Raw genomic sequence first — 72,089 nt, forward strand, 5'->3', positions numbered from 1 at the left:
TTTTGTACATTAATAAATTATTATTATCATGTTTATATAGTCGTGGATTAAAAGTTTAAATATAAAAGAACCAAGTTTTTTGAGGTCTAGATCGATTCACCTTCCCCCTCTCTAATCCTTGTGGTGCATTCAATAATTGTTATCAGAGCAAGGTTCTTCTTGAGAATCTTATCTGTTTGAGGAAGATCCAGGATGACATATGATTAGACCTTCAAAAATCCAAAGTTTAATGGCACAAATTATGCTTATTGGAGAGAAAGGACAAAATGTCACTTGGCAACTATGTTGATTTAAATATGGGAAAAAATTAAGAAAGGCTATACTAATCTTCAAAATGGTCCTACAACTCTGAATTAAATCAAAGCATATGAGAATAATGCAAAGGATATAGTTGCAATTGTCACTTGTTTGAATGATCTATTATTTAGGAAAGTTATAGTTGTAAAGTTAGCTAAAAAAATATAGAAAAAGTTGAAGAGTGTATTTGAAGGTGATGAAAAGACAAAGCAAGCCAAGATTATAAATCTAAAGCACAAGTTTGAGAATGTGAGAATGTCTAATGATAAAAAATTTGATGGCTATATTCATTGAGTGAATGAAACTGTGAATGATCTTAGAGGTGTTGGTAGATTGCTAAAAGAAAGTGAAGTTGTAAGGAAGATAATGACAACATTTCCCAAAATCTATAAACCTAAGAAGTACATGCTATTAAGGAAAGTCATTATATGAACAAGTACACTATGGATCAGCTCCTCGATTCACATTTTCCCTTTGGGATTTCTGAATTTGATGGCATCAAAAAGGAAAGGAAATAAGTAGCATTCAAAGTTACAAAGAAGCTTGAAGAATAACTAGAAGAAAATAAAGACATGGATGAGATTGAAGAAAAAATTGTGAGAATATTGAAGAGAGGAAATGGAAAGTAGAAAGGTAAGTTACCCCTAAAATGTTTTAATTGTAGAAGAATCAGTCATTATGCTTCTAGATGTATGTATAAGGAAGATTATGGTAGAAGTCCCAATGATGATAATAAAGGAAAGAAAAACTATAGAGGGAATAACAAAAATATTAGAAGAGATGAGAATCAAGGAACACTAAGAGGGGGGTGGGGGTGAATCAGTGTTCTGCAATTTTTAACCTTATCAATTTATCCTTTTAACCACTTAATGCAAATGAATAAAAGAATGATGCAGAAACACAAAGAAATCATCAACAACACCATAACACCAAATTTTATATGTGGAAAACCCGATTAAGGGAAAAACCATGGTGGGAGTGAGACCCACAATATAATTATACTTTGTTAGACATATAACAATATTACATTAGGAATGCACATGCATTCAAGCACAATGCCTAGAGCTCACTGCTCAAAAGAAAGAAGGGAAACAACCCCAGAAGGCTTACTGCCTTAAAAAATATTTTACAAAAGATAATTAGAATGTCTGAACTTAAAAATAGCATCTAAAAATGCTAGGGTATAGTTCCAGTTAGGCAAAAAACTCTTGATCTCACATTTCTCTATTATGTTGTTCTTCAATATCTCGGAGTAGAAATATTTCACTTGTGCACGTGAAACTGTGCACAATCACTCACAAACACTTTCCACACACAAATCAATATCTAAAATGATCATATCCATCAGTCTTTTATATCTGCAACATCAAATTAGATCTTCTACATGATGGCTTTAAGAACACTTCATAATGAAACGTGTACACATGGCTGACTCAATTTGAACTCCAATGCATATGCAGATAAAAAATAATTCTCCACACACTACCAAAATTGTCTAACAACACACCACGATCATATAACTGAGCACCAAAATCAATCCACATAATCAACACAATGATTATTTACATAATACTGCTAAATTGCTCCATCAAATTGAGAACCAACACACCATATCATCTAACTCAACCATGGGTCAACACTGGTTTCCGCAAACTTGGAATATGGTAGCTAACACATCCATAATGCTTCCCTAAGATCCACAACACAATATATAAACCTGTATTGAAGTATGGATCGATCAACCCGTTCTTTGTCAAATACTTTGTTTTTCAATTTTCCGGACTTAACCAAAATCAAGCACTCTTCTGGTATGAAAAAACTGAGCTATGCGGATGGGTGCATTAGCATTAATTGCAATACTTGACAATATTGGATCATCTATGCAGCATCTCTTCCCAAAAATCCCCCCCTTTGGCATTGATGGCAATACTTAGTGAAAAATGACCGTGTCAAAACTAAAACCAAAACACTATACACTGTAATAAAAAATCTAACAATCAGACTCCAAAAGTCAAAAGCTTCCCCTAGGATCAATATTTTTCATTGACCTACACTCCTCCTTTGACATCAATGGCAAAGATGGTATTCTGGAAACCAAAAGTATACACAAAATTCTATAGAGAGGCATATATACACACAAACCTTACAAAAACTTGAAGATGTCTGCAAACGTGTTCTTCAATGAATCCAAATGGCTATCCCAATGCTTCTTGAGGCACTCCAAGATAGATATGAGACCACTAAGCAGATAGGCTTGCAACTCTACTGAGTTAAGATTTGAAGGTTTACTGGCGAATTGAGCATCCTTATCATTCTTCAATGCAATTAGCATAACGTCCAACTTGGGAGTGATATGAATCCGAAGTTATCCAACTCTACTAATGATTCTTTCCTTTTCATGGCTTAGGCTCCTCATTTTGTCAAGAAAAGGTTTTACTTGATCTTCTTGATTGCTCATAGAAACTAACAAAGGATCAAGTGACTAAGATATATAGGCTAATCGATCCTCATGCTCCTTGGACTTCTCCTCAATATCCTTAGTGAACTTTGATAATGATAGGCATGATTTGTAAATGTTGCCACCTTCAGATAATCCATCTTGCATACTCTTGACACAAGTGTCTAATGTAGCTCTATCATTAGCAATCATTCTTTTAAATATCGAGAGCCTTTTTGCATTAAAATCACCGCGGACCTTCACTTTAGCTAATTTCTCCAATGTCTCAAAATGAGTATCCACCAAATATATCAAACTCTTTAGCTATCCAAATGGAGTGTCAGATGTGTTCTTCTGAAATGTGGGCATTAAGTTTTCAATAACACCAGATGCCAGGGTAAGCAACTCACTGTCTTCCATGTGATATGTTAGGAGATCTTCACTTGTCTTGGCTTGAGCAAATGAAGCTAATTGAAGCTTTTGAATAGGGGACATAGTGGCAAGGTTGATTGGGCCTTGGACAATATCTGGATCATCAATGATCTGCTTACCCGTGTCTCTTAATTCAGTACATTTCCCTAAGTATCAACTTCAACTTTAATTTCAACCTTCTCCTTCTCTGCAACCTTAGGTGGGATTGCATCCTTCTCAGATGTTTTAATAGTTTCAACGAGAGGATTTTGGGTATCCTCAATGTTATTTTTTTTCTTGCTTCTCCTTCACTCTAATCCACTACATCCTCATCTCTAGCATCTTCTGGTTCATTCACTTCTACCTGATCAACTATCTACACTTCTGGAATAGATGGAGTATCAACCTTTGTCTGAGTTTCCAGACCAGATTTAGGAGCATTATCCTGAGTTTTCTTATATATAACCTCATACTGAATCTGAAGCAATACTTTCCTCAAGATTGTCTTAGTTTCTTTTATGACTTCATCTATTTTTCCAGTCATTATCTTTTTGACTCTGGTTTTTCTCCTAAACTCAATCTTGGCTTCCATAAGAATTATGATAATTTCTTCCTTAGATATCATGGAGCATATATTGACTAGCACATATTCTCTTAACCTTTCATCTTCCTTATTTTTCAGTTTGCCTTCTCATTTCTAAAATTTCATAAATTTTTTTGGAATCTCTGACATTATTTCTATTTGATCCCTACTGTAGTCATTCAAATACTTAATAGTGGCTTCCTCTAAAGTCTTATTTTCATTATCATCAAAATTATCATACTATTCAGACACTGGCTTCAAGTTTCCATGATTAACAACCTCATCTACAATTTCATCTAATGACATAGGAGGTTTGATTGTGAATCTTACTTTCTTGATTACCAAGTCTATTATGGTGGATTTTGGTTTCTTTCTTGGCTTGTCTCCAATGGATGGCTTCTCCTTAGCAACTTTAGTGGCCTTAGCTACTCTGACCTTTACCTCCTTAACTACATTATCAGACTCTGTCTCCTCATGATCCTCCATAGTGACAAATATTGCTATCTTCCTCTTCTCTCCTGTCTCAGATGGCATGGCTAATGATTTAGATGAATTGGTAGGATCGTAGGAGGGAGCAATTCTCCTTGACTATCTTGGCTTTGGAGCAGAAGTTTTCGGTTTAGCTTCCTTTTCCTTAACAATCTTCTTTTCAGATAGGATATTTGTTTTTCTCGCCTCTTAGACTGCCTCCTTGGTGATCCCAATGCTTTCAGCATATGCTTCAACCTCCTTCCTTACTCTCTTTTAGATTTTTGGCTTCTTGAATTATTTATACAGTTTAAGGCTCTTCTCAGCATAGGTTTCGAACCTCTCTTTAGAAGTGTCCACCGATTTGCTAAGAAAATGTTGAGAATATAGATCAAGAATTTCTTCCTCCACTTCATACCCCATGGGCATGATCCAAGAAGTTCTAGGTTCCATAGCTTCCATTAGACATTGATCCGTGTCTACCACGAACCAAATTATATCTTGGTATTTCTCAACTATTTCCTTAGAGATCTTTTCCCTATCGTGCATTGCACTCTAAAAGTTTTTGGGGTAACCCTAGAGAGTGGCATTCTGAACCTTGGCATCACCAATGTTATACAAATATTCTTTGATTTGCATTGCCACTATCTATCATACTCCCATTGGAGCTGACCTACTCCTAAACTTTGTTCATGAAGTAAAAGAATAGGCATAGGATTAGGGTGCAATACTTGAATGTTTTCTTCTTATCCTGCTTGATCTGCTTCAGGTTCATTATTAGCTCACTCCGAAGAATTTCACACAAGTCATATTTCTTATTCTCCTAAATCATTTCATATACAACATAAATAGTTGTTACAGACATAGAGTTATCCCTACTAGAGTGGTATATGTTAGTCCCAACCAGTGCTGAGAGGGGAGGGGTGAATCGACACTTTACCAGTTTTACACAATTAAAACTTTTAACGCAAGTCTGCACTAACTTAATATTCATCAATACAAAAAATTACTATAGAAGAATATGCATGCATGAAAAGATACATAGTGACACCAAGATTTATCTCATGGAAACCCAAATCGGAGAAAACCATGGTGTGAGTACAAACTCACAAAATTTGTACTCTTCTTGAGTACGCCCGATGAAGAACCACCCCTGTTAGGAGATTGCAAAGACACAGTTAGGTACCACCCAGTTAAGGGATTTTACTTAAGGCCTATTAGTGCCTTTACCCTGTTAAAAGTAGCCTAGCTAAAGGACTTAGGAACATCAATTAAGATGCCACCCGGTTAAGGGATTTTACAAAGGGACTTGTTAAAGTCCACTCAGTTAAGGGATTTGAGTTGCAATGGTTAGAAAGCAACATAAAGATGATATGTTGGAGTAGCTACTAATAGCTTGATCAGATCACAATGAAAATCATACTCTATCTGCACCAATTATGTCTGCTCTGCACAACACCGATTTTCTTCTTATACCCTCAGATCTACACTTTGCTAGTCCTCTGACCCTTGGCTCTGCATTCTGCCGGTCATCTGACCCTCGGCTCTACACTCTACCGGTCCTCTAACCCTCGGCTCTGCACTCTGCCGGTCCTCTGACCCTCGACTCTGTACTCTGTCGGTCCTCTGACCGTCGACTCTACACTCTACCGGTCTACTTCATACACACTCTACTCTGCTAAATCATTTAGCACTTCCTCTCACTTTACTCTACACTTTGGATCGCCTTTCACAGGATCTTCTCTTTGCAAATTTTTTGATCAAGAATTTTTGAATGAACTGAAAAATAATTTATACACTCTCTGTCGTCACCTTCAGGCGTTTCCTCAGTCAAAGTAATCACAGATTTTAGAGGCTTTCAAATTCAAAATCTCCCACTCTTTCTCTATGCACCCTACAACAAATATACTAACTGCTCAACCAAATTTGCCACCGCATCCGCCAAAAATTGTGACTTCTAGTTGAGTCCTGTATTTTAAATGCGAACCTAAAAATCCACAAGTAATCATGGCCTAATTGCATGATGACTGAAGTTGACTTCACCGACCTTTAGATTGGTGTAGACACAAACTCACCAACTCACCTTTTGCCACCGCAACTGAATAACCAATCATCACTCTGAGATTTTAGGTAAACACCTATCTTCCTTCTGCTTTATCGATCCACTGATATACCACTGTGCTCTTCATTACCGGTTCATCCTTTGATGCCAGTTTGCAGTGCTTCTATCAATACTCTTCTCTTTTTTGCCAATGAGGTTCCGGTTTGTATACAAACTCAATCCTTCTTGCCTAAGTCACCTTCGGTGATGTCATTATCATCAGAATGACCAACTTGAAGATCTGACCTCAACACCGATCTTCTTGAGTGACAGATCGGTTAGCTTAGTCTGTCTTCCCTTTGCTGATTGAACCTTGATCACTTGTCTCTTATGTTGTTTCCATGTCGTTTACAAGTCATCACCTTTTCTACAGAGATACACCACTCCACCGATCAGTGTTAGACATCAATGACAAATCTCAACAAATGTACCGGTTTTATGGATTAACCGATTTTGTCAATGCCAACAATCTCCCCCTTTGGCATTGATGGCAACACTTTAGAATCTGTCTTATCAATTGCTCCTGCATATACTTTCTTAGTTTCTTTCTTTATCATTACTTCTGCTCCGAGTAATGAATATCTCCCCCTAACACTGGCAATACTCTGTTTTAGCAACTTCAGCTCAACACTAGTTACCAATACTCAAATACTATAATCATATCTCCCCCTTTGACAACAATGCCAAAGATGTATTTTAGTACACTTATAAGACTGCTTCCCCTAACCGGAGTAGTCCACACTTTATCAATCCAGTCTTAGAAGTTTTTCATAAAGAAATCATACCGGATTGATATAGAGCCCCTTTTCACTTATTTTAATGTAGTTAGGGGCATTACCCCTAGCTTACCTCTGAGGTATTTAAAGGTATCATTCTATAGTGGCTTGGTGAAGATATTTTTCACCTGCTCTTTTGTTGGTATATACTCCAACCTCACTTCCTTTCCTTGAACCTGTTCCCTGAGGTAGTGATAATTGATAGCTATATGCTTTGTCTTGGAATGCATCACCGGATTCTTGGATATGTCGATGGCACTGGTGTTGTCACAATGAATCACTACCGGTTCAGTCACCTTTTCTTGGATACCTTCCAATAATTGCTTGATCCATACTACCATTGTGCAGTTGATTGCAATAGCCACATACTTTGCCTCAACTGTGGATTGAGAGACGCAGTTTTGTTTCTTGCTTGTCCATGACACAATTCTGTCTCCAAGAAAGAATGCACCTCCTTTGGTGCTCTTTCTATCATCAATGTTTCCTTCCCAATCAGCATCAGTGAAGACAATTAGATTGAAATCACCCTTTTGTGGATACTAGAGGCCATACTCATCAGTCCCCTTCACGTATCTAAATATTATCTTGACTGCCACCAGATGAGTCTCTTTTGGATTTGCATGAAATCTAGCAAGCAAGCCAATAACTTGTGCTATATCCAGTTTGATGTGTACTTCATACTACAAATTACTGATCATGGATCGGTAAAGTGTCTCATTCACTTCATGAGCCTCATCATTTTTGGAGATCTTGCAACCTGTAACCATTGGAGTTCCAATGGGTTTGCAATCTTCCATTCCAAAAGTCTTCAATATTTCCCTTATGTACTTGGTCTGGCTAATGAATATACCATTCTTTAGCTGAGATACTTGCAGGCCAATGAAGAATTTTATTTCACTAATCATGGACATTTCAAACTCTTGTTTCAATTTTTCTACAAATTCTCTGCTCATCTCATCATCTCCTCCAAAGGTGATGTCATCTACAAAAAATTCTGCAATCAGAGTTTTCCTTCTACTCCAATCTTCAAATATAAGTTGTTGTTGTCACTTGTTCTCATGAATCTTATGCTTAACATATATGAGTATGACCTCTCATACCAGGCTCTTGGTGCTTGTTTTAGCCCATATAGAGCCTTCTTCAGTCTGCAAACCATATCTCTTCCATATTTAGATAAAAAACCTTCTGGTTGCTCTATGCACACTTCTTCCTCTAAAAAAACCATTTAAGAATGCCGATTTGACATCCATTTGGTAAACTTTGAACTTCTTGTAAGAAGCATAAGCAAGCATGATTCTGACCCCTTCTAGTCTAGCCACTAGTGCAAAGGTTTCTCTATAATCCAACCCTTTTTCCTGAGCATACCCTTTGTAGAATAACCTTTCTTTATTTCTTACTACTTGATCGGTTTCATCCATTTTGTTTCTAAACACCCATTTGGTTCCTATCACATTTTTGTTCTCTAGTCTGGGCACTAGAGTCCAAGTTTCATTTTTCTCAATCTGTTCCAGTTCCTCCACCATGGATTTGATCTAGTCTTCATCTTTTAGAGCCTCCTTTGCTGTTTTAGGCTCAATTTTGGAGAGCAGACAAGAATTCTCTCTTTCTCTTCTTCTAGTCAATACTCCTATCTCTTTTTCACCAATGATATTTTCAGCTGTGTGATTATTTCTAACATACCTTTCTAGTACTGGTTTGTTTCTTGGAGCTTCTTCTTCTACCAGTTGTGCAGGTTGTACTTCGCATGCTTCTTCATTTGCTGTTACTACAGGATTTTCTTCAACAAGTTCAAACGGTACACTGTACTGGAATCCTTGATAATCCTCTAGTTCACTTTTGCTATCTTGTTCATTTTTCTCAGAGAACTCATCTACTCTGACATTGGAACTTTCCACAATCTTACCGATCCTTTTGTTCAAACACCAGTATGCTTTATTCTTTGTGGACTAACCTAAGAAGGTTCCTTCATCACTCTTGGGATCAAACTTTCCAGAGTACTCATCCCTCTTGATATAACACCTACTTCCAAATACTTTGAAATAGAAGACATTGGGTGAGTATCCACACCATAATTCTTAGGGAGTTTTATTTGTCGCTTTCTTCACTTGTATCTAGTTCAAGGTGTACACAACAATGCTTACTGCTTCTCTCCCAAAGATATGTGGAATATCCTTTTGTATCATCAGAGTCCTCACACAATCAATTAGAGTTCCATTCCTTCTTTTAGCAACCCCATTTTGCTGAGGTGTTCTGGGTGTAGACATCTATCTCATAATCCCCTATTCTTTACAGTAATTCATAAAATCTTGAGAGGTGAACTCTCCTCCTCTATCTAATCTCAGACATTTCAGATTCTTATCGGTTCCTCTCTCTACTCGAGCTTTGAAGACTTTAAACATATGAAAGGCTTAAGATTTTTCTTTTAAGAATATAACCCACATCATTCTTGAGAAATCATCTACAAACAACATGAAATAACTGTCCCCATAGAAACTCTTAGTTCTCATAGGGCCACACAAGTTTGTATGAACTAAATCCAGCACATTTTCAGATGAATAAGATTTGCTGTTGAAACTAGACCTGATCAACTTTCCTAGTTGGCATTCTTTACACAACATTTTTAGGTTTCATAATATTGGGCATACCTCTAACAGACTTCTTTTTACCAACTTTTTCTATGCTATCAAAGTTAATATGACACAGTATTTTGTGCCACAACCAACTATCTTCTACCTTTGCCATTAGACAACTACCTATGGTGGTGTCTAGGTGAAATAGATTACCTCTAAATTGTTTACCAGTAGCAATCAGACTTCTTGACTTGTAATTTATTTTGCATATTCCTTCATTGAATTCTAACTGGTAACCCTTATTGTTAGTTTGTGCAACACTTAACAGACTATGTTTTAGCTCTTCTACCCAATAAACATCTTCACAATTTGTTTTATTATTTAGGGCTATAGATCCCTTACCTTTTACTGCACAAGGAGCATCATTACCGAATCACACCGTTCCTCCATGCTGAGGAATTTGTTTCTATCACCGGTCATGTGGTGAGTGAAACCACTGTCAATTACCCAGTCTCCACACCGGTTTGAACTAGAAATTAGTGCCATATCACCTTCCTCTATGTTATATTCCTTTACCACCACAAATGCAATTCCATCTCCATCAGATCCTTCTGATTCTTCATCAGTAACTCCTTCTTTTGCAAGATTGCACTCCTTATTGCTTTTGTCTTTGTAGCTTCTAAAATTATCCTTCCTATCATTATCAGGACATTTGGATGAAATGTGACCTATTTAATTGCAAGAGAAACACTTCAAGGGAAGTTGATCTTTATAATTTCCTTTTCCTCTTGGCAGCCTTCTTGCTAATAGAGCTTCAATATCATCTTGTCCTCGTTCTTTAGATAACAAGTTGTTATATTCATGAGAATGACTAGTTCTTGTAGTAGAACTATTTTCAATTTCTTTTCTTCTCCTTGTTGGTGCATGTATCATGGAAGCTTTGAAGGTAGCATCAATCTTTGGTACACTGTTATCATAGTTGCTCAATTCAAAGGCAGTCAACTTTCTAATCAGTGAGTCAAGTGAAACACTAACTGTTCCCAAGGATCTGAGTTCCTGAATTGCAGAAACCCTTATGGCATATTGTGGTAGCAAGGTTCTCAGGATTTTTCTGACCACATCATCCTCTTAAAGCTTTCCTCCAACACTTTTGATGGAATTTACTACATCCTTTATTCTTTTGCTATACTGCTCTATATTTTCTCCTTCTTGCATCCTCATCTTATCAAATTTGCCTCTTAAGTTGTCCACCTTATCCTTTTGAACATGAGGATCTCCTCCATAAATAGTCTTCAGTTTATTCCACATATGATATGCTGTTTTCAGATCTTGAACCTCTCCATACTCATTATCAGACAAAGTGCTAGCAATCATATCCATAGTTGCAATGTTGTCTTGCCTTTCTTTGATTTGATCAGAAGTGAGAACCCCTGTAGGTTTGTTGTATTCTATTATTACATGATTCCAGTATTGATCTCCTAGGGTTCTTAGGTAGAGCTTCATTCTACCACACCATAAGGTGTAATTATCCTTAGAGAACTTATGACCATCCTTTCACATTATCTTGGATCTTTCCTTAAGATGTTAATCTCTTCTGAATCTAAGGACCAATGCTCTAATACCAATTTTTAGTCCCAATCGGTGCTGAGAGGGGAAGGGTGAATCAACACTTTACCAATTTTACATAATTAAAACTTGTAACTCAAGTCTGCACTAACTTAATATTCATCAATACAAACAATTACTACAGAAGAATATGCATGCATGAAAAGATACACAATGACACCAAGATTTATCTCATGGAGACCCAAATGGGAGAAAACCACGGTGTGAGTAGAAACTCACAATTTTTGTACTCTTCTGGAGTAAACCCGATGAAGAGCCATCCCTGTTAGGAGATTACAAAGACACTGTTAGGTGCCAACCGGTTAAGGGATTTTATTTAAGGCCTGTCAGTTCCTTTACCTTGTTAAAGGTAGCCTGGTTAAAGGACTTAGGAACATCAATTAAGATGTCACCCAGTTAAGGGATTTTACAAAGGGACCTATTAAAGTCCACCCAATTAAGGGATTTGAGTTGCAATGGTTAGAAAGCAATAGAAAGATGATATGCTAGAGTAGCTACTGATAGCTTCATCAAATCACAATGAAAAATTATACTCTATCTGCATCGGTTGTGTCTGCTTTGCACAACACCAGTTTTCTACTTATACCCTTGGCTTTGCACTCTACCGGTCCTCTGACCCTCGGCTCTTCACTCTGCCAGTCCTCTGACCCTCGACTCTGCACTCTGCCGGTCCTCTGACCCTCGGCTTTGCACTCTACCGGTCCTTTGACCCTCGACTCTGCACTATGCCGGTCTACTTCATACACACTCTTCTCTACTAAATCATTTAGCACTTCTTCTCACTTTAATCTGCACTATGGATCGCCTTTCATAGGATCTACTCTTTGCAAATTTTTTGATCAAGAATTTTTTAATGAGCTCAAAAATACTTTATACACTCGCTGTCATCACCTTAAGGTGTTTCCTTAATCAAAGCAATCACAGATTTAAGAGGATTTTAAATTCAAAATCTCCCACTCTTTCTCTACGCACCCTGCAACAAATACATGAACTGTTCAACCAAATTTGCCACCGCATCCCCCAAAAATAGTGACTTCTAGTCGAGTCTAGTCTTTTAAATATGAACCTAAAAATCCACAAGTAATCATGGCCTAACTGCATGATGAATGAAGTTGACTTCACCGATCTTTAGTTTGGCGTAGACACAAACTCACCAACTCACCTTTTTCCACCGCAACTGAATAATCAATCATCACTTCGAGATTTTAGGCAAACACCTATCTTCCTTTTGCTTCACCGGTCTACCGGTATACCACTGCGCTCTTCATTACCAATTCATCCTTTGATGCCGGTTTGCAGTGCTTCTATCAAGCCTCTTCTCTTGCTTTCCAATGAGGTTCCAGTTTACATACAACCTCAAGCCTTCTTGCCTAAGTCACCTTCAGTGACTTCATTATCATCAGAATGACCAACTTGAAGATCTGACCTCAACATCGATCTTCTTGAGTGATAGACCTGCTAACTTAGTCTCTCTTCCCTTGAGCTAATTCAACCTTGGTCACTTGTATGCTTCCTCCATGTTGTTTACAAGTCATCACCTTTTCTACTGAGATACACCACTCCACTGGTCAGTGTTAGACATCAATGACAAATCTCAGCAAATATACTGGTTCTGTGGATTAACCAGTTTTGTCAATGCCAATAGTATATCTTACATGCTGTCACCATAGAAGAAAACTTAGTATCATACTCCAGAATATTGTTGATTGTCATGGCTCTTCGATCAAATTTCGATCTGGTTGTATTTGTAACCATCTGGTTCTTCACAGCCTTCAATGTAGGCAAGTCACCGGTTGAGCATAGACCAGTAATAACCCTAATAGAATTATTTGTGATCTTGAATGGCTTGTTCAACCACATCAATTCATCATGCTCTTGATTAGTACATATCAAACCCATTCAAGTTTGTCAAATATATCAAATTTGACATATTGCGCAAAACCCTTTTCCTCCACAACTTTGAATTTGGGTTTCAGACTATCAACCTCATCTATCATCTGCTTGGTGTATAAATTCAACATTTGTGTGCTTCCAAGCTTGTCAATATTGCAATGCGTTAAAAACCTAACATCCTCAATATGTAAAACGTCATGTGGAACCAATGAGAATGCACTCTTCAGATCATCTTCCATTGATATAAATGGATGTTTCTTAAAGTTTGGCCGAGCTCTTTTAGTAATATCTACAACTAGAAGAGTTTCCATACCGGAAGCTCAACCATTTCAAATATTTCAAACTTTAAACTCAAAAGGTTTCACCAAAAAATACCTTCACCACCAGATTAGGTTTTCTCTTGAAAAATCAATTTCACGCTTTGGTCTCTTGGATGATCTTCTCGCATAGTGCTTTCTTCTTCTTTTCTCAAATGCAAAGTGAGAAATGAAATGATTAAGTCACTTTTTATCTTGCACATATGTAACTTTTAGGTGTAATGAATTCACTTTTCCCTAATACTTTCAAATACCCTGCATACACAGACAGTTCTTCAAGAAATCTTCTACGGATCTTCATACTCTCTCGAAAATCCTTCAAAAAAATTTGCACCACCATAATACTATAAGGAAACTAGCAACCATCTTTATGACAATTTCTATATAACCCAATTTATATTTTAATCAAATCAACACATAGAATCCACATGTAAAGAATATACAACATACCCATGAAAATGTGACACAATATATATCCTAGGAAAACCCTCATGAGGGAAAAAGCTAGCCTCCGAAAGCATCATCCACCATGTATTATTAGCAATGCATCCATTACAATACAACTATGGAAAGCCTTCAAAAACCCAGCCATAAACAAGCACTCCATGTGACCAAAAATGAATCCACACATCCCATGCCATGCTTCCTCCTTCACAAATGCTAACCAGGATAACTGACCAACCCAAACAACTACCCTTGTTGTTTTTATAAACACAAGCTTCCACAAAACCCCCAAGTGGTATTACATCAAAACCATGTGCTGAAAACCATGTGATAATAAAATATAATATTTTTCCTACCTACCCTTAACCGACATTTAATATTGGGTACTTCATCACAATTATATTCCCCAATATTAAATAATTACAATATAATAATAACAATGTATCAATACAACTCATCAAGTAGTTACAAGAATATTCCAAGGGAATCTCTACATGTTGCACGTCCATCTAGGTGCTCCTAGGTGCAACAATACAATATGATATTACAATATAATTGCATGTCCACCTCACACAATAATAAAATAATACAACAATGAAACATTATTATGCAAGGTTTACAACACCATTTTGCCAACATTCTCCCACTTGTTGTATACATTTCATAAGGGCCAAGAAGTAATCCATCACATGAACAAGAGACGGATCTCTCCACGCACATATACCATCATGGAATCCAAGTTCTCCATGTGCTCCATCAAGATACCTAGAACAAGAAAAAAAGTGACCACCATCTCATACATGAATGCTTTCACCCTCCATCATGCCACTGCCATTGGACATGAAAAGGCCATCCAAAGAGAAAGCCACACAATCTGTCGCAACAAATGATAAGTCCTACACCAATTGATATCCGAACACAAACAATAATCCAAAGGTATCCAATGAAAAGGTAGATATTTACATAGCTGAAATAATACCCATAGCAAGTGGTAACACATAAACTATACATTCCTCCAAGGCATACAAACCAAGTGAATAACATCTCATCAACATATTCAATATATAACATGCAATCGTAAGCCCCAAGTGCAATACCTACCATGTATGTACACCAAGGAACTCCCACTACATAGGAAATGTCAATATCAGAAATGAATCCACTAACAACATATCATAGAAGTGTAACCATGTAGTATCAAGAACATCCACATCAATATGAACATCATGTAAATTGATAACCTGCAAGGACTACTCTCACACCATGTCTCCAACATTTTCCCATGTTTTCCACACCAACAAAAAAAAGAGATAAAGGAACCTCTATGCCATCTCCCACGTGACAACACATGAACACAAAACTAGTGAACACATAACTCCAAACAACCTCCAACAAATGTAATGTGAATATGAACATCTAGGAAGATAACCAAAACAAATAGAGAAACACTGCAAATCAAATCCTGTAGTATGTCCTTCTACACACACCTCTAAATGCTAATTGTGCCAAGTATGATCTCCTCCATAAAACCCCAAATGAAAATCATAACAACACCCAAACACCATTTAGTCCCTTGGACTAAACCAACATATATAACATGTAATCAACATGGATGTAAGCCTCTCATAGCCAGGGAGATCAAACTAAATATCAATTCCGAAACCAAGGGAATATGCCCAATAAACCATTTCCCAAAATAATATCAATGACTACCACCATCATAATAATAACTCAAATGCATAAGGAGATAACCAATGCCATACATCTCTCAAATTAACCCTCCAAAACTAAACATCTCCATAGCTCAAGATCCATATCTATGAAAGACAAGCATAAACATAATGCACCTGAAAGGAAACAATGGGCAATACCTCTCAATTAGTAAACCACCGAGTAGACCAAGAGTAGGGAATGAGAATGGTCATCCAAGACATTCAATTCATCATGCCTTATCTAAGAACAATCCCCTCTCAAGTCCATACCAGGTGAATGCTTCTCGGACTTTCTACTGAAACCATCAACAATCTCAATACATGTCTCTAATCACAAGAGGATACCGGCATCACCTAAGTCTCCATGCATCCATGAGTACCTGTAACCAATCAATCCACACCAAACTCCGAATGCAAAATGACACCATCATGAAGTAATCAAGCAAATGATCATGTACCCAATACAAAGAGAACTACTAAGATCAATGTCAAAGCTCTAGCCGTAGAATCAGGAACATAACATGACAACATGATCTAACCATCTCCTCCAAAGAGATAACATGCTCCATATGAACATATCAAATAATAATATCATTCCAAAACTCTAATCTAGAATCAAGAGTGCACCATGACATAATATCAACCATCCTATCAAGAAAGGATAACATGACAAATGAAAGCATAAACCATACCTCAACAAAGGGCTCCTTGAGCCCTCAAGATGTCAACATCCTCAAATATCATATCACCATCTCCTACCAGTGTACTCGCAAATGTGAAAGAGCATTTTGTAGAAATAGGATCTAAGGCATCCTCCAAACATTTGCACACTAAGAAGATCATCCACCATCCAATGGTGAATATACATCACTGCTATAAGCTCCCACTGAACCATGATACCAAGCTCTCCATAGCATCATGATAACCATCTCCTAAATCAAGATCATCCAGGTCTACACACATACAATTGAAATGTCAATAATATCAAGTAAACCATGAACTCCATCTCATGAAGATACAAAACCACCAACAAGCGATCAGGAACCAATCCTACACCACCACATCATCATTGTAAAAAGGCTCCCACTGGAAGTGTAAAAAAGCTATCCATGACAATATGATAAAACCATCCTCTAACCATGAGAATCAACCAAATCCATCTAACAATCAAAGAACTCAGAGCTGACATCATGAGCTCCCAAAAGTCAAATAAACCATGACCCTAAAACAAGAAGATACACTGCCATATCAATCATGAATCCAATCAAATCACCATCTGCAAAACCAAATCATGTCATGCCAAAGTATCTAAACACAAGAAACATTCATGGCACCATGATCATATCCAATGAACCGAGCATCTAACTCAATGTGTCCAACTTGTCAGCATCACATAGTCAACCATGCAGGTCTCCCATAATGACTGTACCTGGTAACAACATCTCTCCTCCTCAACATGATAACAAATCAATGAACCAATGACTAAGTCAAGCCACCAAATTTTAATATGCATAAACAATGAAAGATTTATGGGCATAGACAACCCATATCCAAGTCATAGGTGCAATCTTGTACGTAAACACAACTCACAAAATTACACAACTTGTAGACCAAACAATGCAACATACATACCCAAACCAAACTGATATCCATGTCATCATAAGAGCAATATGAGATACAACACTTAGTGTACAATGAATTTAAATCTAAATCTCCAATATGTAACATGTCATAAACTCATAACGTCACCATAATCAAAACAAACCATAAACAAATCATATCAAATATCAACAAATAAATCATGTCAAACTTGCTCCAAATTTGAACCAAAATGTAGTGCTCTCTAGGAGCTTTCCGTCGACTATTTGAAGTCCAAAATTTGACTCCATATGCTCAAGTTATGGCCTCTCAAAGTCGTAAAGGTAATTATCACTTCCAGCTGACATTTCACTGCCCAAACAACAAAATCTAGAAAAAACTAATCATATAGTCATGAAATACACTGAATCACCTTTCCAATGACTATAAGAAATAAAAAATCTGACACCATATTCCCGAGTTATGCTCTGTAGAAGAAAAACAACCAATTAGGCTATATGCAAGCAAATGGACTCCAAAAATATCACCAATATTCCATAAAAAATATTTTACAAATATTCCCAATATGCCTCACAAATAATTTTTCAATTTTTCTAATAATATATAGATGGGACCCACTCGCTGGGCCCACCCACCATATAACATGGCATATTAAATAATTTACATGGCATATAAAATAAATCACCATTGGCATAATAGAAAAACTTTCAAAAATAATTTTTAATTTGGGCAAATTTTTTTTTTTTGAATTTTTAATTATTTGTTTTTAATTTTTATTTTCATGGGATTTAAAACCCACGAGGGTTACCCTCACCGGGGAACTCCTCGCTAACGGGCCCCCCGACACTAGCACAATGGTCGGTGCCATTGTCGGTAATGGGTATTGACAATGGTATCGTCCACTATCGGTACTGCTAGGCGTAGGGGCTATGGGCATGGGGGTCTGCGACCCCCCCTGCATTCTTTTTAATTTTTCTTCTTTTCAAAGCCCCCTGCCTATAATATTTTTTTTTATTTTTCATTTTGCAGGAAAATAATTTATTTCGACTGGATAAATTTTTATTTTCTGAGACCAATTTGAGGCGATATAGCGGTATGACCATACCGTCTAATTTTTTTTCAAACCTGGGCCTCCAACACCGAAATAGGGCAAATTCTATATCAAAATTCGTCTCCCAACCTCCCTCATCACAACCATGGGGTCCGTTTTGTCCCATGAGGTCAAATTTGAAACTCCATCCCCAAAACCTCCAAAATGCAAATAAATGGAAACCCATTTTGAAACAAATTTTTATAACACCAGATCTTTAAGAAATGCCCACAAATATGCAACCCACAACCTGCAAAAAAACCCTCACATCTTGTCTTGTATTTCATTCTTACATGCATTCATGGATTCAACTTAGGTTTATAACACCATAAAACCATATAGCTCTGATACCACTTGTAAGGAAACTTGCAACCATCTTTATGACAATTTCCACATAACCCAATTTAGATTTTAATCAAATCAACACATAGAATCCACATGCAAAGAATAGACAACATACCCATGAAAATGTGACACAAGATATATCTTGGGAAAACCCTCATGAAGGAAAAACCCAACTTTCAAAAGCATCATCCACCATGTATTATCAACAATGTATCAATTACAATACAACTATGGAAAGCCTTCAAAAACCTAGTCATAACCAAGCACTCCATGTAACCAAGAATGAATCCGACCATCCCATGCCATGCTCCCTCCTTCACAAATGCTAACTTGTCTAACTGATCAACCCAAACAACTACCCATTGTGGTAGCTTTTATAAACACAAGCTCCCACAAAACCACCAAATGGTATTACATCAAAACCATGTGCCCGAAACCATGTGACAATAAAATATAATATTTTTCCTAGCTACCCTTGACCCACATTTAATATTGGTACTTCATCACAATTACATTCTCTAATATTAAATAAATATAATATAATAATACCAATGTGTCAATACAACTCATCAAGTGGTTACAAAAATATTCCAAGGGAATTTCTACATATTGCACATCCATCTAGGCGCTCCTAGGTGCAACAATACAATATGATATTACAATATAATTCCATGTCCACCTCACACAATAATAAAATAATACAACAATGAAACATTATTATGCAATATGTACAACACCATTTTCCCAACAAATACAACTTCTAACAATATGCCGATCTTTTGGCACCAACATTTGGCAGGGGATAAAATATCTGCATGAAGACTCACCTTAGGCCAGAGGCCTCAATCTAATTCCTGGAGGAATTTGCAGCACCAGAATAAGGTGCAGACCCACTTCTATTATCAGAATCACTCTTCTTAACCCATGTTTTCTTCATCTGATCTCTGATCTCTTCCACTTTTTCTTTTCCTTTAACATCTTCCTGCACATTCTTATTCTTGTCTAATGGACCACTTCTATTCACATTTCTGCTTCTGCAAAATATTGCAATGTGACCGGATTTGTTGCAATTGAAGCATACAACATTTCCTTGTCTAGGCCTAAAGTTTTCTTGATTTCCACTTCATTTGCACTGGTTAGCAACATGTCGAAACCTACCACATCCATAACATTTGATATTCCTTTTATTTTGAAATTTATTCATCATACTTCTACATTTATTTGCCTTATGCCCATACTTGTTTCATTTAAAACATTGACCAGAGAAAGATGGACCATTTTGATTCATTCTATTTCTGCATTGACTAGCCATATGACCAAATTTATTGCAAAAAATAATAATTACCATTGAGCTTTTGAGCATTAGGTTGCCTTACCAGAGACCTTTTAGCTTTTTTCTTCTGATGTTGAGACTTAGGATGCTTTGACTAGATCAAGAGCTTTCACTTTTCTCAAATCCAAGTCCTCGCTTGTCATGTTTACTCTTCCGACTTTCAAGCATCTCATTAAGTTTGGATGAGCTAATCCTAAACTTCTCCTTGTACTCATTTGCAGCTCCAAGATCATATATAAGAAGAAGGATTTTCTTTCCAAGATCTTCCTCATTTTGTTTGGATTCTTGCACGTCAAGCTTTAGTTGGCCATTTTCACAAACAAGTCTACAACACTCATTAGATTTATCTTTCAATAATTGAGCAAGTTTCTCCTTATTCTTCTTCCTTTCCTCAATCTCCTTGGTCAATTTCATCACAATAGATTCTATCTCATTCTTCTAAACTGCATTATCTCTAGTAGGTTTCTCATCACATTCTTCTGTCTTCTCTTTCAAGTCTTGGTCATCAATGCTTTGACTTTCTTTCTCCTTTAGCTTATCATCAAGTTCCTTTCCCTTCTCTCTTCACTTGTTCAACTGATCTTTCAATGATTGGATGAAGTTCTTAGCATCTTTAAAATTTGATTTCATCCATTGGATCTCTGCTTGGGATTGATCAAGATCCTCAAGTGCCACAATAAGCTAATGTTGAAGACTATCAAAATCCATTGATTCACCTTCCCACATCCTCCTTGTGTTGTTAGGATTCTTTCGAGGCATTAAACTCTGATACCAATTGCTGGAATCAAGGAACATTGAGAGGAGGGTGAATCAGTATTCTGCAATTTTTAACCTTATTAATTCATCCTGTTAACCACTTAATGCAAATGATTGAAAGAATGATGCAGAAACACAAAGCAATCAACAACACCATAACACTAGATTCTATACATGGATGTAAAGTGGAAATTTGGAAACCTTAGCCAATTTACCACTTGAAAGAAGAGGGGAACTTTACTAAGGTTCTATTTTCACTTGGAGAGACTTTACATTCAAAAGAGGGGGCTGAATCTACTAGATCTAATCCTAAATGATGCAAGGATTGAATACTAAATATATTGGTTGTGATTGAAATGCAATTAACCCTCTTTAGTAAGTTGTCAAGTTGAATTAAGACTAAATGTTGGAAATGAAGACAAAGTATGAGAAAACAGTGAGCTACAGATTCGGGATTCAGTTGTGCACCTGGATCTGAGAAGTTTGAGATGATTCAGAGCTACTCTACGAAATCTGACAAAAGTTGGAGGGACCATATGTCCGGACAATGGCACCCTCCTATCGGTCCTCCAAACTTTTCGTGCGTAGAAAAGGGTTTTTCCATCTCTGCGAATAAAGCTTAATTCCAAAAGTACAACTGCGTACTTGTTTCCTATAGACAGAAAGAAATGGAAATGTGTTGGGAATAGGGGTTTGTCTTCAGATCAAACCCCAGTTTTGAAATTAACCTAGTGGTTGAAGGAATGTAAATGTAATGACTAAAATTAGAAATCCTCCTATTTGAGGGGATGTTGAATTGATAGAAAATGAAATGCTTATACCTCCTTGTGAAGTTTTGCTTGCTTCCACATGAAATTAGGGTTTCATGAAGAAGAATGTTGATCTCCTCTTCAATGCTTGAAATCTTATCTCTATTGTTGCTCCAAAGATTGAAGGAAGACTGAAAATGCTTAATTGGTTTTGAATGCTTGAATGCTTGATCTCTTGAATGCCCAGATGCTTGATTGAATTTCATGATGATCAAATGAGAGGGAAATCCCTCTTATATACATGCCAATGAGATTTAATTGACCGATTTTCTGATTTGGGCCGACATTGGGGGATTTTCCCACTCCAATTTGAGATGAGCCAAAGGGAGATACCCCAAGATAAGTCCCAAATAGGGGATCCTAGGGTGTCATGCCCTGGTCTTGCCCTATTTTGGGGTAGGAGTAAGGAGAAAACATAGTGTTATGTTGTGTTAGAGTTATCTTGTATTAGCTAATAATTATTTATTTAATTATTAGTCTATTATACTCTACGCTTAAGCTAAACTTAGGCAGTTAATAATATTGTAGGTATTTAATAATTATTCTAATTATTAAATACACATTATCCATTTAGGGTTTCTTTAGGGTTGCACACCTTTAGGGTTTCTAATATCCTTTTATAAGGATTGTATTGTACTTTTCCATCAGATTCCCTCTCTGAATGATAATCTTCTTCTTCAGAGCCATTATTGTTTTTTGCCTCCATTCTTCTCTTATGACAGGTATTTTGCTTGCAGGTGTTCTTGGGATCTTTGAAGTTATATTTTCTCAACTTCTTCATGGTATCAGAGCCTACATCTATTGTTGCTTGTTCTTGATTTTTCAGAAGATTTTTTGGAGGAGGGTTTCAAGCTTTTTCAGAGTTTTTTTATTTGCATCTGGGGATCTTTTCTTGTTTTTATCCATTTTGGGCTCAAATGGACCTCATCGTTGAGCTCAAAACACCCCAAAACTCCCATTTTCATATAAAATTTGTCCAATATAGACAACTGTGGCTCTGTCAATTTGTTATTTATTTTTGCCCTTCTTGGGCACATTTTTCGATATGAAAAATAAATAAAAAGTAAAAAATAAAAAAATATTTTGGGCAGTTTAATGGCTTTGTCCAGACCAACATAGTCATTGCGATGACCTTGGAGCCATTGACGGTCTCCAAGACTGTCGAGGTTTACAAGCACTCGATAGTCTAAGACCGCCGACCACTAGTAGCAGCCCCATCACCACCCAACCCCGCTGCCCAGCAACTGCTGGCCACCAATAGCAGCCCTGTCACCCAGCATCCACCACCTTAAAAAATCCATCATTCTGCCACCCGAAAACCTCCGCCACCTCTTTGCCACTTGAAAAAATCCGTCGCTCTGCCACCCTGAAACCTCTGCCACCGCTCCGCCGCCCAGCCACCAGCCTTGCCGCCGCTCAGCCCAATCTCCAACTTCCTGCCACCAGCAAGGAGGGGTTTCCTTTGAAGACTTTTTGACAGGTATATGGTTTTTTTGTCATAAATTGGGCAAACAAAGTCAGATTTTTGAAAATGAATAGGCATCGAAAAGCTCTTTCTGAGCTCTCTTCAGATATGGAGGTTTGTTCTTCTATTTTTTCTATTTTGATGTTGTTTTTTAACATTAAAGCCAAAAGTTATTTTTTGCACTCTGGGAGGGATATCTTGAGCATCTGAACTCTGTTTTTGGCACACACAATATCATTGGAAAGTTGGTTCTGTGCACTTTCTAGTTGTATGGGTCTTCTTTCCAAATTCTTCTCTAGGTACATTTTATTCAATATTTTGCATTTATGCACTTTGGTGAATATCTTAGGTATTTTCAACTCCTAGGATCCTTTTCATTGTGTGGGATGACTCATCTTTGGCTATTATTTCTATATTTCCAACCGTTTTTGTCTTTTTTTGAGCATTGTATACATTATTTTGTAAGCATTTCTTTTTTTTGGAAATGCACTGAGATAAAGTGCCACTATGCTTTGCATGCTTGGGATCTTGCACATCTTGTGCTTTATTGTACTCACACTCCATTATAAAGTGCCATGGGGGGTTTGATGTTTTCCTTGTTTGTCATCTACCTTTTTCAAGTGAGTGTTCCTTCCATGACACTAGCATTTATATGTGTTTGTACTTTTTGTTGCACTCTCGATGTTCCTGGTTCTTTGTCATGTAGTTTTTCTTGGCATTTAGTTTTAGTGTACATGTCACCTCTCCCTTGTCAGCATTATGGGGGGGTTTCTCTTGTTGGTTGTTGGTTCTAATGCTTCCTTGGTTCATTGGAGTACACTCTTTCATTCCTATTTTTGGAGGCAACCTTCCATCTTTGATTGATGTGCTCTTCATAATTTGGTGTTTTTGCCAACTGTATCTTCGAGTTTAGTTGTTTTCCTGTGGTTGCCATCTGATTCGAGTAGTGTTATTTGAGGGAACTCATGCAAATTACAGTCTTCTCTGCCTTATCATCTTCTATTTTAGTGGAGGTTCTTCAGATCGACAGTTATTCTTCGACTGTGTTTGCAGGTTCTTCATGCTTCAGTGATTCTTTTTCTCTTCTTTTGTTCCTATCTTTTGCAAAATTCTTGTTTGGAGGCTTCTTGAGTCCTTCACTTGTATTTCATCTCTTTTTAGAGTAGAGTTTTTTCCCATGAAGTTTTCTCTATTTCTCTCCTTTACAAAGATCTTTTGTACTTGGGTACCTCATCAGGCCGGACCCAAATTTGCCTTCATCATGCAGTTGCATTTTTTTTACTTATGCATTTAATTTTTTAGCTACTCCTTGAGTTCATCCCAAGAGGGGTGTTAGAGTTATCTTGTATTAGCTAATCATTATTTATTTAATTATTAGTCTATTATACTCTATGCTTAAGCTAAACTTAGGTATTTAATAATATTGTAAGTATTTAATAATTATTCTAATTATTCTAATTATTAAATACACATTATCCCTTTAGGGTTTCTTTAGGGTTGCACACCTTTAGGATTGCTAATATCCTTTTATAAGGATTGTATTGTACTTTTTCATCAGATTCCCTCTTTGAATGATAATCTTCTTCTTCAAAGACATTATTGTTTTTTGCCTCCATTTTTCTCTTGTGACAGGTATTTTGCTTGCAGGTGTTCTTGGGATCTCTGAAGTTGCATTTTCTCAACTTCTTCATGTTGAAGTGCAATGTATTTTTGATGTGCATGAGCATATTTATGCCTCTTATCAAGTCGAGGGGTGCAAACGCTAAGGCGAAGACCCAAATGCAGTCAAAAATTGCAAGGGGTGCAATTTTAGGACATTACATTTAGCCCCCACTTTAGTGAGAGTATGAGCTTATGTAATTTATACTGCTGGTAAAGTATAAGGAATTCAAATTGAAATACTTTCACCACATCAAGGAGGCAAGATTCACCAAGTCTCTAGTGGACTTTAGGATCTTACAACTTCAATGATAAGGTAAACATGAAGATCATGAGAGAAAGAGAGAACCATGACTACAACTAGTAAGGTTCTCTTACTACGAGTCATAAAAAGAAGCACCAAAAATTGCAAAGCGAAGACAAATTTTGCTAAGTAACTTTAAGTATCAAAAGAGAGAATCATGAGTGGAGTTTATGCCCCCACATTAAACCAATTGCGTACTTCTTATCGGGAGCAATTGCTTTAAGGTAGGATACACCCAAAGAAGACAAGAACCTTATCACAATAATTTATCTCCCAAGAGAGGACAAATCAAAGGATAATAAACACAAAGCACAAAACATGAGGTGGTTTCACCTAACTTTGGAGTTAGTATGTTTTTATGATAACTAATATATATATATATATATATATATATATATATATATATATATATATATATATATATATATATATATATATATATATATATATATATATATATATATATATATATATATATATATATATATATATATATATATATATATATATATATATATATATATATGCATAGAATCATCCTCATCCTCCAAAGAGAGGAAACCACCATGGACAAGTGTCTTTTGAGTCAACATGGGAGAGACCAAAAGAGATTTCAATGCTTTGAATTGTCTTCAAGTAGACAACACTAGGGACAACAAATAGAAGAATAGAGAGAACAAATAGAAGAATGTCACAAACAAGCATGAGAGGAGAGAGAGAAAGTCTATAGTGCTAATGAAGCTAATCAAGCATGTCGTCCTCCCCCTGATCTTGTTGATCATTATTTCGGGAAGGTGGATAACACGCAAGAGGAGCCACATTGAGCACAGTAGATGGAGCTATCACAATTTCTAAGCAAGGACAATGCTCTAATGATAAGTCACTTTGTTCATTACTAAGAGCTAGGATTAATGTTTTTGAAATTTTTTTAGATAAGTCATTGTCAATGTCAACATATCCATATTCATCATTAGAAATATTAGGATTAACATTTTCACCTATTTCTTCATCAAGATTAATAAGAATAGGAGCTCTAATAGGAATATAACTTGAACCATAATTTGTCTTAAGCATTTTGCATCTTGGAGAATTAGGTTGAGCATAATGTTTAGGAGAAAATGGAATCATGTCAATAATTGGTGTTTTGGGAGAAGAAATGGTTTGGAAAGCAACTTCATGAGCTCTAGCATGACGTCTTCATCGGTGTTCTCTTGCACAATGGTTTTATCTAGTTTTTGCTGAGGGTTGAGGAGGTTTAGTTTCATCGGATATAAGATTAGTCTCTTCTTTTAAGGAAGGATGAATGGGTTGAGTTCTTTTAGGTTGGAAAATAGGAGAGGTCGGTCACTTCTCTTTAGAAGACGAAGGAGGAGGAACCACACCATATAAAGGAGGGATAGGAGGCGTAGGAGGTGTAGGAAGGAGACCGAGTCCATCATGAGGAGGAGGGATAGGTATAGCCTTAGGAGGTATAGTTTTTTTTTTAGGAGGAAGAGTGTTTCTACCTTTGGGAGGAAGGGAGACTCATGCATAGGAGAAGGAATGGATTTTTCTTTAGGAAGAGGAATATCTCTTTTCTTGGGTGAAAGGATACTCTTCTCTTTAGGAGAAGGAGTAGATGCCTCCTTGGGAAGAAGATTATTTCTTTCCTTAGGAGGAAGAACAATCTTATCCTCAAGAAGGGGTATATAATCATCAAGAGGAATGCTAAGTGTTGGATTTATAGGTTTACTCAAGGATAAAATCATTTCATTTTTCCAGTTTTGATATGATCTAAAAAGAGAATCACTTCTAGGTTCAAGAGGTTTGAATTGTTTGGACCAAAAATAACCAATATATTCATCTCCATGTCTTAGTGTAGGTTGAAATATGCTATGATTAATAGTTATGATTTTATTATTATGAGGAAATTTTAAACACTTGTGAATAGTAGAAGCGATCGCTTTCATGGAAGAGAGCCAAGGATGTCCCAACTTCACATTAAATTGATCTGATGTAGGAAAGATAGCAAATTGAACATCTAAGAATTTAGTGCCAACATCAATAGGAAGTGTTATAGAACCAATAGAAGGACAAGAGAAGCCATCAATAACTTTAACTATCACATCAGTATCATCATATATCAAGCGATGCAATTACAAAGTATAAATACATTCTATAGTTATCACATTAACCATGCAAGACGGATCAATAAGGACTCCTCTAGCGAGTATACCTTTGATTTTTGTACTTATGTATAATGGGCCATCGGGTGCTTTAATGGTCTCACTAGGATGAAACGTTATGCACAAATCCTTAGGAGGTTCTTGTTGATCTACAGGGTTCACCACGTTATTAGATTCAATTATCACGTCATTGTTGGGAAAATGGTGTCTCAACCTTGCATTTACATGAGGTTACTATTTATAGTAAGTTTTTATTTGAGCATGAAATGGTGCGAAATTCTCCCCTAAGCTTTTGGTTGGCTAGATAAGCATTTCGGTAAAGTTATGTCACAAGATCACAACTAGTTTTGAAGATATTAGATTTTTTCATTTTGGAGGGGTCTAATAAAATGTTTAAATTTAATTTTGAGGACTTTAGAGGCCCCAAAATGCCTTGAAAAGTGGGTTTAAATGGCATACTAGTTTACGAGGAAATAGAGAACTTTGCGAGCTTTCCGATGCTTCAAATAGTTTGTCAATAGGACACATGGTTCTCAAGTTATGGCCTTTGAAAGTTTGTACTCTTGAAATAGGAAATATAAAATACATCGGACAGATAAATGAGCTGGAAAAAGGGAGGGACATGTCATAGGGCATCTAGAAGGGAGATAAGGTTGGCTACACCTTATTGGGTTGTTTTAGTCCATGGTTTTGTAATACCGTTTGATGATTTATTGTATTATATCTCTTATATATGAGGTGCATGAGATAGAGGTTGTGTGTAAGAGTCTTATGGCTATTGAGTTACCTCTAAATCACTGATTAGTGGTACTCCTGTGAAGAGATTTCTCTGCAAGTATATTGTAATCTATTTTGATTGCGGAATAATATATTGGGTGTCTTTTGGAGGGTGGAATTTTTCTCTCGAAAGGGTTTTCCCCACGTAAATCATTGTGTTATGGTTTGAATGTTATTATATCTATAATTGTTTTTTGTAACTATTGTGACAATCTGTAAAATTTTTTGCATTACCCTCCCTCAAGGTTAGTGTAGGAAGTTGTTTCGCTACTTAACTTCCTTACAAGTGGTATCAGAGCTTGATCACCTTTGGTTTCAGTTGTGGGTTATTGGGTTTTTTTGAACTAATCCAGATTTGAGTGGGAGCTTTTGCAGATGACACTTTTTGATCATGTTGCAGGAATTTCTAAATGGCATGTTTGTCAGGGAAAATAGAGGTAGAGAAATTTAATGGAACAAATTTTGAGATGTGGAAGCTGAAGATGGAAGATCTGCTAATAGATCGAGATCTATGGGATCTTGTTGATGTAAATGTCCAAAGGCCCTCAAATCCTACTATGATGGATCAATATGATGTTATGGACTGAAAAGCCAAGGGTCTTCTCAGACTGTGCCTCACAGACTCTGTTCTGATCAATGTCCACGAAGAAAATACTACAAAGAAACTATGGGATAAGCTTGTTGAAATGTATCAAACAAAACCTTTATTAAATTAAATTTTCTTGAGGAAGAAATTGTATCCCTTGAAGATGGAAGAGGTTGGATGAGTTGCAGACCACCTAGAAGCATTCAATATGTTGGTGGCTCAATTAGTATCTGTCGGTGTTAAGATGAACAAAGAGGAGAAATGTCAGATCTTGCTTTGTTATTTTCCTGATTCATTGGATTCTCTTGTTATGGCTATTGGTAGTACTTCTGTTGTTTTGAAGTCTAAAGATGTGGTGGGTGCCCTACTTGGTGAAGAGATGCGAAGGAAGGTATCCCATAGTTCGAAGGAATCCCTAACTGTTCATGGAAGACCTAAAGAAAAAGGAAAGAAGAATGAGAAGCACGATAAGTCCAAATCGAGAGGGAGATCAAAATCTCCTGGAAAGTCCGAAGTCATTTGTTGGAATTGTGGTAAACTACGTCACATCCATAAGGACTGCAAAGAACAAAAGAAGAAGAAAAAGAAGAAGATTGATTTTTATTCTGAGTCTAAGAAGGAAGATGGTGATGCATTTATTGCAGCTCTGGTGACTCATGCAGGTAATGATGCCTGGTTAATTGACTTAGGTGCATCTATTCATATGAATGCCAATAGAGATTGGTTTTCTAAATATGAGGAATTTAATGGAGGCAAGGTGTACTTGGGTGATGATTCACATTTATACATTGTTGGTTGAGGTAAAGTTAGAATCAGGTTTTTTGATGTTAGAACAAAAATGATTAATGGTGTGCTTCATATCCCTGGTTTAAAATAAAATCTGTTATCTGTGAGCAAAACGATAGATGGGAGTGTGCATGTAGTCTTTCTGAAGTAGGACATAAGATGATTAAGGGTGCTATGGTAATTTATAGAGGTGTCAGGTTTGACACTTTGTATAAGCTAGACGCATACACTGTTGAGTGTAATAAAACTTCTGTAAAAAGTAAATCTTTGGAAGATTTGAGGGTTTCACCTTCAACAGATGGAAATGGCTTTTGGGTACCTAAGGGTGCCTTTTCTTCTGAAGCAAAGTTACTTGCAGAGAAAACTATGTTATGGAACTAGAGGCTTGGCCACATTGGAGAAAAGGGTCTAAGGACCTTGAAAGATAAAAACCTTGTTGAAGGTTTGAATGATTGTAATATTGACTTTGATTTTTGTGAGCATTGTATTTATGGAAAACAAATCCGCTTTCAGTTTTACTCTAGTTTTTATAAAACTTGTGGTGCTTTGGATCTTATTCATTCTGATGTATTTTGTCCTATAGATGTTCCTTCAATTAGAAAATCCACATATTATGTTTCAATATTTATTGTTTATATTAGTAGAAGGACATGGGTATATTTTCTAAACAGTAAATCTGAAGTTTTTAGTTGATTTAAAGAATTTAAAGTAATGGTTGAGTTGCAAACTAGAAATAAAATTAAAAGTTTGAGGACTGATAATGGCAGTGAATTTTGCTCTAATGATTTTGATAGATTCTATAAAGACTGGCATTAACAGACATAAGACAGCTCTGTATTCTCCACAACAGAATGGAGTTGCAGAAAGAATGAACAAGACACTGATGGAGAAGGATAGGAGTATGTTGAGTGGTGCTGGTCTGGAACAAAATCTTTGGGCTAAAGTTGTTGCCATTTCTAGCTACCTAATTTACAGGTCTCCTACATTAGCCCTTGTTGATAAAACACCTATGGAAGCATGGTCGGGTCACAAGCCTTCATTGAGACATCTTATAGTTTTTGGTTGTGAGGCATATGCACATGTGCTAAAGAAGAAGCAGATAAAGTTGGAAAAGAAGGCTGTGAAATGTATCTTCATCGGGTATAGTTATAGTGTGAAAGGATACAAGCTTTGGGACCCTATTTCACAAAATGTAATTCATAGTAGAAGTGTTATTTTTAGAGAAATTAAGTCTCCTTCGGTTACATTGCAACCAAAACAGACTAAAAAGGAAGATGTGATTCAATTTCCTTCTACACCTGAAAGAGTTGAATCAAGACCCCTAGATAGGCAAGAAGTTGAGGAGATCATGTCTAGCTCTGAATCTTCGAAAGAGGAGGAAGAACCTCCAACTCAGCTTGTTCAAAGGTCTACAAGACATAGAAAACCACCTAAAAGGTATTCACCTAATGATTGGAGATGTATTTTTACTTTGAATACTAATGTGGATGAACCAAAATGTATAGAAGAGGCATTAGGTATGAATGATGCAGAATCATGGAAGATTGCTATGGAAGAAGAAATGACATCTTTGAAAAAGAATGATACATGGGATCTAGTACCATTTCTTGAAGGACGAAAGCCTGTTGGTTGCAAATGGGTGTTCAAGAAAAAGATTGGTTTAGATGGAAGAATTGAGAAGTATAAAGCAAGGTTAGTTGCAAAAGGATACTCTCAGGTTGAGGATGTTGATTATGGTGAGATATTTTCTCCTATTGCAAAAAATGACATCTATTAGATTTTTTCTTTCTATTGTTGTTGCTTATGATTTAGAGTTTGAGCAAATGGATGTGAAAACTGCTTTCCTTCATGGTGATTTGGAGGAGGATATTTATATGACACAACCAAAGCACTATGTGGTGAAAGGTAAAAGTAATTTGGTATGTAAATCAGATCACCGTGTTTATTATAAAACTGATGGTGATCATTTCCTATACATTGCATTGTATGTTGATGATATATTATTCATTGGTAAAGGGGAATGTATGATTTGAGAACTAAAGTCTCAACTCGCTGCTAAATTTGAAATGAAAGATCTTAGTGCAGTGAAAAACATTCTTGGGATGTAAATTAGAAGAGATAGAGTGAACAGAAATCTATGGCTAGGCTAGAGTAAGTATGTGAATTTAGTGTTACAAAGGTTCAACATGCAAGATTGTAGACCATTGTGTGTTCCTTTTACAGTTGAAACAAAATGATCTGCTATAGATTGTCCTAAATCCCCATCAGAGATGGAAGACATGAGAAGAATGCCTTATCAAAGTGTTGTTGGAAGTTTGATGTATGCTATGGTCTTTACTAGACTAGACATTGCTCAAGAAGTGGGAGTTTTGTCCAGATATATGTCTAATTCTTGTAAAGTTCATTGGGATGTGGTAAAAAAAGTCTTTAGATATTTGAAGGGAACCTTAGAGTATTCTTTGTGTTATCATGGTAATTTAGTTGGAGACGTGATTTCCCTCTATATTCATGGTTATGTGGATTTGGATTGGGTAGGTGATATTGATAGTATAAGATCCGCCAATGCTTATGTGTTTACTTTATTTGGTGGTGCAATTAGTTGGATGAGTAAGCAATAGGTTGTGGTTTCTTTCTCCACTACTAAAGAAGAGTATATGGTAGCTACTCATGCTTGTAAAGAGGCCATTTGGCTTAAGAGACTGTGTTTAGATATTGGAATAAAACAAGGAGCCGTGATATTTTATTGTGACAATCAGAGTGCGATATGCCTAGCTAAGAACCCAACATTTCATGCCCAGACCAAGCACATTGATGTTCAATATCATTTTGTTAGAGATATGGTCGAAGATGGTAGGGTGAAGCTAGTTAAGGTAGAAGCTTTGATGAATGTTGTAGATTCTTTAACTAAGGTTGTGAGCACATAGAAGTTCACATGGTGCTCAGAGTCTATGGGCCTCATGGACCTTAACAATTTATTTATTATGTTTCTACTCCCTTTTCTCTTGCAAGGTGTTTGACAAGTGGGAGATTTGTTCGGAAAATGGTGTCTCAACCTTGCATTTACATGAGGTTACTATTTATAGTAAGTTTTAATTTGAGCACGAAATAGTGCAAAATTCTCCTCGAAGCTTCTGGTTGGCTAGATAAACATTCTAGTAAAGTTACGTCACAAAATGACAACTAGTTTTGAAGATATTAAATTTTCTGTTTTGGAGGGGTCCAATGAAAGGTTTGAATTTGATTTTGAGGACTTTAGAGGCCCCAAAATGCCTTGAAAAGTGGGCGTAAATAATGTAGCGGTTTACAAGGCAATAGAGAACTTCGTGAGATTTTCGGCACTTCAAACAGTTCGTCAATAGGACACATGGTTCTCAAGTTATGGCCTCCGAAAGTTTGTACTCTTGAAATAGGAAATATAAAATACATCAGACACAAATGAGATGTAAAAAGGGAGGGACACATCATAGTGCATCTAGAAGGGAGATAAGGCTGGCTACACCTTATTGGGTGGTTTCAGCCCATGGTTTTGTAATACCATTTGACGATTTCTTGTATTGTATCTCCCATATATGAGGTGTGTGAGATAGAGGTCATGTGTAAGAGTCTTATAGCTATTGAGTTAGGTCTTTGAATCTCTGATTAGTGGTACGCTTGTGAAGATCTTTCTCTGCAAGTATATTCTATTTTCTTTTGATTGCGGAACAATATATTGGGTGGCTTTTGGAGGATGGAATTTTTCTCTCGAAAGGGTTTCCCTCATGTAAATCACTGTGTTATGGTTTGAATGTTATTATATCTATTTCTATTTTCTATAACTGTTGTGATGATTTGTAAAAGTTTTTGCATTACCCTCCTCTCAAGGTTAGTGTAGGAAGTTATTCTGCTACTTAACTTCCTTACAGTCATTGGGAGAGAAAGCAAGATGATTAGTTTCAATCACATTAGTGGAATGGGATGGTAAAGAATTAGTGAAAATTTGAAGGTTCTAATTAGGAGGAGCTACATATTGTTTCCTTTATCATTCACACCTACCACAGATATAGTATTGTTATCAATCAATTCTTGAATCTTACTTCTCAATGAAAATATTTTTCAGTATCATGACCAGGCTAACGATGATATTGACAAAAGGATTTAGCATCAAAATAAGGGGAAGTTGTTTTAGATGGATCAATTGGTTTGATTTGGGAAAGTTTAAACACATTCCTTTTCACTAACTGAGACATAATAAAATGAAAAGGTTCATTAAAAGGAGTAAACTCTATTTGCCTTTTAAAGAATTTAGACAAAGGAGGCACACCTATAGTGACTGCTACTTGAATGTTGTTGTTGTTGTAATTGAATTTGATGAATCCTTTGTTTGGTTTGAACTTCACAAACAATTGTTGAGCACCATCACCCTTATCACTCCATGCCATGGAAGAACATGATTGTTCCAATTGAATTGAGCATAGTCAGTTGATAATTGTGAAGTACTGCACACAACTGCAGAAAGGAAGTAAACTCACTTAAAATAAGTTTATCCCTAATGTCTTTTTGTAAATTAGCAATGAATTTTTTTTGAATGTCTTGATCAGGCACAGGAAAAGAAATCTGAAAAATACAAATGCTTATATCTACCAATAAAATCAATCAATATTTCTTTAACACCTTGTTTACAATGCATTAAATCAGTGAAAGTAACTTTCTAAGGACCAATGTTATTGTGAAATTGTTGAATAAAAGTATTAGCTAGTTGTTGAAAATAAGTAATAGAAGGAGGCAACGAACAATACCATTGCAAAGCTCTATCCCTTAATGTTCTAGTAAACAATTTTGCTAACAACCTTTGATCATGAGCAAAGTCACTACACAAAATTTGGAATGTTTTAACATGAGTTAAAGAATCACCTTTTCCATTATAAAGTTTCAATTGAGGGACTTCTACATGTTTAGGAGGAATGACTCTAGCAATGTTAAGGGATAATGGGCTCGCTACATCAAATATGGGCACATTATACTCAGATTGATTCATAAAAGCTATTTTTTGTTGTAAGGAAAATATAGTTTGGGCAAGACTATTGATTGTAGCTTCGGTAGAAGGATTGAAATGAGACATGTTGGAGTGAGAGGGTGGAGTAATATTGTTGAATGAAGGAAGAGATTGAGAATAAGGAGGTGGAACACTATGATAAGTGGGTAATGGAGAAGATTGGGTAGCACATGGAAGACTCATGGGAGGAATGAAGGAAATGTGTTGAATAAATTTCCCCCTTGACTAACATTTATAGGTGGTGAATGTGATTGAGTAACAAGAGGAACACTCATGGTAGGGGAAATGAAAGAAGATGTACTACCCCCATGAATAAAATTTATAGGTATGACATTTTGAGTAGAAGTAGCCATGATATTTTATGTGAAGGTAGGAACACTAGTCATGGAAGTTGTCAAAGGAATAGAATGATTAACTTGATTAGGAGGTTGTGTATAATTTTCAGAATATCTCTTCATAGGCAAGATATTAGAATCAACAATATGAGCAATACCACACAAGATATCAACACCATGTTTATCACTTTGAATCATTCTTTTGAATCCTTCAATCAATGGGAGAGCTTCACTTTTTGGGTATTCTTGTCTCGTCCATTGTTGAATATTACCAAATTGATTGTCCATCTTTGCCAATTTATCAATGGATACCCTAGTTAGTGATTCCTGCTCATTGTGAGAATTATCAAGAGGATAAATAGGAATATCTGAAGCATGGGAAGAAGAAGCAATATCCTCATTGAAAAAGCTAGCCAAATTAGGCTTCATTTACTTGGTAATTAAATCTTGGAAAACCTTAATTCTACAACTTCTCCTAATGGGGATACTATAGGTAGGACTAATAGTAGTAAAAATCATGCACTAGGGAAAAGAAATTGGAAAGAATAATGCAATCTTTTAGGAATTTGAAATTTAAAATTAGGGCTTTTCTTTATTAATCTCTTAATTTTAAAAGTTTGAAAGGAGGGAAAATCAAAATTAAAATTAGGGTTGTCCAGATTTAACCTCTTAATTAAAATTTTGAGATTTTGGAATGTTGACATATTGAAGAAATCAATTTAATTTTAAAAATTAGGGTATGTGTAGCGAACCACTTAATTTTAAAATTCAAATTGACAATGGAAATGTTGAAATTCAGATTTGTTTTCGACCTTAGGGTGACCTAAAATCAATAAAATTTCACAAATCTCTGGAATTGTGCAGTAAAATATAGTCAAAATAAGCTCTCGAAATTTGAGTAGAAAAAGTCGGGACCAAGTAGGTAGTGACTTGGTCCGAACAAATGGTCTGACCAACTTTTTCCCAAATTTTTGGTGAAGCAAGATATTGTGATTTTTATGTGAGTTCCAGAAGGATGTGGAAATTGAAGATGTTGAGATATGTGAAATTAAGCCTTGAAGGTCGAGATAGGACACACTTAGAATGTTTGATAAAAAGATTAATTGAAAGGACAACAAAAAGAGAACACTTAAGGGCCAACTTTTATGATGTCTAGAAGAAAGACAAGAGCCTTTAGATTTAATTGAATCAATTAAATGCTTAAAAGAAAGTTGGAAATTACATGAGATTAATTTAATTTTAAACATTAGGGTTTGCTGTATAAACCGCTTAATTTTAAGAATTTGAAAATATGAATGTTAGAAGGAGGGAAAATGAATTTTGAAAGCAAAGCCATGACTCAAATCTGAAAACTAATTCAAGATCTACACAATCCACCATGTCAATTTTAAAATAAAAAATTAGGGTTTTGTGATTTAACCACTTAATTTAATTTTTTTTGGAAATTGAAAGTGTAAATGAAAAATTGAATTGTAAAAATGAAGAGTTCTCAGATCTAAAACAATCAATCCAATTTAGACAAATAATAAGCTCAATTTTGAATCTAAAACTTAGGGTTTTTTGTGCATTCCACTCTAAATTTTTAAAAATTGCAAGGAAATTAAACTTGTAAATGAAAATTTTAATTTTAGGTTACATACACTCATATCTAAAAATGAAAAATCAGAATTAAGGGTGTGACACATCGGGTTAACCAAAATGTAAAGTGGAAAATTGGGAACCTAAGCCAATTTGCCACTTCAACGAAGAGGGGAAATTTACTAAGGTTCAATTTCAACTTGGAGAGACTTTACATTCAGAAGAGAGGGATGAATCTACTAGATCCAATCCTAAATGATGCAAGGATTGAATACTAAGTAGATTGGTTGTGATTGAAATGCAATTAACCATCTTTTGTAAGTTGACAAGTTAAATTAAGACTAAATGCTGGAAATGAAGACAAAGTATGAGAAAACAATGAGCTACAAATTCGGGATTCAGTTGTGCACCTGGATCTAAGAAGTTTGAGATGATTTAGAGCTACTCTATGAAATTCGGCAAAAGTTGCAGGGAGCGTGTGTCCGGACAAGGGCACCCTCCTATCAGTCCTCCAAAATTTTTGTGAGTCGAAAAGGGTTTTTTTGTCTCTATGAATAAAGATTAATTCCAGAAGTACATCTGTGCACCAATTTCCTCCACACAAAAAGAAAGGTAAATGTGTTGGGAATAGGGGTTTATCTTTATATCAAAGCCCGGTTTTGGAATTAATCGAGTGGTTGAAGTAATGTAAATGAAATGACTGGAAGTAGAAATCCTCCTCTTTGAGGGGCTTTTAAATTGACTGAAAATGAAATGCATATACCTCCTTGTGAATTTTTGCTTGCCTCCACATGGAATTAGGGTTTCATGAAGTAGAATGCTGATTTCCTCTACAATTCTTGAAATCTTGTCTCTATTGCTAATCCAAAGCTTGAAGGAAGACTGAAAATGCTCAATTGCTCTTGAATGCTTGATCTCTTGAATGCCCAAATGCTTGATTGAATTTCATGATGATCAAATGAGAGGGGAAATTCCTCTTATATACATGCCAGTGAGATTTAATTGATTGATTTTCTAACTTGGGCCGACATAGGAGTGATTTTCCCACTCCAATTTGAGATGAGCCAAAGGGAGGGACCCCAAGATAGGTCCCAAATAGGGGATCACAGGGTGCCACACCCTAGTCCTGCCTTATTTTGGGGCAAGATCAAGAAGCAGGCAGAGTGTTATGTTGAATTGCAATGTATTTTTGATGTGCATGAACATATTCAAGTCTCCAATCAGGCCGAGGGGCGCAAACACTAAGGGAAAGACCCAAATGTAGTCAAAAATTGCATGGGGTGCAATTTTAGGACATTATAGTGGAAAACCCGGTTAAGGTAAAAACCATGATGGGAGTGAGACCCAAAATATAATTATACTTTGTTAGAAGTATAAGAATATTACATTGGGAATGCACATGCATTCAGTCACACTGCCTAGAGATCACTGCTCAAATGAAAGAAGAGGAACAATCCTGGAAGGCTCACTACCTTATAAAATATTTTACAAAAGATAATTGAAATGTCTAAACTGAAAAATAGCATCTACAAATGCCAGGGTATAGTTTCGTTTAAGCACCAAGCTCTTGATCTCACACTGCTCTGCCACACTGTTCTATTTTTGTTGTTCTTCAATATTTCAGAGTAGAAATATTTCACATACGCATGTGAAACTGCACACAATAGCTTGCAAACACTTTCAACACACACAAACTGATATCCAAAATGATCATATGAATTAGTCTTTTATATCCACAACATCAAATTAGATCTTCTACATGTCAACTTCAAGAACACTTCATAATGAAACGTGTACACCAAGTTGGCTCAATTCAAACTCCAATACATATGAAAACCAAATTTTTTTTTCCACACACTCCCAAAATTGTCTAGCAGGACACCACGATCACATAACTGAGCACCAAAATCAATCCACATAATCTACACAATGATTACTTACATAATACTGCTAAACTGCTATGTCAAATTGAGAACCAACACACCAAATCATCTAGCTCAACCATGAGTCAAAATCGGTTGCCACAAACTTGGAATATGATAGATAACACATCCATAATACTTCCTTGAGATCCACAACACAAGATATAAACCTGTATTGAATTATGGATTGATCAACCCGTTCTTTGTCAAATACTCTATTTTCCAGTCTGCCAGACTTAACCAAAATCAATCACTCTTTTGGTATGAACAAACTAAGCTATGTGGATGGGTGCATTATAATTAATTACAATCAATGCCAAAATTGGATCATCTATGTACTTTCTCTTGCCAACAATCTCCCCCTTTGACATTGATGGAGACACTTAGTGAAAAATGTCTGTGTTGAAACCAAAACCAAAACACTATACACTACAATAAAAAATCTAACAACCAGACTCTAAAAGTCAAAAAATCCCTCTAGGATCAACATTTTTGATTGACCTACACTCCTCCTTTGACATCAATGGCAAAGATGGGGTTCCAGAAACTAAAAGTATACACAAAATTTTATAGAGAGGCATATATACACATAGACCTTACTTACAAAAACTTGAAGATGTCTGAAAAAGTGTTCTTCAATGAATCCAAATGGCTATCCCAATGCTTCTTGAGGCACTCCAAGATAGATATGAGACCACTGAACAAATAGGGTTGCAACTCTATCGACTTAAGATTTGAAGGTTTACTGGAGGGCTAAGAATCCTTAGTATCCTTCAATGCACTTAGCATAATGTCCAACTTGGGAGTGATATGACTTCAAAGTTCTCCAACTCTACCAATGATTCTTTCCTTTTCATGGCTTAGGCTCCTGATTTTGTCAAGTAAAGGTATTACCTAATCTTCTTGATTGCTCATAGAAACTGACAAAGGATCAAGTGACTGAGATATCCAGGCTAATTGATCCTCATGCTCCTTGGAATTCTCCTCAACATCCTTATTAAACTTTGATAATGATAGGCATGATTTGTAAATGTTGCCACCTTTAGATAATCCATATTGCATACTCTTGACACAAGTGTCTAATGTATCTCTATCATCAACAATCATTCTTTTTAATGTCCAAAGTCTTTTTGCATTAAACTCACTATGGACCTTCACTTCAGCTGATTTCTCCAATGACTTAAAATAAGTATCCACCAAATTTATCAAACTCTTTATCTATTCAGATGGAGTGTTAGATGCATTTTTCTAAAATGTGGGTATTAACTTTTCAAGAACATCAGATTACAGGGTAAGAAACTCAATGTCTTCTGTGTGAGATTTCAGTAGATCTTCATTGCCTTGGCCTGAGAAAATGAATCTAATTGAAGCTTCTAAATAGGGGATAGAGTGACAAGTTTGATTGGGCCTTGGACAAAATCTTGATCATCAATGATGTGCTTACCAGTGTCTCTTACTTCAGTGCATTTTCCCTCAGTATCAACTTCAAGCTTAACTTCAACCTTATCCTCTGCAACCTTCTCTAAATCAGCCTTGGGCAGGATTTTATCTTTCTCAGATGTTTCAACAATGTCAACTAGAGGATTCTAAGTATCCTCAACCTCATTTACTTTTCCTTCTTCTCCTTCACCCTTATCCACTGCATCCTCATCTCTAGCATCTTCTGGTTCATTCACTTATACCTGATCAACTGTCCTCACTTTTAAAATAGATGGAGTATCAACCTTTGTCTGAGTTTCCAGACTAGATTTCGGATAATTATCCTGAGTTTTCTCAGGGATAACCTCATACTTATTCTAAAGCAATACTTTCCTCAAGATTGTCTCAGTGTCTTTTATGACTTCATCTATTTTTCCAATCATTATCTTATTGACTCTGGTTTTCCTCCTAAAATCATTCTTGGGTTCCTTAAGTATTTTGCTAATTTATTCCTTATATATCACAGATCATATATTGACTAGCACACATTCTCTTAACCATTCATGTTCCTTATTTGCAGTTTTTCTTCTCATTTCTAAAATGTCATACAAAAATTTGGGAATCTTTGACATTATTTCTATTAGAGCCCTACTATAGTCATTCAAATACTTAACAATGGTTTCCTATAAAGTCCTATTTCTATTATCATCAAAATCGTCACACTATTCAAACATTGGCTTCAAGTTTCCATGCTTAACAACTTCATCTACAATTTCATCTGATGACATAGGATGCTTGACTATGAATCTTACTTGCTTGATTATCAAGTCTATTCCAGAGGATTTTGGTTTCTTTCTTGGCTTATCTCCACTGGATGGCTTCTCTTTAGTAACTTAAGTGGCCTTAGTTTCTTCAGCCTTTACCACCATAGCTACATCATCAAACTTTGTCTCCTTATCCTCCTTCATAGTCACAAATATTACTGTCTTCCTCTTCTCTCCATTTTCAGATGGCATGGCTAATGATTTTGATGACTTAGCAAGACTGGAGGAGGGAGTAGTGCTCCTTGACTACCTTGGATTTGTAGCAGAAGCTTTTGATTTATCTTTCTTTTCCTTAGCAATCTTCTCTTTAGATAGGATATTTATTTTTCTCGCCTCCCGAACAACCTCCTTGGTGATCCCAATGCTTTCAGCATATGCTTCAACCTCCTTCCTTACTCTCTTCTGGATTTCTAGCTTCTTGAATTTTTTATGCAGTTTAAGGCTCTTCTTAACATAGGTTTCAAACCTCTCTTCAGAAGTGTCCACCAGTTTGCTAAGAAAATGTTGAGCATATAGCTCAAGAATTTCTTTCTCCACTTCATACCCCATGTGCATGATCCAATAAGTTCTAGGTTCCACAACTTCCATTAGACATTGATCCATGTCTACCATGAAGCAAATTGTATCTTGGTATTTCTCAACTATTTGCTTAGGGATCCTCTCCCTATCATGCATTGCACTCTCAAATTTTTTGAAGTATCCCCAGAGAGTGGCATTCTGGACCTTGGCATCACCAATGTTATACAGATATTTTCTAATCTGCACTGCCATAGGTCTATCATACACCCATTGGACTTGACCTACTCGTAGAACTTCTTTCATGAAGTAAAAGTATAGGCATAGGATCAGGGTGCCACACTTGAATGTGTGCTTCTTATCCTGCTTGATCTGCTTCAGGTTCTTTATTAGCTCACTCCAGAGCAATTCAGACAAGTTATATTTCTTATTCTCCTTAATCATTTCATATGCAACATAAATAGCTATTTTGGACACAAAATTATCCCTGCTGGAGTGGTATATCTTACACCCTATCACCATAGAAGAAAAATTAACATCATACTCCAAAATATCATTGATTGTCATGGGTTTTCGATCAGATTTTGATCTGGTTGCATCTATAACCATCTAGTTCTTCACAGCCTTCAATGTAGGTAAGTCACCGGTTGAGAACAGACTGATAACAACCCTAATAACATTCTTTGTGATCTTGAATGGCTTTTTCAACCACATAAATTCATCACGCATCCTGCTTAGTATGTATTGGACCCAGTCGGGTTCATCAAATATAAAAAAATTGTCATACTGGGCAAAACCCTTTTCCTCCACAACTTTGAATTTGGTTTTGAGACTACCAACCTCATCTATCATCTGCTTGGTGTATAAATTCACTATTTGTGCACTTCCAAGATCCTCAACATTGTAATGCGTTAAAACCCTAACATCCTTAATATGCAAAATTTCATGTGGAATCGATGAGAATGCACTCTTTGGATCATCTTCCATGGTTATAAATGGATGTTTCTTAACGTCTAGCCAAGATCTTTCAATAACATCTAGGACTAGAGCAGATGCCATACCAAGAGCTGAGTCATTTCAAAAATTTCATACTTCAAACTCAAAAAGTTTCACCAAAAAATATCTTGACCACCGGATTACGTTTTTGCTTGAGAAATCAATTTCACGCTTCGATCTCTTGGATGATCTTGTCATAGAGTTCTCTCTCCTTCTTCTCTCAAATGCAAATTGAGAAATGAAATGATTAAGTCACTTTTTGTCTTCCAAATAAAAGAATTTTAGGTGTAATAAATTCACTTTTCCCTAATACTTCTGGATACCCTGCATACACAGACAATTCTTCAAGATATCTTCTACGGATCTTCAAATCTACCCATACTCTTCCGAAAATCCTTAAAAAAAATTTGCACCATCATAATATAGCTTCTAACAATTTACCAATCTTCCGACACCAACATCTGGTAGGGGGAAAAGATCTGCATGAAGACTCCCCTTAGGCCAGAGGCCTCAATCTAATTCCTGGAGGAATTTGCAGCACTGAAATCAGGTGCAGACCTGCTTCCAGTATCTGAATCACTCTTCTTAACCCATGTCTTCTTCATCTGATCTCTGATCTCTCCCAATTTTTCTTTTCCTTTAACATTTTCCTGCACATTCTTATTCTTGTCTATCAGACCATTTCTATTCACATGCACACTTCTGCAGAATTTTGCAATGTGATCGGATTTGTTGCATTTGAAGCATACAACATTTCATTGTCTAGGCCTGAAGTTCCCTTGATTTCCTCTTGATCTGCACTAGTTAGCAACATTTCCAAACCTACCACATGCATAAAATTTGATATTCATTCTATTTTTAAAGTCATTCATCATACTTCTACATTCATTTTTCTTATGCCCATACTTGTTGCATTTAAAACATTGTCTGGAGAAAGATGGACCATTTTGATTCATTATATTTCTGCATTGACTAGCCATATGACCAAATTTATTGCAAACAAAATATTTACCATTGAACTTATGAGCACTAGGTTTCCTTATCGGAGACCTTTTAGCTTTGTTCTTCTGATGTTGAGACTTAGGATTGCTTTGACCAGATCTAGAGCTTTCACCTTTCTCAAATCCAAGTCCTTGCTTGTCATCTTCACTCTTCTGACTTTCAAGAATCTCATTAAGTTTGGTTGAGATGATCTTGAAACTTCTCCTTGTACTCATTTGCAACTTCAAGATCGTATCTAAGAAGAAGGATTTGCTTTCCAAGATCTTCCTCCTTATATTGCTTGGATTCTTGCAGGTCAAGCTTTAGTTGGCCATTCTCACAATCAAGCCTACAACATTCATAATATTTATCTTTCAATAATTGAGCATGTTTCTCCTCACTCTTCTTCCTTTCCTCAATCTCCTCGGTCAATTTCATCACAATAGATTCCATCTCATTCTTCTAAACTACATTATCTCTAGAAAGATTCTCACATTCTTTTGTCTTCTCTTTCAAGGATTGGTCATCAATGCTTTGACTTTCTTTCTCCTTTATCTTATCAACAAGTTTCTTTCTCTTCTCTCTTGACTTGTTCAACTGATCTTTCAATGCTTGGATGAATTTCTCAACATCTTTAAGATTTTCTTTCATTTGTTGAAGCTCTGCTTGGGATTGATCAAGATCCTCAAGTGCCACAATATGCTGATGTTGAAGACTATTGGAATCCATTGATTCACCTTCTCGGATCCTCCTCAAGTAGTTAGGATTCTTCTGAGGGAGTAGGATCTGATACAAATTTTTTGAATCAAGGAACACTGAGAGGGGGAGTGAATCAATGTCCTGTAATTTTTAACCTTATTAATTTATCCTTTTAACCACTTAATGCAAATGAATGAAAGAATGATGCATAAACATGAAGCAAGAAAAAACAACACCATAACACAAGATTTTATACATGGAAAACTAGGTTAAGGAAAAAACCATGGTGGGAGTGAGACCCACAATATAATTATATTCTATTAGAAGTATAAGAATATTACATTGGGAATGCATGTGCTTTCAGGCACATTGCCTAGAGTTCACTGCTCAAAAAAAAGAAAGGAAACAACCTTGGAAGGCTCACTACCTTACAAAATCTTTTACAAAATATAATTGGAATGTTTGAACTGAAAAATAGCATCTACAAATTCTAGGGTATAGTTTCGGTTAAGCACAAAACCCTTGATCTCACACTGCTCTGCTACACTGCTCTATTCTACTGTTCTTCAATATTCTGGAGCAGAAATATTTCACTAGCGCACAATCACTCACAAACACTTTCCACACACACCGATATCCAAAATAATCATATCCATCGATCTTATATATCCGCAACATCAAATTAGATCTTCTACATGTCGACTTCAAGAACACTTCATAATGAAACATGTACACCAAGTCAACTCAATTTGAACTCCAATGCATATGTGGACCAAAAAGAATTGTCCACATGCTACCAAAATTGTCTAACAACATGCCATGATCACATAATTGAGCACCAAAATTAATACACAGAATCTGCACAATGATTATTTACATAATATTACTAAACTACTCCGTCAAACTAAGAACCAACACATCAAATCATCTAAGTCAACCATGAGTCAATACCAATTGTCACAAACCTTGAATATGGTAGATAAAAAATCAATAATGCTTCCTTGAGATCCACAACACAAGATATAAACCTGTATTGAAGCATAGATCGATCAACCTGTTCTCTATCAAATACTTTATTTTCCTATCTGTCAGGCTTAACCAAAATCAATCACTCTTCTGGTATGAACAAACTGAGCTATGTGGATGGGTGCATTAGCATTAGTTGTCATCAATGACAATATTGGATGATCTATGCAGTGTCTCTTGCCAACAATAGATAAGTAAAAGAAGAGTTTTTGTTCAATAGAAAACTACTCATCTAAAGAAGAAGATGGTGATGACTCAAATGAAGAATTTTTGTTCTTGGCTATACAAGAAAAAAATATTGAGAAATCTAGAAGTTTAGAAGATGTAAAGAATAGTGAGAAGCGAATAAGTGTGAAGACTTCACTACATGAAAAAGTGGGATCAAAAGGATGGATCATTGACTCCATATTGTTAAATCATATGATCGATGATAGAGATATGTTTATTAACATTTATATTATGTGACATGCTTGAAACATGGAGAATAATTATGAGTTCTTAATATCCTCTCAAGTAGTGACTTTATCTCCCAATTACACACATGGTGATCCTTCATTAGTGAATGCTCCTTCATGTATGGAACTAGATATATTCTTATATTTAACTAGTTGTAGCTCATATATCATCTCTCTCACCATCTCTTTATGATGAGCAATATGGGGAGGCAATCAATTTTTTATACAATGACTTATAAGTTTTGTATCATTTTACCTTTTTATGTTTGCTTGCATGAAATGTTCCTCCTTGTGATGTGTTTCTTGGCATGTCTTTTATTTGTTAAGTTATATTTAGATGACCCTTGATTCTCCATTGTTGAGTAGAGAAAGGAACCGACTCTATTGTGACATTCTTCTATTTGTATATTTATTCTTGTGATGGTGTAAATATGGAAATTAGGGTTTCAATGATAAAACCACAATCAATCCCAAATTGATCATTACATTAGGAAAGATGGGTGAATCTAATAGATCTAGATTCAATCCCACTAAGAAAGGGCTGATAATTTTGATTAGATTCACCTAGGTAGGTGTTTAACTTCCTCTTTCCTAGGGGTTAAATTGAATTATTGATAATTGGGGCAAAATAAGTGATAATTGAAGTGATCAGATGGAACTAATAAGCTACAAATGTTCCACATAGCCATTGACCTGGATCTAGGCAAAACAAGATCATGCAATCTATTCTTTAAAGTTTGGCCTTATTTTTTGGGACCAGGTAGTATCAATTCACCATGGTCCTCCAAATTTTTCATTGTAAAAAGTTGAACCTGTTCATCTCTATGAACTCTGTCGATCCTCCCGAGTACAACTCTGAACCTATTTCCTGCACACAGAAAGAAAGAGAAAGATGTTGGGGATAGGGGTTTTCCTAAGACAAACCCCTGTTTAGGAATTGACCTTGAATGAAATAATCCAAATACTAAAATAATTTTTATGGAGATATACCTTAGATCTACAATTATTGATGATGATGCAATTCTCTTTGAATGTAATCACAAATGTTGAATGTAATGGCATGACAAACAAATGAACATGAAAAACCCTAATCACACACACATGCTTGCATAAGATTAATGTAATTTTGCTCCACAATTATTGAAGATGAATATGCAGCCTTGAAGATCTCTGGAAATGCTTGACAATGAATGCTTCACATATGCACTAGTCTTATATTTCTTAGCTCGTTAGATTGTTAGATGAAAATAGGTTAATAAAATATCTTTATATAGGGTTCCATAGGTAATTTACCAATTAGGCTGACCTCCAATGGTCATATGTAGCCAAGGGGATCAATTTTCAATGGGGAGATACAACACCTACCCCAGTTCAAATTTAGGCCCATTAAGAGGGACCATGACATTTTAGGGAACCATGGTTCAGACTAGGGCATTCCACACCCTAGTTCCTCTGCAAACAAGACCAAAATAAGGTGCTAGGGGGAGGGGTACCTCACCATGGGACCCACCAATGGGTTTTCATGGCATAAAAGCTAAAGAATGGGGTCAAATCAGGCCTAGAGAGGGGATGCGGGTAGGATACATGAAAGTGGGAGCCCAAACATGAGGTGTAAAGTGGACTGGTGAAAATTTACGATGCTACAATTCTTATTTTTTTGTCATAAATTTGCTTCTATTATAAATGTGATTTGTCTTATCTTTTGGTATCTTTTGGGGATGATGCAAAGCCTTGAGGCATTTAGGTGTCTTCCATGTTGACCCAAAAGCTTTTGTTTCTTCTTATGTTCTCTTCCTCCTTTCGAATTTTAGTTCCATTGTATTTAGGGGATAAGGTCAATTCAAGATAATCATATTGATATAAATTATTTATCTCATGTTCATACTAACCCCATAGATTTGGATCGCTTATGTTCTCTTGTATGATCTTGTTTATTGTATGTGGAATTTCCTTGACTTGCTTATGATGGGTATATTTCATTGTTGCGACAATGTTTGCCTTTGAATGTGTACTACCTTAAAGGTTATTGCTCTAGTTGGTGTATGCAATTACTCTAATATGGGGCCATACATTCCCTTGTGCATTTCACTTTGTGTATACACTATAAGATTAGTTTTTCATTTTTATCACACATGATGAAGTTGTTTGTGTTATCACAACACCCCTTTTTTAATCCTTGGTAGAATTTATCAAAATTACCTACCAAAAAATACATTTGTCTTCGTCAATAGTCTCTGATATCATTGGCACAAATCTCACTTAGTATGCTATGTGATTTTTTCCCCAAGAGAAGGCAAAATTATGAAATAACCCTTTAGAATTAAAAATGAAAATTAAAAATAAAGGGTATTATGATCCCTTGGTTAAAAGAGAGATTAATAAAGAACATTTATAAATTTACTCTTATAAAAAGAGGAGGAATAATTATTAAAATAAAACCTTTTAAAAATGGTATGGTGGTTTGGAAACCACCCCTTGAAAGATATAAATAATTCATGCGAGACTTGAAAAAGGGTGCATGAAGAGATTACTCAACGGATAAAGTGTATACTAATTGATAATAGATTCGGTTTTGATGTTTGCAACATAGACTTGTTATATAAGATCAATATGGATACCTCCCTTATTAAACCTATTCTCTCTCTTTTCCTGTGGCTTTGATAATGTTGACATATAGGTTTTAGGTATAATCACATTACCTATTAGAGTATGACCCATTACTTTAACTAGGCCTATCCATGTCATGCTCGATAACCTCACTTACAATATAAGTGTGAAGCCTCAAGGGAGCCTTGTATTTTATTTATCCAAGCTTGTTCTAAATCCATTCCAACTTTCTATTCTAACACATTATCTTGATGACGATTGGGTCTCTTCAAACATAAACCCAATTGAAACTAAGAGTGACCCCTCTCCTCCTAACATTTGAACACCAACATCTGATTCTAAACATGTATACAATGTACATGATTTAGGATGTACATAACAAAGTATTAAGGCCCATGAGAAATCTACAAAATCATCAAAATTCTTCTGTTAGTGTATCATCAAATGTATGGCCATTCCATTAATGAATCTCAAGCTTTGTAGTGTAAAATCACACCTTTGTCCTATTCCTCCTGAATAACATTTTTTTCCTATTATGTTGCCCCTCACTATGTGACACTCATAACGTACCTTTTGGGGGTCCATTGTCATTCATGGTGGTACAATTCCATGTGCAATCATACTTGGGTAGAAACATAGTAGCCTATTAATTTCTTGCCTCTATAATAAAGGAGAAATAATAGTTCTTAAACATTTCTTCTTCATTAGGATCCCTTTTCCCTTTGTTATATTGTATCTTTTCTAACAATTTTCCTTTCTAGCATAGAATTATTTGTCTTTCATAAGGGTTCTATCCTTTCTTAGAGGTGTATATCCTTGATTAGGACCTCTTGCTTGCTTGAAAGTGTATATATTTTAAAATATCTCTCCTTGGTGTGAAAGTGTGCAATAATTCATCAAGAATCCCCTCTCATAGCAATTGTGAAGGTGTGTATTCTTGATATCCCTCCACTTTTAGTTGAATATGTCATCTTTATTAAAGCTCACCCCTCTTTTCAAAGGTAGATATCTTTAGGAAAAGATCTCTTCTTCCCTCATTTATAGTAATGTATCCTTGATAATGATTCCTTTACACGTGTTGTGATAGGATAACACTAGGGCAAAGAATGGAATAGAATTGATGTTTAATAATAAATTTTAGTTGGTCGATATGTGTTAATTCAGGGGCGTAAACTTGTGAGATGTGTCATGGCTATATGTCAATCTAAGGGATGAGAGTCGTGATTGGAGTGGGGATGAATGCAACTACAAAAAGAAACCTATTGCAAATCAAAATGGCACTGGCGATACGAATTGTCACTTCCTGACGACGAGATCTATTCTACTCTATTTAGGCGACAGAAATTGTGTAAAAATTGTAGAAAACTTTGAAACAACTACTTTAACACAAACCACAAGATTAAATCTGAAATGTGGAATCCAATTCAAATTAAATAACAGCTACATAAATTACAACAAAGTGTAAAACAAAAACCTTAATGCTGATCATGGAATTCTCAGCAATTAACATGCAGCACAATAATTAATTATGAATATAAACTATAGAGCTCATGATACCTGAAATGATGCAGAATGTAAGCGATAACAAACACACACAAAACTTACAGAATAATATAATAAAATATTTACATTCGGTGGCTGAAAGTGGGTGCCCTTCCTCCCAGCAAACCGATTGAAGCAAATGCTCAGAGAACTCTTAAATCAACTCAGGACAACAATATTATATTTTTGGTATTATGATTCATACATACCTCCTCATCTTGAACGCTGGATGGCTTATATAACCTTTTACGCTCCAAACTGAACTATCAATTATAATACACGCAGTTTATAACCATATGGTTTATAACTAGAAGGCTAAAGATTACATAAAAGAAAAAATGGCTTACAACCATTCTTTTAAAATCGTCTCCATAACAAATTACTCAGTGTATAATACAAACAAGAAAATAGAGGATAACAAACATCTTTTACCATGACTTGTGGAGGGTGAGTCTTTGTCCGTGGAATGCATGTGAATATTTGAAAAACCATTGTTTTGGTTGAAACAATAATATTTATGTGGAGGAATAATCCACTTTTATTGAAAAAAAATAAAATAATATTTATGTGGACTTCCATCCTTCCATTCATAGCTACAAAGACTATTAATGACGTGGGAAGAAGTATTGAGATGGCAACTGAAATGTCCATGCTGGTGAAGTAGAATGAAATACTCACGTTTGAACAAAGAACTTAGACATCAAGATGAACAAAATCCTCCATGGTATGATAAGAGGTTCTGATGCTACTATATATTTTTCCTTGATATGTCACAAGCAATATTAGTAAACACAATCTAATTTTATTGTCACATATTCTATCCAAAAACTATATTAAATATTACTTATATATATTGGATCATATGCAACATAGAATGATAAAATGATAGGATATGGAATGGAAATGGAACACAAGAATGGATATGAAGGCATGCGAAATAGGCATAAAATGAGACATAAGTAGCTCTCATCATGTTGCAAGATATCTCCTTTACAACTCTCTTCCTTGCTTAAAGAATTGTATCCTTTAACAAATCTTCTTCCTAGCTTAGAATGCATGCCTTTTTGTTGAAGATATTTCTTTGGTGTTGGAGGTGTTTTATTCTTGATGTGGATATCTATCTTCCTTAAGATATCAACACGACAATGTATTGACATCTTAAGGGGGCATATATAATCTCGTTGTTGCTTGTGTTTGATGCATACTGCAACACCCATTTTGTAGTCTTATATTTTGGTTCACATCGCATCACCCACATTGTAGTCATATATTTATACTACCTAGCAAATAGAGGTTTTGTTTTGTAATCTTTGTTTTTGGTGCACACTACAACACCCATTTTGTTGCAAAATATTTATATTATCTAGCAAATACAGATTTTTTATTTTTAATCTTCCTTAGTATAATTTTGGAAACACACTACATCAAATTAGTACTCATTAATATGATCCAAGGTCAAGAGTGAGATATTTAAAAACTAATATCAATCTCAATGGTTGAGTGATAATAGGTATAACATATTATTATGTCATATGGGATAAAATTATACAAAAATATGCTACTTATAAAGTTGTCATTCTTTTATGTGTTAAAAAATATTAATGTCACATTAGAGAATATTTAATATTCACAAGAATTAGTACCAAATATTTATTTTTTATTTCATGGTTTCATGAGCTCTCAATTTTGAGCCAAATCATCTATGTAATACTAGACATGGTGGTTTTGTACAAGTTTGTCTTAATAAAAGGAAGCAAATGAACATTTTTTGAAGTTACCTTATGTAACTATTTGCTTGTTTGCTAAAATTAGATTGAGCATACCTTCTATGTTGCACATGTGAAAGTATAGATTGGGATTTGTGACTATGTTCTCATTTACTTTTGTATATGGATAAATATAAAAAAAAGTTCTTGAAACTTCAAAATACTTGGATGGAGACTCTACTAGCATATTGTAATCTTGTCCTTGAGATACTACATTGAGTTGTGTTGGTACTTTTTGAGGTTGTTTCTTCTCATAGAAGGGTATTTCCATGGTACATATGGTGTTATATTGTGGTATGTTGTTGTACTCTTTTGCATTGTGGATTCTAAATAGTTATTTTTCATTTATTGCTGTCATGTGGGTTATGTGGAAATAGTTTATTAAATTTTCAAATCTCATTTCATTAAGAATACCAATAATAATTGTGCTGGCATCAAAATATAAAGATAAAGGTGAATATATATGCAATTTTTATAATGACAATAATTTTATGTAATTATTGTAATCTCTACATATCATGTATAATTTTTATGCAATATTTTCAAGCACAAAGATTCTTTAAAAATATTTAAATCTCTTTATATAAAATAAATATACTAATATAAAAAATTTCCACTATTGGTCCACTTTAAGTACATAAATTATTAGCTTATGTAATATAGATTTCAACACATCACAACCTAATCAACAATATCCTAAATTACATTTTAATATGTTGAACCAATGTCTTCCAAATATGTTCTCTTATATCTTTAGTGGAAACACTAAAGCCATCTCCCTCTTTGTAAATGAGTTGAATACCTCTTGACAAATAGAGGTTAGGTGGCACACAATCCCCTCCATGACACCAACACACCTTTTCTCATACTCCAAAGACCCAAAGACCTTGTAATTGGGGGATTTCCTATTTCACTCTGAAGAGTATCTAGGGGGTACGATTCACATTCCCTGAACTACAAGATGTGGGTTTTTAGGCTTCTAAAGACAATTGGTTCTTAATGAGGGAAATTATAGAGCTTGATGTCCATATAGTAGTAGTGACTCACTTAAGAGCCTATCCCAACCCTTATAAAAAGGGGTTGATATACCTCACATGAGTTTTGATATTGGGGAATCACCTTTATAGATAAACATCACTAGGTAGCTTAGGCTTTAGCCTAGGCCAATTTTCATAGAAAACCGAAGGAAAGAAATTCTTAGAGTAATCACTTTGGGTGAGTAATTTTTCTCACCAAGGCAAGCTCTTTTCTAAATTATAAAAATTTGGAACTATCATTGTCATTCATTTCTCTCACCCCCAAGATTTTGGAAATTAGAGGAGGAGATAGTAAATGCAACAATGGGTCCACCCTATGATGTGCAAGCACACCTGACAGTCAAGTAGTTTGTTAATTTTAAAGTAGTAAATCTAGGTGTTATCTATTCTAATAAATTACAAGCATACCCCTAAACTAGACCTGCAAGAACATTAATTATTAGTTTCAACTCCACCCCTTTTCCTTGAAGAAAATTATTACTAAGATGAGGGGTCTTCATCAAAGAAATGACACGCTACACTTATTGTGTAAGTCAGAAAAAGAATAGCCCAAAATTATGAATATAAAAATCATTTTAGAATGTTTTGAGTGAATTCCTTATGGTTTACTTATAGATTTAAAAATATCTTACTAAAAGATCATCTTGTATGGAAAAGATATGAGAACATGAAGTTTTGAAAAGAAGGGGTGAATTTAAACAAATTTTCCAAATTTTTATAATAGACATGGAAAGGATAATTATACCAAATTGTAGAGCATCGAATCAACTTTCCACCACATTTTGAAGTTCAAAAATTCAATATGTTATGCAAAAGTTAAGCCCATTTTTTTTTTTTGTAAATGTAGTATTTTGAACAAACGGTTGCACAATTTCTAAGTAACAATTGTGAAAATTAATTTACAGTTGCAAAATTATATGCAAAAAATGAATAATTCCCATATGAAAGATATGAAAATCAATTTACAATTGTGAAATTATATACAACAATTATGAAATTCCCGTATGATAGATGCAAAAAATGATGATTTAAATGCGAAAATTGAAGAAATGAATGCGAGAATCTAGAAATGGTTATGAAATCTGAAACCTGTATTTGAAATCACATGAAAAATAAAAACAATTGTTGGTTGTTTGTTCATGTTAGGTTCACCATAAATGTATATGGGGGATATCATCAATCTTAATCAGATTAAAGGGTAACCACTAAAAAACCAATGCAATTAATCAAATTCCAAACAAACATCAATGAAAGTATGCTATAATTCAAAAATAAAATAAATGAAATTAATCAAGACTCCTTATTGAATTAAATTATGTTGCAAGTCCATTGTTTGTCTGCTTCTTGTGGTAAATTGGCTCTTAGAGTTATGCTATGAAAAACCTGTAGTATGTTGGCACAAGAGTTCAAAGATAATGGTTATTGGAAAAAGATGATTGGTGTTGAATTTATAGATTTTGAAAGAATTGATTGAATGGATGAGATTCATTTGAGAACTAAATTGATCAACGTTTGAGATTTCATGTGACAATTTGGTGGGAGAGAATTGCTCATGCTAACTAAATCTGATTGATAGATCAACTGACTTGATTGAATATATATATGATTTGATAATTGGGAGTTGAAAGGGATTGATTGATTAGTTAGAAAATATGACTGAATTTTTAACTGAAATTGATTGGGTAGAATATTGAATTGATTGATTAGTTAGAAAAAGGTGATTGGGAGTTAGACTCTGGTGCAGGAGCACCAAGTGAACCAAGTGTACCTCTTGATTCTAATGACCTATATGGGGTCAAATATGAGCATTTTCAGTTTTAGATGTTTTCAAATAGGGTCTAATAAGACCAATAGCATTGTAATAAGGTCATTTGACCATTCATGTAATCAAGTTGTCTAGATGGTTCTAGGAAGGTCCTGATTTGGCCAATATTGTGCAAATGAGTCAAAATGGGTCAAATTCATGTAATAATGTAAAAATTGGTTCCAACAGTCCCTTCATGTCTATTTGGACCTATTTCAATGTGTTTAAGGTCATGGTTTAGCAAAATGTTGAAAGATGTCATTTTTGATAAATATTGTCATGGACAACTTTTCTTTGCAAAAGGGTAGTTTTATGTCTCTAACTGTCGAATGGAGTTTAAAAGGTGGTTGAGTTAGTTTTATAGGTTTTAGGGGTATAAATATGCCCCATTCCCTTGAATGGAGGGTGGAAGATTTGTATTTTGAAGGTGAAAGGCAATAACAACATTGAAGTTCTGAAAATTCCCTGTGAATTTTGACGCTACCAGTATGAGTTTGGACTATTTTCCGTACCAAGAGGCATTGAATGACATTACATTTTGATTTTTTATGAATATCCATTAACTTACCTTACTTTTCCAATTGGTGGAATATATTTTTAGTCAAATTTGATCAATTTATTTTTGACTGTTCTATAAACTGCTATAGTTGACAGTTTAAGAGGGGTTTGAGAGTCATTTTGTGAATCTGACCCATTCTGCTTTATGTAATAACTATGGATTATGGAATGGGTCTAATACATTATAAGATAAGTGTTTCTAACTTTGATAATTCAGGAGAGATCATAAATGCATAAGGAGGATACCTTAGGGGTGATGAGTCACAAGTTGACAAAGAGCATAACTGGTGCCATATATTAGTTTGTGAGTTTTCATTGAATGAGGGTAGCATTTTATGATGGATTATGTCTACACAAGTCATTTTAATAGTGTTTGATCCTTTGGTTGGGTCTAGAAGTGATCGGAAGTGAGAGATTAGGAAAGCCCTAGGTTTGGGTTCCTAAAAGTGAGGGTTTTGTGTTTGAATAGGTAAATGGGCATGACACCACCTAAAACCCTGAAAAATCCTTTGTTTTGAAACATTTCCTAAGACTGTTTCTGGCTGTGAAGGTATGGAGTTGTGATCTAAAGGGTGTTCCTTTAGAAAAGTGGGCTAATTTGGCCTAATCCTAGTAGGACAGGGTTTTGAAAATGGGTATTGGTCCAAAACTACCATATTTGAAATTTAAGTATGTTGTGAAACTTGCAAATGGGTATCTGAAAGTGTGTTTTTTTTTCCAAGTGGTTTGGGAAAGTTTGAGTTAAAGTGCAAATATCGGTTTGAAGGGCTAGTAGGAATAAACCGGTTAAGTGTTGTTTTGGTGTATTGGGGACTGAACTGGTCAACTTGGGTATGTGGAATCTTGTGTTAGGGTGTCGTAGGTATGTTGAAATCCTGAGTCATGTTTGGTTAAGCCATTGAAGTTGGAAACCCCATTTGGGTGATTTGGTGAAGGTATTTGAGTGCAAGGTGTGAAGGGTTAGCTGAAGTGTATTTGTGCCAAGTCATTTGAGTGAGATAAAGAAGTTGAAACAAGGCTCCACATCAGACTCAGAGTCAGTGGTAGTTAGAAATTTGGGACGTGATGTAGGAAATTAACATGAAATGTCATTTAATTTGAATTTTGGTTTTCAAAAATATCAAATGAAATTGAAATTAGAATTAATGAGGAATTAGATGAAATTAGAATTCAAGAAAATTAGATTAAATAAATTTGAGAAATTTATTTAATTTGGAAGACATAGTTAGGTAATTAAATAATTTAAAGAAATAATTTAATTATGGGGCGAATAGAAATTGAACTTAACTAAATAATAAAGATCATTTAAATAAGATAAATAATTACAATTAATTAATTTAATTGATGAAAAGGGAAAGGGTTAATTGATCGAATGATTAAGAATGGAAATTGAATAATTAGTTTATGATGAAAAATAAGATTATTGACTTAGAAGAATGAAATAAGATTAATTAAATAATTAAGACTATTTAATTAACTTAGAAGAATAATTAGCGATGTTAGTAATGGGAAAAATTTAAGTGTCTACATATATAACTGTTAAAATTTTCACACAGATCTTTTGATATTTGAATAGGTGGCAATTCTTAAGTTACACCCTTGGGAAATATTTTGAATCATGAAGGTCATGTTATGCTTGGTCAAAAGAATACCTAGGCTTATTCAATAGATTTCAAACAAGAATTAAGGATACACGGAAGTTTACAATGGACTTGTGATGTATGATGTTATAGTCCTTTGACAATACTACTATGATACTCTCATAAATAATTAATAGCAATGCTCTTAAATGACTTATAAATTATTCATGATTATTTTCAACATAAGCAAAAATGATAAATGTATGTACTTAAAAAATTACAATGAAATACAAAAATATGAACAAGTATGGACCAGGACAACTCACAATAGCCAGTGAAAAGGTGAAAATTATGTGTATGCTGGAAATGTGGGGTGAACCTGCAATAGGAGGAAACATCTCAAACACACACATGAAACATTGCATTAGAGGTTAGAAATCCAAACAAAGCAAGTTAAATGAATCTAAACTCTTTAAAATCATTCCATGTTCCTCTATCTCCAAGGATCTTCAAGATTCAAGGTGGCTCCCAGCTTGGAAGAGCACTTGATTCTTTAAGATGACAACCTAAAGAATGAGATTTAAATGATTCTAAGATCTAAATGGAATGCAACCAAGATCCTGGTGATGATTTAGATATGAAACTAGATGATGATAGGATGCAAGATATTGATATGAAGTTTAAACTAGTATGGAAATGATACTAAGATGAAACTAACATGATATATCTAAGATTATAATGCTATCAAAATGATCTAAAATGCTATTATATCAAAGAGATACAATATGCTTAATGTTATGAGACTATAAGTTTGATGCGCAAAGACTTGGTTATTTTTGAAGAAGGAATGGGCTCTATTTATAGGAAAAATAGGGCAATGGATGGTCAAGATTGGATAATCTTAACAAGGGTTAGGATTGAAAGCTATCAATCCATGTTTACAATTCTCACCAATGAAATGTTGACAATTGTCAATAAAAGGTTGCTTGAGATGAGATGAAAGAAGCATTAAATGCTTGAGAAGACCTCATGGTTACCTTAGGGGGTAAGGGTTAAGGCTAGGTTAAGATTATCCATTGGATAAAGCTTTTACCCAAAGGATAAACTCTTGTGCAAAGGTTAAAGGGATAACCAAGGGTAAAGCCATGAATGCTTGATGAGACCCCTCAGTTAGATGAGGGTTGAGTTAGGCAAAAAGTCTCTAACCATGCCAAAAGGGTGAGTTAACTATTAATGGTTTGGAAGACTTTGGGGACAAATTTGTAAGAGTCCTTCAAAATTTGGGGGAACTCAACAAGTTAGCTTGTTGAAGACATAAAGGCTTTATTGCTTTTGGAAGACTTTCCTCCAAATTTGAGAATTCACATCCTCAAATTTAGGGAAAAGGAATGATTGAAGGGTTTAAGCTAATTGATTAGGATTAGATAAGTTCTAGAAGAATTTAGGAAGGGGATTTAGGAGGCAAGTGGGAGATGTAGGATTTTGCAAGTGGGTGGGGAAAATAGAATTTAATTAAAATAAAATTAATTTATTTCAATTGTGGTTGCACCTTGCATTTGTAGGATTTTGCAAGTGGGGGGATTTTAATTAAATGGGCTAGAAGGGGGATTTTAATTAAATGTAAATTTAATTAAATGAGTTAGAAGGAGGATTTTATTAAATGCAAATTTAATTAAATGGCTTAGATAGAAGAAGGGTATATTAATTAAATCTTAATTTAATTAATAGGTGATTAGAAGAATAGGGATATTAATTAATAGGAAGAATTAAGAACAATTAAATGAATAAAATTCACTTAATTCATTGTGCAACTTTTAGGTGTCTACATTTTGCCCCTCTTTGAAGTGATGTGTGTGCACATGTTGATTCAAAGAAAATTTGCCGAATATGCTATCAAAATTTGATCGATATGATGCCCCAGATTTGATGAATGATATTGATGATGCCCCAAATATGAAGAATTGATTTGATATAAAACTGATATGAAATTGATGTCGAGATTTGATATGATAATGCCCCCTCAGGAGATCGTTCGTGCACAATAGGCATGAATGATCTCTCGAAAGAAGAAGAATGTTGTTTGAAAGACAGAAGAGTTGATAGTGATGACATGCATGGGTTTGATAAGATTGATTAGATTGATTGGATTGAGATCAAGTCTAGTTTTAGGTATGACACCTCCTGCATAAGACATGGATGATCAAACATCTGGTTTCAAGAATGATACCGCCTATATAAGACATGGATGATTGAGCATCTGGTTTCAGGAATGATACCGCCTGTATAAGACATGGATGATCGAGCATTTGGTTTCAGGAACGATATATCTTGTATAAGAGCTGATCAAAACACCTAGTTTCAGGAACAATATATCCTATATACGAGCTAATCAAAACATCTGGTTTCAAGAATGATATGTCGTGTATAAGAACTGATCAAAACATTTGGTTTTAGGAAAGATATATCATGTATAAGATATGATAGAAGATAGTTTGGAAGAATAATGAATATATGAAAGTGAAGAAAGATTCCATGATGATGCGATAGATATGCATGTGAAGGATGCAATGATGAATGATATGTATTATGTTTCAATATGAGATTCTATGAGGATGATGTGATGCTTAGATAAATGCTCTTGATCTCAATTAAGATGCGAATGTATGATTCATGATGAGATGAACGAAAATGTGATGATGTATTGCATTGATTTATGAGATGTGAGATATTTATGATAATGATAATGATAATGAAATGATACTAATGCAAGATTAAAATGATATGCAACCTAATGTAAGATTAAGATGATAATGATGTGCAGCTAATGCAAAGCTTAATATGCATTTTCGTTCTCAATGTTGCCATCTATTGTGATCAAAGTGCCAGTGCTTCCTTTGTTTTCATCATCGAGCCTTGATTTGTTGAAAGTTGATACAAGCCTCATGGTATAATTGAACCATAATGACCTGAGTATAACTTACATGGATTTTGATATTGCAAGATGACACAAGCATCGAGGTATAATTGAACCAAGATGACCTGAGTGTTTCTTGCGTATAAACAGATAAAAGTTAACCTTTGTCCCATACAAATCCGAAATATCCTCAGCGATATGCCACTTGATTGCTTCATAGGACAAATTTGCATGGTAAAAGACTTCACTCACAGATAGAAGACAAATAAAACATCACATTCCTTCCTTGCTTCTCTAGTCGTAAGACATCCTGGATGTGCTCAGGAGATATGATAAGCAAAAATTAACAACCATAAGTAAGCATGCATGCTATTTGGAATCTACTCTTGTCAAATAAAACATCGTGTAAATAGATCTTTGTTTAGTTGAAATCAGTTCAAGTCCGTGATGTCTAGCCTTCTTGCATTGTTGCTTGTCATTTGTTGGTTGTTTGATCCTGGTTGTCTTGCTATGTGTTTGGTTTGATGTTGAAAATCCCAAAGGCGAAATGCCCCCAGCGAGGCAAGGATTTTGCCCCTTGTTGTTGATACTACTTCGATAAGGATATGTATATTGATCACCAAGCCATGGTGGAATACGATTTGGATAATTGATTTAGATAAATCAAGGATAGTGACTACTCTAAGTATGTCCAGGATTTGATAAGCATTTTGTGAATTTCTGGTGATGTCTTAGATGGGTGGATATGATATGTACAATATGATTTGTGAAACATGTACTACCATCAATTGATAAAGATAAGGATAACTAGAGTAAAATCCAGTAGTCATACTGATCTATGTCATTGTTTTGATTTGTTCGATGATTGATAGTAATGTCTGGTTTCAAAGAGTGAGTACCCCGTATAAGACCGATTTGTCTGGTTTTGAGTGTACCTATCTCTGTATAAGACTTGTTGATGTTGATGTTGATGTTGATAGATGGACTGATTATGAAGACTCGATGATTGATACGAATGTATGGTTTCAAAGAGTGAGTACCCCATATAAAATCGATCTGTCTGGTTTCGAGTGTACCTATCCCTATATAAGACATGTTTGATGTTGATGTTGATTTTGAGTAATGAATTGATTAACAAGACATGTGATCAGTTTGATTGCTGATTTTGAGAGTTTTCTCATTGTTGATATGATTTGATGGATGGTCCATGCTTTCATGTTTTTTATTTTCAATTTTTATTTGATTTTGTCAATTTTTTAATTTTTTAATTTTTGGATATTTCAATTTTTTTTAATTTATTTTTTTGAGTTTTTTGGATTAGAAGCAAGATGTATTTGGTTGCCCCAATGTATAGCAAGACAAGGAAGATTATGAATGGATGACTGAACCATTAAGGTGGAAATAGATTTGTTGTCCTTAGTTTTGATCAAGATCAAGGATGGAAAAGGGGATATGGATAGAGATAGGATATAGATAGCACTGGATGATGGAAGAAATGAATAGATAGGATAGATGGTATGGATTTAGAGGATATGGATGAAGTGAATCAAGATTGTAGATAGCACTAGATGATAGAGGAGATGAATAGATAGGATAGATGGTATGGATTAGAGGACATGGATGAGGTGAAGCAAGATCATAGATAGCATTGGATGATAGAAGATATGAATAGATAGGATAGTGAAGCAAGATTGTAGAAAGAACTGGATGATAGATGATATGAATAGATAGGATAAGGGATATGGATTAGAGTGAAGCAAGATTGTAGAAAGAATTGGATGATAAAAGATATGAATAGTTAGGATAAGGGATATGGATTAGAGGACATGGATGAGGTGAAGCAAGATTGTAGATAGCATTGGATGATAGCATTGGAGGATAGAAGAAATGAATAGATAGGATAAGGGATAAGGTGTAGAAACATTGTAGATAGCACTCGATGATGGAAGCAATGAATAGATAGGATAAGGGATATGGACTAAAGGATATGGATAAGGTGAAGCAAGATAATAGATAACATTGGATGATAGATGCTATGAATAGATAGGATAGATGGTATGGATAAGAGGATATGGATTAGAGGATATGGTTAAGGTGAAGAAAGAATAGAGTGGATGAACTTTGCTGGAAATGTGGGGTGAACCTGCAATAGGAGGAAACATCTCAAACACACACATGAAACATTGCATTAGAGGTTAGAAATCCAAACAAAGCAAGTTAAATGAATCTAAACTCTTTAAAATCGTTCCATGTTCCTCTATCTCCAAGGATCTTCAAGATTCAAGGTGGCTCTCAGCTTGGAAGAGCACTTGATTCTTTAAGATGACAACCTAAAGAATGAGATTTAATGATTCTAAGATCTAAATGGAATTCAACCAAGATCCTAGTGATGATTTAGATATGAAACTAGATGATGATAGGATGCAAGATATTGATATGAAGCTTAAACAAGTATGAAAATGATACTAAGATGAAACTAACATAATATGAGATTAACATGATATATCTAAGATTATAATGCTATCAAAATGATCTAAAATTCTATTCTATCAAAGAGATATAATATTCTTAATGTTATAAGACTATAAGTTTGATGCACAAAGACTTGATTATTTTTGAAGAAGGAAGGGGCTCTATTTATAGGGAAAATAGGGCAATGGATGGTCAAGATTGGATAATATTAACAAGGGCTAGGATTGAAAGTTATCAATCCATGTTTACAATTCTCACCAATGAAATGGTGACAATTTTCAACAAGAGGTTGCTTGAGAGGAGATGAAAGAAGCATTAAATGCTTGAGAACACCTCATGGTTACCTTAGGGGGTAAGGGTTAAGGTTAGGTTAAGGTTATCCATTGGATAAAGCTTTTACCCAAAGGATAAACTCTTGTGCAAAGGTTAAAGGGATATCCAAGGGTAAAGCCATGAATGCTTGATGAGACCCCTGGGTTAGATGAGGATTGAGTTAGGCAAAAAGTCTCTGACCATGCCAAAAGGGTGAGTTAACCATTAATGGTTTGGAAGACTTTGGGGATAAATTTGTAAGAGTTCTTCCAAATTTAGTGGAACTCAACAAGTTAGCTTGTTGAAGACATAAAGGCTTTATTTCTTTTGGAAGACTTTCCTCTAAATTTAAGAAGTGACATTCTCAAATTTAGGGAAAAGGAATGATTGAAGGGTTTAAGCTAATTGATTAGGATTAGATAAGTTCTAGAAGAATTTAGGAAGGGGATTTAGGAGGCAAGTGGGAGATGTAGGATTTTACAAGTGGGTGGGGAAAATATAATTTAATTAAAATAAAATTAATTTATTTCAATTGTGGTTGCACCTTGGATTTGTAGGATTTTGCAAGTGGGGGGATTTTAATTAAATGTAAATTTAATTAAATGGGCTAGAAGGGGGATTTTAATTAAATGTAAATTTAATTAAATGGGTTAGAAGGGGGATTTAATTAAATAGGAATTTAATTAAATGGCTTCGATAGAAGAAGAGTATATTAATTAAATCTTAATTTAATTAATAGGTGATTAGAAGAATAGGGATATTAATTAATAGGAAAAATTAAGAATAATTAAATGAATAAAATTCACTTAATTCATTGTGTAACTTTTAGGTGTCTACATTTTGTCCCTCTTTGAAGTGACTTGTGTGCACATGTTGATTCAAAGAAAATTTGCCAGATTTGCTGTCAAAATTTGATCGATATGATGCTGTGGATATGAAAAATTGATTTGATATGAAAAGTCGATATGATGCCCCAGATTTGATGAATGATATTGATGATGCCCCAGATATGAAGAATTGATTTGATATGAAATTGATGTCAAGATTTGATATGATAATGCCCCCTCGGGAGATCGTTCATGCACAAAAGGCCTGAATTCTCTCGAAAGAAGAAGAATGTTGTTTGAAAGATAGAAGAGTGGATATTGATGACATGCATGGGTTTGATAAGATTGATTAGATTGATTGGATTGAGATCAACTCTAGTTTTAGGTATGACACCTCTTGCATAAGACATGGATGATTGAGCATCTGGTTTTAGGAATGTTACCGCCTGTATAAGGCATGGATGATCGAGCATCTGGTTTTAGGAATGATACTGCCTGTATAAGACATGGAAGATTGAGCATCTGGTTTTAGGAATGATATATCCTGTATAAGAGCTGATCAAAACACCTGGTTTCAGGAATGATATGTCCTATATAAGAGCTGATCAAAACATCTGGTTTCAGGAATAATTTGTCTTGTATAAGAACTAATCAAAACATCTGGTTTCAGGAAAGATACATCATGTATAAGACATGATAGAAGATAGTTTGGAAGAATGATGAAGATATGAAAGTGAAGAAAGATTCCATGATGATGCGATATATATGCATGTGAGGGATGCAATTATGAATGATATGCATTATGTTTTGATATGAGATTCTATGAGGATGATGTGATGCTTAGATAAATTCTCTTGATCTCAATTATGACGCAAATTTATGATTCATGATGAGATGAACGAAAATGTGATGATGTATTGAATTGATTTATGAGATGTGAGATGTTATGATAATGATAATGATAATGAAATGATCCTAATGCAAGATTAAAATGATATGCAACCTAATGCAAGATTAAGATAATAATGATGTGCAGCTAATGCAAAGCTTAATATGCATTCTCGTTCTCAATGTTGCCATCTATTGTGATCAAAGTGCCAGTGCTTCCTTTGTTTTCATCATCGAGCCTTGATTTGTTGAAAGTTGATACAAGCCTCATGGTATAATTGAACCATAACGACCTAAGTATAACTTACATGGATTTTGATATTGCAAGATGACACAAGCATCAAGGTATAATTGAACCAGGATGACCTGAGTGTTTCTTGCGTATAAATAGACAAGAGTTAACCTTTGTCCCATACAAATCCAAAATGTCCTCAGCGATATGCCACCTGATTGCTTCGTAGGAAAAATTTGCATGGTAAAAGACTTCACTCACAGATAGAAGACAAATAAAACATCACATTCCTTCCTTGCTTCTCTAGCCGTAAGACATCCTGGAGGTGCTCAGGAGATATGATAAGCAAAAATTAACAATCATAAGTAAGCATACATGCTATTTGGAATCTACTCTTGTCAAATAAAACATCATGCAAATAGATCTTTTTTTAGTTGAAATCAGTTCAAGTCCGTGATGTCTAGCCTTCTTGCATTGTCGCTTGTCATTTGTTGGTTGTTTGATCCTTTTTGTCTTGCTACATGTTTGGTCTGATGTTGAAAATCCCGAAGGTGAAATGCCCCCAATGAGGCCAGGATTTTGCCCCTTGTTGTTGATACTACTTCGATAAAGATATGTACATTGATCACAAAGCCATGGTGGAATATGATTTGGATAATTTTGATTTAGATAAATCAAGGACAGTGACTACTCTAAGTATGTCCAGGATTGATAAGCATTTTGTGAATTTCTGGTGATGTCATAGATGGGTGGATATGATATGTACAATATGATTTGTGAAACATGTACTACCATCAATTGATAAAGATAAGGCTAACTAGAATAAAATCCAACAGTCATACTAATCTATGTCATTGTTTTAATTTGTTCGATGATTGATAGGAATGTTTGGTTTCAAAGAGTGAGTACCCCATATAAGACCGATTTGTTTGGTTTCGAGTGTACCTATCTCTTTATAGGACATGTAGATATCAATGTTGATAGATGGATTGATTATAAAGACTCGATGATTGATAGGAATGTCTGGTTTCAAAGATTGAGTACCCCATATAAGATCGATCTATTTGGTTTCGAGTGTACCTATCCCTGTATAAGACATGTTTGATGTTGATGTTGATTTCAAGTAATGAATTGATAAACAAGACATGTGATTAGTTTGATTGCAAAACTTGAGAGTTTTCTCATTGTTGATACGATATGATGGATGGTCCATGCTTTCATGTTTTTGATTTTTAATTTTTATATGATTTTGTCGATTTTTTTATTTTTATTTTTTGGATATTTCGATTTTTTATTTTTTTAATTTTTTCTTTTTTAGTTTTTTGGATTAGAAGAAAGATGTATTTGGTTGCTTCAATGTATAGAAAGACAAGGAACATTATGAATGGATGACTGAACCATTGAGGTGGAAATAGATTTTTTGTCCTTAGTTTTAATCAAGATCAAGGATGGAAAAGGGGATATGGATAGAGATAGGATATAGATAACACTGGATGATGGAAGAAATGAATAGATAGGATATATGGTATGGATTTAGAGGATATGGATGAAGTGAAGCAAGATTGTAGATAGCACTGGATGATAGAAGAGATGAATAGATAGGATAGATGGTATGGATTAGAGGATATGGATGAGGTGAAGCAAGATCATAGATAGCACTGGATGATAGAAGATATGAATAGATAGGATAGCGAAGCAAGATTATAGAAAGAACTAGATGATAGAAGATATGAATAGATAGGATAAGGGATATGGATTAGAGTGAAGAAAGATTGTAGAAATAATTGGATGATAGAAGAAATGAATAGATAGGATAAGGGACATGGATTAGAGTGAAGCAAGATTGTAGAAAGAATTGGATGATAGTGTTGAAATGTGGCGACTGATCAGCAAAGTACTGTACACTCAGCACGTATCCTCGTCGGGGTAAAATCGACATTGTAATAAAACCCTAAAAAGGCCGACTTTGTTTGTTGCCCTAAAAATGCATGTTATAAGTGGCTGGGATGCTTAAGGCATTGTAAGGTTGATGTACTATTTTTGCTGGATAATAAGAAAGATTGGACGGCTATGTATGGTGGACGTAACCCATTTTGGGTGAACCATGTTAAATCTCTATGTTATCTGTGTCCTATTTTATTTCTTTATCTTTTGTATTTAAATCTGCATATAATTGTTAGTTCATATTTGCTTCGGATCTGCTTGAAACCTTAACAATTTGTATCAGAGCGAGGTTTTCTGTAAATTCGTAGGACTTTCAGATTTGAGTGGGAGCAATGGAGGATTCCAAATTCAAGGTCAAAAAGTTTAACGGCTAGAATTATCAGTTATGGAAAATGCAGATGGAGGATTACCTATATCAAAAGGATTTGTGGCAGCAATTGGAAGGAAAAGCAAAGAAACCGACCACAATATCAGATGAAGAGTGGGACATTTTAGATAGAAAGGCACTAGGATCCATTCGATTGTGCCTTTCATCGTCTGTAGCATTCAATATAATAGAAGCAAAAATGACTGTAGATTTGATGGCAACATTGGCTAAATTGTATGAGAAACCCTCAACTTTGAATAAGGTATTTCTTATGAAGCGTTTGTTTAATTTGAAAATGAGTGAGGGAGGATCTGTAGCGGAGCACTTAAATGAATTTCATACAATTACCAGTCAATTGTCTTCGGTAAAAATTACCTTTGTAGAAGAGGTTAGGGCTCTCTTGATTTTATGTTCTTTGCTAGAAAGCTGGAATAGCTTGGTTATGGCTGTAAGTAACTTTGTCTCTGGTAAAAATACTTTGGTATTTGATGATATTGTTGGTGTTATCCTAAGCGAGGAAATGCGAAGGAAAAGCACAGGTGAGACTTCAACATCATCGGGTAGTGTTTTGAATGTGGAGAATAGAGGAAGATCAAAGGAAAGAGGAAAAGGCCTTGGGAATGAGAAGTCACGAGGGAAGTCAAAGAAAGGATGCTCTTAATCTAGAGGAAAGAAAGATTGCTGGTACTACGGAAAGCCTGGTCATCTAAAGAAAGACTATTGGTCTTGGAAAAGCAAAGAAGGAGACAAAAATGAAAATGACAGTAAGGAAGCTAATATTGCAAGTAATACTTTACAAGATGCTTTAATCTTATGTTTGGATAATGTTAATGATTCCTGGGTAATAGATTCTGGGGCTTCATTTCATGCTACACCCCATAGAAAATATTTTCTAGATTATGTTCAAGGTGATTTTGGATAGGTATATTTGGGTGATGATGAGCCCTGTCAAATTGTTGGAAAAGGAAAGATAAAGATCAAGTTGCAGAATGGTAATGACTGGTTTCTGCAGGAGGTAAGACATGTTCCTAATTTAAGAAGAAATTTAATTTGTGCAGGGCAACTAGGTAGTGAAGGTTGCATAGTTACCTTCTCAGACAGTATGTGGAAGGTCACTAAAGGATCATTAGTAGTAGCTAAAGGTGCGAAGGTAGGCACATGATATCTGTGTACTGGTAACACTTACTCTACCTTAGCTGCTACAGATAAAGTTACTACAGGGACAACAACAATAAATGTTGCAAGAACAGATTCGATAATGTGGCACCATAGGCTTGGGCACATGAGTGAGAAAGGGATGAAAATCCTTCACTCTAAAAATCTATTGCCAGGACTAAAGAAGATTGATTTAGAGTTTTGTGAAAACTGTGTTTATGGTAAACAGAAAAGAGTTAGATTTCTCAAGGTTGGGAAAGAGAAGAAGAGTGAGAAGTTAGAGCTTGTACATTCAGATGTATGGGGACCGGCTCAGGTATCATCCCTTGGTGGCTCTTGTTATTATGTTATTTTTATTGATGACTCAACCAGAAAAACATGGGTATATTTCCTAAAACAAAAATCAGATGTTTTTGAAACTTTTAAGAAATGGAAAGCTTTGGTTGAGAATGAGACAGGAAAAAAGTTGAAGTGTCTCAGATCGGATAATGGAGGTGAGTATTGCAGCAAAGCATTTGAAGATTACTGTTCCTTAAATGGGATTCGAAAGCAGAAGATAGTTCCAGGAACTCCACAGGAAAATGGTGTGTTAGAGAGAATGAATAGGACCATCATGGAACGTGCGAGGAGCATGAGATTGCATGTTGGATTGCCTTTACATTTTTGGGTAGATGCTGTACATACTGCTGTCTATTTGATAAATAGAGGACCTTCAACCCCTTTGGATGGTGGTATTCCAGAGGAGGCATGGACTGGTAAAAAGGTAAATTATTCTTTTCTAAAAACTTTTGGTTGCGAAGCTTTTGTCCATGTTGATAAAGAAAACAGAACCAAGCTTGATGCTAAATCTCAGAAATGTACCTTCATTGGATATGGGATAGATGAACATGGCTATCGGTTATGGGATTTTGAAAATAAGAAAATAATTAGAAGTAGAGATGTTATATTCAATGAGAAGGTTATGTATAAAGAACAGATGCAGGAAAAGAAGCATGCACTGGACAAACAAGAATATGTGGTGTTGGATGAGATTCCTGAAAATGAAATGCCACAGGTACCTGATGCTCAGCAACAACAGATTGTCCCACAAATTCCTGCAAGTGTTAGACGTTCTACAAGGACAAGTAGACCCCCTGAAAGATTTTCTCCTTCTTTGTATTCTATTTTATTAACAAATTTTGGTGAACCAGAAGAATATGAAGAAGCAATGCAGGTAGATGCCAAACAACAGTGGGAGCTAGACATGAAAGAAGAGATGGACTCCTTGATGAAAAATAAGACTTGGGACTTAGTCCCTTTACCTGCAGAAAAAGAGCTTTGCCTAACAAATGGGTTTATCAAATGAAGGAGGAGGAAGGAGGTCAGAAAAGATATAAGGCCAGACTTGTGGTAAAAGGTTTTGCACAGAAAAAGGGTATAGATTATGATGAAATATTTTCTCCAGTTGTAAAATGACTTCAATTAGAACTGTACTTAGTCTTGTGGCTGCAGATGATTTACATCTTGAACAATTAGATGTCAAAATAGCTTTTCTCCATGGAGATTTGGAGGAGGAAATTTACATGTTGCAACCACAGGGATATGAGGTCAAAGGTAAGGAGAACTTGGTGTGCAGGTTGAAGAAAAGTCTGTATGGCCTAAAGCAAGCACCCCAACAATGGTATTTAAAATTTGATAGTTTCATGGCTGAACACGGTTATCATAGATGTCATTCTGATCATTGTGTATATTTTAATAGATTTGATAATGGCAGTTATATTATCCTGTTGTTTTATGTTGATGACATGCTTGTTGCTGGGTCTAACATGCAACATATAAATGATCTTAAACAGAAACTAGCCAGGTCATTTGCTATGAAGGATTTGGGTGCAGCTAAGCAAATTCTCGGTATGAGGATTACACGGGATAGGAAAAATAGAACCTTGAATTTGTCCCAAAGTGAGTATATAAAGAAGGTGTTGAAAAGATTTAACATGCAGGATGCAAAAGCAGTTAGTACACCTTTGGCCAGTCATTTCAAATTGACTAAGGAGATGTGCCCAAAGGCACAGGAAGAGGTTAATAAAATGTCTAATATCCCGTATTCATCAGCTATTGGCAGTCTGATGTATGCAATGGTATGCACAAGGCTAGATATTGCACATGTAGTGGGAGTTGTGAGAAGGTTTATGAGTAATCCGGGTATGGAACATTGAAATGCTGTGAAATAGATTCTTCAGTATTTGAAAGGAACTACTACGAAGGTATTCTGTTTCAAAGGATCCAATGCTTCTCTAAGTGGATTTGTTGACTCTGATCTAGCGGGTGATATTGATTCACGGAGGAGTACTATAGGGTATGTTTTTACTATAGGAGGAACTGCAGTCAGTTGGGTTTCTAGGCTGCAAAAGGTTGTTGCACTTTCAACCACTGAAGTTGAGTATGTTGCTGCTACAGAAGCCAGCAAGGAGATGATTTGGTTACAATGTTTTCTGGAGGAATTGGGTCAGACATAGGAGGATCGCCCATTGTATACTGATAGCCAGAGTGCCATTCATCTTGCGAAGAACTCTGCTTTTCATTCAAGGACAAAGAACATTCAGCTCAGGTACCACTTCATCTGGACTATTTTGGAGGAGGGTCAGTTACAGCTTGAGAAGATTCACACAAGTGAGAATCCTGCCAATATATTCACAAAGGCAGTTCCACAGGAGAAGCTGATTTCTTCATTAGTTTCTGTTGGTCTTCTTGATTGATAATTGTGGAATTTATACCAGTCAAGTCCTAGTGTTTTATCCAGCGGATGTTGCATGTACAGTGGTGTCGTGTAGTATAAGTCTCCAAGTGGGAGATTGTTGAAATGTGGCGACTGATCAGCAAAGTACTGTACACTCAGCACGTATCCTCGCCGGGGTAAAACTAACATTGTAATAAAACCCTAAAAAGGCCGACTTTGTTTGTTGCCCTAAAAATGCATGTTATAAGCGGCTGGGATGCTTAAGGCATTGCAAGGTTGATGTACTATTTTTGCTGGATAATAAGAAAGATTGGACGACTGTGTATGGTGGACGTAACCCATTCTAGGTGAACCACGTTAAATCTCTATGTTATCTGTGTCCTGTTTTATTTCTTTATCTTTTGTATTTAAATCTGCATATAATTGTTAGTTCATATTTGTTTTGGATCTGCTTGAAACCCTAACAGATAGAAGATATGAATAGATAGGATAAGGGATATGGATTAGAGGATATGGATGAGGTGAAGTAAGATCGTAGATAGCACTGGATGCTAGAAGCTATGAATAGATAGGATAGATGGTATGGATAAAGTGAAGCAAGATTGTAGATAGCATTTGAGGATAGAAGAAATGAATATCTATAGGATAAGGGATATGGACTAGAGGATATGGATAAGGTGTAGAAACATTGTAGATAGCACTGGATGATGGAAGCAATGAATAGATAGGATAAGGGATATGGATTAGAGGATATGGATAAGGTGAAGGAAGATCATAGATAACACTGGATGATAGGAGCTATGAATAGATAGGATAGATGGTATGGATAAGAGGATATGGATGAGGTGAAGCAAGAATAGAGTGGATGAAGTTTGCATGAAATGTGGGGTCAACCTACAATAGGAGGAAATATCTCAAACACACACACATGAAACATTGCATTAGAGGTTAGAAATCCAAACAAAGCAAGTTAAATGAATCTAAACTCTTTAATATCATTCCATGTTCCTCTATCTCCAAGGATATTCAAGATTCAAGGTGGCTTTCAGCTGTGAAGAGCACTTGATTCTTTAAGATGACAACCTAAAGAATGAGATTTAAATGATTCTAAGATCTAAATGGAATGCAACCAAGATCCTAGTGATGATTTAGATATGAAACTAGATGATGATAGGATGCAAGATATTGATATGAAGCTTAAACTAGTATGAAGATGATACTAAGATGAAACTAACATGATATGAGATTAACATGATATATCTAAGATTATAATGCTATCAAAATGATCTAAAATGCTATTCTATCAAAGAGATATAATATGCTTAATATTATGAGACTATAAGTTTGAAGCACAAAGACTTGATTATTTTTGAAGAAGGAATGGGCTCTATTTATAGGGAAAATAGGGCAATGGATGGTCAAGATTGGATAATCTTAACAAGGGTTAGGATTGAAATCTATCAATCCATGTTTACAATTCTCACCAATGAAATGGTGACAATTGTCAACAAAAGGTTGCTTGAGAGGAGATCAAAGAAGTATTAAATGCTTAAGAAGACCTCATGGTTACCTTAGGGGGTAAGGGTTAAGGTTAGGTTAAGGTTATCCATTGGACAAAGCTTTTACCCAAAGGATAAACTCTTGTGAAAAGGTTAAAGGGATATCCAAGGGTAAATCCATGAATGCTTGATGAGACACCTGGGTTAGATGAGGGTTGAGTTAGGAAAAAAGTCTCTAACCATGCCAAAAGGGTGAGTTAACCATTAATGGTTTGGAAGACTTTGGGGATAAATTTGTAAGAGTCTTTCCAAATTTGGGGGAACTCAACAAGTTAGCTTGTTGAAGACATAAAGGCATTATTGCTTTTGGAAGACTTTCCTCCAAATTTGACAAGTGACGTCCTCAAGTTTAGGGAAAAGGAATGATTGAAGAGTTTAAGCTAATTGATTAGGATTAGATAAGTTCTAGAAGAATTTAGGAAGGGGATTTAGGAGGCAAGTGGGAGAGTGGGTGGGGAAAATAGAATTTAATTAAAATAAAATTAATTTATTTCAATTGTGGTTGCACCTTACATTTGTAGGATTTTGCAAGTGGGGGGATTTTAATTAAATGTAAATTTAATTAAATGGGCTAGAAGGGGGATTTCAATTAAATGTAAATTTAATTAAATGGGTTAGAAGGAGGATTTAATTAAATGCGAATTTAATTAAATGGCTTAGATAGAATAAGGGTATATTAATTAAATCTGAATTTAATTAATAGGTGATCAGAAGAAT

The sequence above is a fragment of the Cryptomeria japonica genome, chromosome 5, assembly GCF_030272615.1.
Source record: "Cryptomeria japonica chromosome 5, Sugi_1.0, whole genome shotgun sequence".
Classification (NCBI taxonomy): domain Eukaryota; kingdom Viridiplantae; phylum Streptophyta; class Pinopsida; order Cupressales; family Cupressaceae; genus Cryptomeria; species Cryptomeria japonica.